The 63,239-nt window shown below is 43.5% G+C and overlaps 1 protein-coding gene and 1 long non-coding RNA gene across 9 annotated transcripts; one reads left to right on the forward strand and one right to left on the reverse strand.

Moving 5' to 3' along the window:
* Positions 1-10,090: 10,090 nt before the first annotated feature.
* Positions 10,091-22,291, reverse strand: LOC108491438. 3 transcript variants are annotated; one of them, XR_003851536.1, is made up of 4 exons: positions 21,839-22,291; positions 18,545-18,586; positions 17,120-17,175; positions 10,091-11,009 (listed from the first exon to the last, which is right to left on the reverse strand). It is a non-coding gene; the product is annotated as an uncharacterized LOC108491438 (long non-coding RNA). The 3 variants fall into 3 exon arrangements; XR_001872755.2 differs by having other exon boundaries at positions 10,091-11,109; XR_001872754.2 differs by lacking the exon at positions 17,120-17,175.
* Positions 22,292-22,401: 110 nt separating this feature from the next.
* Mgat1 (mannosyl (alpha-1,3-)-glycoprotein beta-1,2-N-acetylglucosaminyltransferase) lies at positions 22,402-40,859 on the forward strand. 6 transcript variants are annotated; one of them, XM_008845965.3, is made up of 3 exons: positions 22,402-22,526; positions 23,226-23,640; positions 38,334-40,859. In XM_008845965.3, the coding sequence occupies exon 3, from the start codon at positions 38,456-38,458 to the stop codon at positions 39,797-39,799; it is 1,344 nt and encodes a 447-aa protein (XP_008844187.1). In that variant the 5' UTR covers positions 22,402-22,526; positions 23,226-23,640; positions 38,334-38,455; the 3' UTR covers positions 39,800-40,859. The 6 variants fall into 6 exon arrangements, with proteins under 6 accessions (XP_008844187.1, XP_029425658.1, XP_017656810.1 ...); XM_029569798.1 differs by lacking the exon at positions 22,402-22,526 and adding an exon at positions 22,625-22,644; XM_017801321.2 differs by lacking the exon at positions 22,402-22,526 and adding an exon at positions 22,716-22,736.
* The last annotated feature ends 22,380 nt before the right edge of the window (positions 40,860-63,239 follow it).

A 63,239-nucleotide genomic window follows, 5' to 3' on the forward strand; every position in this document is an offset into this window, starting at 1 on the left:
TACGTATATATAAAAAATTTTGTTTCATATATAAAACAAACATTAAGTCATCTTAGTTGATGGAGCTTCTCTTTCTAACATGGTATTCAAAATTCTTAATTTTTTTAGACAGAGCCTTGCTACCTAGCCTAGGCTGGCTCTAAACTCACAATCCTAATTGCGGGGAGTACAGGCAATTCATACCTTTCTTAGCTAGATCCTTATTTTTTTTTTCTTTTTGAGACAGGGTCTCCCTGTAGCCCTATTTTGCCTGGAACTCACTATGTAGACCAGGCTGGCCATGAACTCACAGAGATCTGAGTGTCTCTGCCTCCCAAAAGCTGAGATTAAAGGTGTGCATCATCATGCCTGGCTAGATCCTTATTTTTTAAATAAATGTTCAGATAGAACTCTCATATAGATAAAAGTGAAAGTTTTGGGTAGTGGGGAAATAAGATGCTACCCACTGTGCTTTGCAGACTCCTGACTGAATAACCCATGTTGCCAGTGGTTTCTGCTTGGACCTAATGTTTCCAGGATCTTGGCACCTTGTTCATAGAATTGAAGAAACTTACACAAAACAAAGTAGGAAGGGATTTTATTTAGAAGCCAACTAAAACCACAGGTCAGATATACTGTAAACGAGCAGCTGACACTGAATAAGATTGCTCAGGAGTGCCAGGTCACTCCAGGCATGCATGGTTTCCTGTTTTGATTGACAGGCTTGAGTGATGTAAGCTCTTGCTCACTGTCTGTGTCCTCTTTCATGATCCATCTGCTTTATTGTTCGGTCTCTGTTGCTGTGATAAAACACTGACCAAAAACAATCTGGGGAGGAAAGGGCTTATTTGGTTTAGAGGTGACAGTCCATTATTGAGGGCAGCTAGGGCAGGAGCTCAAGGCAGGAACTGGAGTCTAACACTGAAGCAGAGACCGCAGAGGAATGTTGCTTACTTACTTACTCACTACCTTGGCTTGCCCAGCTACCTTTCTTATACAGCCCAGGCCCACCTGCCCAGGAATGGCACTTCCCACAGTGGGGTGGACCCCTCTACATCAATTACCAAATAAAAAAATGTCACACAGACATGCCCATAGGCCAATCTGATGGAGGAAATTCCTCCGTTAAGATTCTCTCTTCCAGGTACGTCTAAGTTTGGTTCAAGTTGACAAAAAACTATGACAATTTGATTTTAATATGTCTTTTTAATCAAGCATAGGCATAAGATGGCAAATAGGGGATTTTTCCCTAAAAGTTCATTCTGCGGTCACAGTTGGCCTTACTGTGCATGCATCTAAAACCAGTCCAGGATGGACTGGCCTATTGCCCTAAGTTTCCAGATATGTTATAGGATGCATTTGGTCACAAAGGGGGAATGGCTAAGAGTTACTAGAGAGCTATAGGTCAGAGAGACTACAAGCCTTTGTTTAGAAAGGGGTATGCACATAGCTTGGTGCAGGTGTACGTATGGTGGGTTAATCTCGGGTTGCTAAGTGTTTTGTTGGCAAAGGGTTGGGGTAGTTCAAGCCAAGTGGGTGGCTAATGCTTGCCTGCCTCACCAGGTATGACACGGACTAGTAACTAATGCAAGAGGCCCTGTCTCTCCTTCCATTAGTAAACCAGTCCTCTCCCACCAGAATTCCAGCAGGGCACACACTCTGCTTCTTTTCATCCTCTCCTCAGTGGATCATGAGTGTAAGTGAAAAAGTAACTCTGGTGGCATTCTTTAAAAGCAAGCTCTTGGACCTCTGCTTCTTCTACCTGGGTAGGAAGGGGGACAGCTGACCAGCACATTGGATCCGGAGGTGCATACCACATACTGGTGAGGCAAAGCCATCCTTGGTGCCCAGATAACACATGATACAGTGCACCTGTTGCTTTAGGCAGCTACCTGTCCACCTGTGAACTTTTACCTTAACGAGGATGAGATGAACACCTGTCTTGTTGAAGCCACTGTGTTTGGAATCTTTTTATATGGTGCTTATCTGGTTGCCTAGCTAGAAAACTGAAGCTTCAAGGAGCACAGTTTGGGAAACTTGTTTTATATAATCCAAGCCTTTCTCAGAACTCAATTTAGGGAAATAATTTCTTTTATTATAGCACAGCTCCGTGTGTCTTAATCCCACCTTTAAAAGTCTCTTTAGCTCCAAATCAGTAGGGAAATCTAAAGCTTTGTTGGGTAAGAGGATCTAAAAATAATACATTCTTCAAGTCAGTCATAAATGTCAATGTTATAGGAACTCAAAGCAAGTTAGCAGGAAATCTCACTCTATCCCCCTTTCCTTACTTTTTTTTCTGTCGATACTGTTTATTCATACCTTTCCTTGCTCTTCTCTTTCCTTCAGTTTGGTTTTGTGTACCTAAATGAGTTGTTCTATCATGTGGCATTCCAGATCATCAATGGCTCACTGAAAATAGGGAAGGCAGATATCTCTGTAGTAGGATATTTACTCTTTTGGGTATATGCTAAGGAGTGGTAGAGCTGGGTCATATGTTAAATATATTTTTAGTTTTTTAAGAGTTCCCCACACCAATTTTCACAGTGGCTGCATGTTTGCAATCCCACCAGCAGTGACTGAGGGTTCCCCTTCCCTCACATCCTCACCAGCACTTGTTACCATTTGTTCCCTTGACCTTAGCCATTTTGACTGGGGTAAGATGAAATCTTAAAAGTTTTAATTTTCATTTCTCTAATTGCTAAGGATGTTAAAATTTTTTAAAGATTTCTTAGCCATTTTTATTTCTTCTTTGCAGAACTCTCTGTTCAGATCCATAGCCCATTTTTAATTTTTTTGAATTTCATACACAGTATTTTTATCATATTTAGATCCCCTTATGTATCTGTGTGCCCCTTCCTAATCCCCTACCAAATTTCTGTTCATATGTATCTATATATGCTTATACCTACAGAGTTAGATTTCTGTCCCCAAATGCCCTTTGGTGTGGGTTCATCCACTGGAGCCTGGTCAACCTACTGAGTCTCACCCTTAAATGAGACTAAATCTCTTCTTTCCAGCAGTGATTGGTTGTCAGTAGTTCCTCATATAGGGTTGGGGTTTCTTACCCACTTCTGCAAGTCTATATTGGGATTTTGTGTAGCTTGACCTTACATGGGACTTTATCATCATTGCTCTAAGTTCATGAGTAAATGACCAGTTGTGTGGAAAACTCTGCTTCCTTGTGATAATCTACCTCCTCAGGCTCTTACAATTTCCCCCATCCCCCTTCCACAGTAATCCCTGAGCCTTGGGAGGCAGAAGTTTGATATAGGTGTTCTATTCAAGGATAAACAGTCTGAAGCCTCTTATTGTCTGCATGTTGGCCAGTTGTGGCTCTGTGTTTATTACCATCTGTTGTATGAGAAATGTCTGCTGAGAGAGATGTGTTGATCTATGGGCATAACAATAAGTCATTTGAAACCAGTTTAATACTATATCTATTTAGAAGAATAGTTGCAGTAGGCTTTCTCCTGTCATCTGTGGGCTGTCTAGCCTCAGGCTCTTAAGCTTGATATCAATGTTAACCACGAGTTCCATTCTACAAAGCGGACCTTAAATCCAATTACAAAGTAGTTGGTTATTCATATGCTATTCATGCACTATTGCCCAACTTGACATAGCTTGCCTGGCCAGTTGTTGTAACTCACAGGATGCACAACTGGGTGAGGTTCATGCTATATTTTCTCTCCTAGTAGCTTTCATAGCACCTTCTAGCACTACGCAAGTTAGGCAGTAGAGACGAGGCTTTGAAATCGGCATCAGCTTGATTTCTTATTTGCTCTACAATTTATGTTCATAGTGTCTTCAACAATAGGGTCTTACCATGAAGCTCCGTTGGGCAACCAAGAGCAGGGGGAATAGCCAGTATTGTTTGATGGCCTACGGGATGGCTTGTGAACAGCTTCAAAAGAGGAAGTCCATTCCTGGCATTGGGCTTTTACTTTGCAAGCCCATGATGTCTAGAAGTGGCAATGCCCTCCTGTTATAGGGTAATTCTTTTTCATCTTTTTGTAATGTAGGTGTCCATATGGCTTTCTAAAGGCTTTTAGTGCTAGTTCTCTCTCCACACACTCCTCTTCTGCCCTGGATTCCCATTCTCCACCATTTAACCCCTCCTACTCTATTATTTCCCGTTTCCACTTTATATCATTCTTAGCCCATTTTTAACTGAGTCATGTTTTCTTGATTCTTTGTTTTTTGAGTTCTTTGTATATTCTGGAAATTAATCCTCTAACAGATGCACAGCTGACAGATTCTTCCCCTCTCTCTGGACTTTCTCTTCACTCAACTGGTTGTTTCCTTTGCTATACAGAAGCTTTTTAGTTTAATGAGGTCCCATTTGTCAATTTCTGATCTCAATTCCTGAGCAAATGAAGTCCAATTTAGAAATTTAGTCTACACACACACACACACACGAGATCTCCCTGTAGCTGCAGCTGGCCTGAGGGCTGTGCTAACTTCCACACCTGGCTTACTACATCTGTATCTTCTAGGGCACTGCCTATGTTTTCTAACAGTTTCAGCATTTCATGTTTCACATTGAGGTCTTTGATCCTTTTGGAGTTGACTTTTGTTCAGTGTGATGCATGTGGATTCAGCATCATTTGTTGAAGATGCTGTCTTTCCTCCAGTTTGTATTCATGGTATCTTTGTCAAATATCAGGTGGTTATAATTGCATGCACCCATGTTTGGGTCTTCTATTTTGTTCCAATGATCTACATGTCTGTTTTGTGCCAATACCATGCTGTTTTCATTACTGTAGCTCTGTAATATAGTTAGAAATCTGGTATGGAAATCCCTGCAGCATTCCTCTTTTTGCTCAGGACAGTTTTGGCTATCCAGGGTCTTTAGTGGTTTAATATGAATTTTAGGATTTTGTTTTTCTATTTCTGTGAAAAATGTCATGGGCTTGGTGTTCTTTTCACAATAGTTAAAATAACCTAAATGTCCCCAACCAATGAATGGATAATTAAAATGTGGTACATTTACACTATGGAGTTCTACTCAGCAGGAAAAAAACAAAATCATGAAATTTGCAGGTATATGGATGGAATTAAAGACTGTAATACTAAGTGAGGTAACCCAGACTCAGAAAAACAAGTGATTCATCATGTTCTCTCTCATTTGTGGATCCTAACGCCAAAGCCTTAGATATGAGTACATACCATTCTATAACCACAGGAGCCAGGGAAATGGAAAGTAACCAAGGGGGACAAGGGTAAGGATGAGCTCAAGAAAGGGGGATAGTAAGAAACAAGAGTTATCAAGGGGGAAATGGAGAAAATGGGGGTACTTTAACTGGGGAGGGAGAAGGGGGGTTATACAGAGAGAGGAAAGAGAGATAATGCTTTAAGTGGTGTGAAAACCAAAGGTAAATGTGGTATTTAATAAGTGTATGGGAAAATACACATATAAATGTGAGTACATGTATGTATAATTGATGGCTATATAACAAAGATCAGAGTGCCAGGTGTGGGAAACCTCCCTTTGAGTTGTTGGTTGGGGTAATCCAAGAGACTCCCAAAATAATACAGGTTATTGTCCCAATTCTTGATTGCCTCCCAGAGCTTGAAGGTAAGACCCTATTGTCAAAGACACAATATATTTTGGAGGCAGGACTTGGAGCAAAGGAGTTGGAACTGACCTGCAAGCCACCTCTCTGAAGACTAGCTCTCATGACACCAGAGGATACTATGCAAGCTGCCAAGAGAGAAAACCAACCAGTCATCCTACCTAGCTGTAAACAATGACTGGCCCAGCAAATGATCTATGTTGGTATAGTAGAGGCACTTTTATCTTGGAGGTAATCGACAGCTGTCTAATTGGACTTAAGGTCCACTCAATGGGAGGGAAATCATGCATAGTACTGTTAACACAGTCAAGTACACACGGCTGCAGAGGTCATACATCCTAGAGAAAAACCTACTCTGTCATTTCCCTAGACCAATGTAATTTCTAACTGTATTCTAAATACATATCCTTATATTTACAGACAAGTGTACCTCCCACCACTCATCAAAGAAGCTTCTTTTTTGCAACAGATGGAGACTATTACAAAGTTACACAACTGGTCAAATGCAAAGACTAAGTGTGAGGTACCCAGCCTTAAGTGACACATCTACAATGCAACCTCTACACCTAAGGCACAGGAAACATCTCGGAAGAGAGTGGAAAGAATGTAAGAGCCAGAGGAACAAGACACTGGATGCTAGCTATTCCATTCTAGACACAATAGGGAAGCTGCACCAATCTCCACAGTATGGGAGTCTAACGAGATCTGCATAATGACAAAATCAATTTACACGCCAAGGTGGATGGAGGAATATCATGAGGTCCCACCTCCAGATGAAGTGCCACAGGCAATCAGTGGATGCTGAGGGAGGGAGAATCAGTTTCCTCCATGGATAAGCTCCCTGAGAAGTTTTCTAACATGGACAGCCCTAAACACAAGAACACACAAGCACACTAAATGGACTCAGTGCATTATATATGTTTATAAATGCATGTATGTATGTATAATAATAATCAAAGAAGAGGGCAAGAAATTGAGAGGGAGTCAGGGGACATGGGAGCAGTTTGTGGAGGACTGGGAGGGATGGAAATAATGCAGACAATACTCATGAAATTCTCAAAAATAAACTAAAAGTATTTTAAAGTAGGAAGGCAAAGCATCTTACAACAGGTAACTGCTAACCAAAGCATCAGATGGCGAGGGGACTGTAATGTGAGCAGCATACACATGGTGGCAGGTGTGAGAACAATGATCCTCACTTTATAATAAGAGTACTGGAAATTCGCAGTAGCAAAAGTGAGACAGGTTATTTTCAACCTTGCAAAGTTGGATGTCAGGCAAGAAAAAAGGCAAAAATAGCTGGTGGACTGATTTGGTGAAAAGTGGTGGTTTTTATGGTCTCTGACTACATTTCTCTGCCCCTGAATGTCTCATTGGCCAGTTCTGCAGGGAGGTACAATCTTCATGATGTCTAGCAATGCACCCTCCTTAGGTTCCCCATCCTATTGGTTCAGGACAAAAAGCCTTATCTAAAATATATCGGGGAGCTGAAGATTCCCTCGTTTTCTGATACATGGGCTCAGTCGTGTAGCACACTGCCTGTAACTCTTCAACTCTAGGATGAACCAGCTTGTCTAGTAGCTTGTCTAGAACACCTAGACAAGCAGGTGCCAACTGCTGGCTAGTGAAGACTGAGATGTAAGCTACTTCCTGGATTGGCCCACAATTCATGTTGCCTTTTATTTCTTTCGTCCATTGTTTCAGCAATGCAAGAGGTACATAATCAAATAATTGAAGATAGGAGAGGAGCACAAACACCACGCAATACTTTGCATGAGCAAGACACAAACTTTTAAGTACGCAAAGTCACCAACCAAGGTTTGGGATTTGTTATCTATACTTACCTATTCCACTTTGACTAATAAGACATCCACTGACCTTCATTCTGGTCAGAAGAGACTAAGTTGGTATAACAGAGTAAACAGTACAATGAATTAAAGGAAGATTGACCAACTTAGTTTACTACATAAGTTGTTCCAGTCTAAATTATTTTGAAAAGTGTCTCAAGTTAGATGACAAATAACATGGATGCTTAAAGAGAAAAGGATGTTGGACCACTCTTGCTTCACAGTTCAAGCTAAGCTTCTTGCCTGGCAGCTCCCCTTTTAATTCCTTTGTAGTTACTTTGCCATATATCAGTCAGGACATTATTGTCATTGGGATGGGTGACGCTGGGCTGCTGCCTGACCAAGTTATTAATGACTTTTAATTTTTTTTTAGTCTTGTGATTTCTTCTTAGACTATAAGCACGAAACCAAGGATCAAGTTTTTGTTTTCCTCTTGAGGTACTTTAGAGTCACATGCAGACAGTGGAAAGACTAGATCCTGTGTAGCCTCCCCTTGTTGTTCCTCAATAATACCTTGTAAATTCATAGTATACGGTCACAACTAGGAAATTGACATTATCCCCTAAGATCTTGTGTATTATTTGCCCAGTTTTACTTGCATTCTTATATATTTAGTTCCATATAATTTTATCATGTGTAGATTTGTATAATCACTATCATTCAGGATACAAAACAGACACATTTGGTTTAGCTTGTCATTTCTCCAAGGTGGAAAGTATTCCCTCATCCCACTGATGTGGGCTCTGGGCAATGGAATGTAAGTGGAAGCCACAGTGTGTCAGTTGTGAGCTGAGACCTTGAAGTGAGCTAAGGTATTGTTTCTGCTTGCTGCACCAGCACTGCTACCATCCTCCACAGGTTGAGCCTGGTTGGGCAGCCACTGATGCAGAGGATCAGAGATAAGGGACACAGCTCCAAACTGGTCCATAGCCCAAGCACACTGCCTCTGACGTGAGAAAACTGAATGTCTTTAATGTCTCCCCTTCCCCCTTTTTAAAATAAGCCACTAAGATTTGGGGACTGCCTGCCATGAGCTCAGGCTTAAATTGCAGGGTTACTTTCATTATCAGAGATGGGAAGGAAGAACATTTGTGAACTACAAGCTTTCAACAGATACGAGAAGAGCTGCTCCCAGGACAGCAGAAACAACTCCAGCAGGAGAGGAGCCTGTAGGAATTCAGAGCACAGCTAGCTAGCTTAGTTACATGAATATAATGTAAAATGGTTTCCCAGGAATGTGTCATGGGGGGAAGAGATTGGCAATCCATCAGTCAAATGAGGGCAGCAGGGCAGGAACACACCTGCCTGGAGGCATCTTGGGAATGAAGGACAGGTGGAGGTACAGGAGGATGACAATGATAGAAATCTGGGTCAAACAAAACAAAATATTCATAAAACAAGTTAGGGAAGTTTTCACATTGAGTAGGCGTGGTGCTAATATCAGAAGCCTGAAATAACCATGCATTAAAAATATTTTAAAAAATATTTTATTATTTTTATTTTATGTGTGAGTGTATTGCCTGCACATGTAAGTGCACCTGTGTAATGCAATGCCTGCAGATGTCAGAAGAGGGCAGCGGATCCCTTGGAACTGGAGTTACAGATGGTTGTTAGCCATCATGTATCTTGCAATGCCACGGAGCTCAGAAGAGGGCTTCGGATTCCCCCGGAACTGGAGTTAAGGGCAGTTTATAGCCTCCATGTGGGTGCTGGGAATTGAACCCAGGTTCTCTGCAAGAGCAGTCAGTGCTCTTAACCACTGGGCCATCTCTTCATGTCTGTCTTCAGCCAATACAGATACAGAGAATGATGTTCCAATTTGGATCCTATACAAGATTTGGAATGCATGGAAAAGAGGCTCTTACCAGAACAATGGAAATCTACTGGTGAAGGATACTGTCTCTGCAGAGCTCCATTGCTTCCACCTCACTCTGAAAGCTGAGTGCGGCTTTTCATTGGGAAGCAAATCTCTGAACTACTTGTTGATTATCTCTGCCAACGGAAATCTGCTGTGCAGAAATAACATCTATTTTTTTCTACCTGGGAAATTGCTAGAGATACAGAAGAAGTAAAAAGCTTTTGAGAGCATAGCAATTTGAGTGTGAATATCCACTATGAGGTGCATGAATTAGCCTCTGATAAAGTATTGGCTACTAACATGAAACTGGTTGAAGAAAATAAGATGGTTAACAGATCCCTTCAAACAGGAGTATGTCTTACCTTTGGCCCAGTTTTTTCATTGTATTTATCTTCCTCCTTTTGATTATAAAACATTTCAAATACTCAAGTGTCAAAAGACTAGATAAATGCCTTTGACTTAGATTTATCAGATTTGCATTCTTTCTTCCTTCCCACAAACATATGGATATATACCATTAAAAATGTATTATATGGGGCTGGAGAGATGGCTCAGCAGTTAAGAGCACTGGCTACTCTTGCAGAGGACCCGAGATTGAATCCCAGCATCCACATGGTGGCTAGCAACCATCCATAACTCCAGTTCCAGGGGAACCCAACGCCCTCTTTTCACCTCCACGGGCACTGCGTGCATGTGGTACACTTACATAATGCAAGCAAAACACTCATACACATAAAAAAATAAGTATCTTAAAAACATATTGTAGAGATGACACAATGATTACTGATATTGATATAAGACAATTGCTTATACAATGATTATACTATGACACCTAAGAAACAGCAACTATTCTATTAATAATCACAACTAATACTCAAGCCATTTAAAAGTTTGTCTGTGTATGTGCATGGGCACTTGTCTGCTACAGCACACGTGTGGTGGTCAGAGGACAACTTGCAGGATCAGCTTTCACCTTCCACTATGTGGGTTCTGGGGATCAAGCTCAGGTCATCAGGTGGGTACAAGCTCCCCCGCCTCCTGAGTCATCTCACTGTCCCTCCCCAAGTCACTTGTTAAATTTCTTAATTGTCCTGTAAAGTTTTTTTTTTTTTAATGGAACTTTCTTCCATGATACAACAAAGGTTTGAGGGTCCCACCCACCTGGAGGTTAACCTGGAGAATCTCTCCCACTTTTCCTTCTATTTGGTTTTGACCTATAGAATTGACTTTTAAAAAATCTGGACAGCTAACTTAAAGAAGGCTGCATATTCTTGGTTTATCTAGTTGGTTCCTGGTGCTATCTATGTTTAAGTATGTATCTCCCTGCAAATGAAGTCTGGAAATTAGATTTGGGTTTAACAGTTTTTCCCAATAATACATCGTAGGCATCATGCAGTGATGGTGGTGGTGGTGCTCATAAATTAGGGTCTTCCATGGGGGAATGTGTAAAGGTAATTATTTGGCTGGGGAAGTAACTGCTACGTTTCCATAGAAAAGTGCTTTTGCCTGGAAACTGAGAAAGGCAGTTGATATGGTAATGCATTATGAGGGTACAATCTTATGACAGCAACTCAAGAGGAAACAAAGTTGAAGCAGAAAGAAATTCATTGCCAAGTTCTCTGTGGCTTCATAAACAGCATCGTTGGTCCATGGCAATATTAGACATCCTCAGAGGTCCCACACAGCACTGTCTCTTCATGGAGTGTTAATCCACAGGTACTTTCATACTCTGTTACGGTTTCTGGACAGCCACTGGGAAAACCAAGGCAATTATGACTCCTACTGTGTTGGTCCTGGGCATAAGGTCTCACCCTGGCAGGTGTAATGACAAGCTTGCCAAAGGCAGAGAGGCCTGTCATTGAGAGAACAGAAGTTGAATCTTTGTGACTATCAGGTTTACCCAGGAATTGGGGCCATCCTATGCCAACCCTTCCTGCTGGCCTTTTCTCTTGCACTTTGTGATCCAATGCTCCTTCTTCCATCATTACCATATGGCAAGCTTTGGCAAACCAATGCAAGAAATGCCCAGATCTGATTTTGTTGGAGATTTCTGACTCCCAGGCTATGTCATGCCTTTCAGGCATTTCTAAAGGTCTTCAGTTCTATATTTGCATAATTGTGAGAGGTGTAGCACATTAGGTAATGGTCATGTATAGGGTCTTGGAGCAGAGTTTGAGTGAGTCCTAGCTATGAAGATTTGATCAAGTCACCTGTGACTCAGTTTTCTCATCTGCCAACTACTAGCACCTTAATCACAGGATCATAGGGTTGTTGTAGGAACCCAGTGACTTAGGACCTAATTGTGTAAAGCCTATTATGATTTTCTGATAGGCTGAGGACTACAGGTCACTTAGTCTTAAGTTGGAAGGCCATCTGAAACACTTGGAATGAGTGAAGAAAATCATTTTTCAGGGAGAAAGGGTAACATTACAAACCATACAGTAAAAATGATACTAGGAAGGAAAAGAGTGCCCTAGACTTCAGCAAGGTAAATGCTAGAGCCATTCTTTCAGACATGGGATGTGGGGGGAATGGCAGTATGGGTAGGGAGCTGTTCTAGTGAGCTTGGTCTCAGTAGACACATCTGCACTGGTGATAGAAATATGAGGCCAACTTATGTGTAGAAACTGAAGACATGACCATATGATCTCACTTAAATAAGGTGCACAGAACAGTTGTATTCACAGCCAGAAAGGAGAATGGGAACTATCTGCTAGGGTCTACTAGTAATAGGGCAGTATGGGTAGGGAGCTGTTCTAGTGAGCTTGGTCTCAGTAGACACATCTGCACTGGTGATAGAAATATGAGGCCAACTTATGTGTAGAAACTGAAGACATGACCATATGATCTCACTTAAATAAGGTGCACAGAACAGTTGTATTCACAGCCAGAAAGGAGAATGGGAACTATCTGCTAGGGTCTACTAGTAAAAGGAAACGGAGAGTTACAGATTGGTGGGCATAGAAGTTTGGTTTGTGAGGATGTACAGTTCTGGATACTGCTTGTGCAGCAATATGAATATACTTAGCACTACTTAACCATACAGTTAAAATGGTGTAAGATGGTAAAAATTTACACATACTTACCAAAATAAAAGTGCTCTTGAACCAGTGGAGAAAAAACAGGAGGTACTCACATCATGAAACCAAGCTAGTAGAGGGATTTTAGAAGACAGCTGTCCTGTCCTCAATGTCCAAAGCAACAAGATTTTGGAAGATGACTAATGAAACTGGCCTCCTACATAAAACTAGATCTCACCTTGAGTTGCCATGGGAAGCTTGGGAGCTGATTAAACAAAGGAAGTACCCTGAAGTTAGCATTCTGCACCTTGCCTTAGCATTATGGGATGGATCCAGGTGCTAGAAATGCAGCTCCAACAAGAGGTCTAACATGACACATTACAGCACTAGGGGTCTTGAGCTACAGTCAGGTCTATGAAGGTCCTGTCTCCCCAATGGCTGGCATCCAAAGGCACACACTTTTATATTGAGGCAGTATGATTTATTTCATGCAATAAAGGGGGTTATTGGCAGAACTCATTCAGACTGATTTGCATATGCCTCCTCTATGACATTCCCAACAGCAGAGTGTGGTAGCTGTTAAGATCTTTATTTTTAAATTTTTATTTATCAGTTTTATTTTATGTGTATGTGTGTATTGCCTACATGTGTGTAAGTGCACCAGTGTCATGCAATGCCCGTGGAGGTCAGAAGAGGGCATCGGAACCCCTGGAACTGGAGTTACAGGCAGTTGTTAGCTGCCATGAGGGAGCTGGGAATGGAACCCAGGTCCTCTACAAGAGCAGCCAGTGCTCTTAACCTCTGAGCCATCTCTCCAGCCCGAGAATCTCATCTTATAGAAGAGGAACTTGAAGTTGGGTCTTGTTGCAAGTTAGTGTGGGCTCTGGCTGTATTAGAGACTCCTCCAGAGGGCAGCAGGCAGTACCTCTTTTCTCTCATCATCCTTCTCTTCACCACAGCTAAAGAAATCAAGGAGTGGCTCAAAATGTCCCCTTCCTAAGTTGCTTTTTCTGTTATATTATTGGGACCTTTCCACCAGGGTCACCTACCTTCCAGAGTGGCATTATAAAGCACAAAAGACTTATCATTCCTAACTGCTGGTATATGAACTGTTGTTATTGAGGTAAATTAAAAATTCTGTATTAAAAATCCAACAATCATCTAGCAAGCTCTGTCATGTGTGCTTACCATTGTTAAAAGGCACAAGATCAAAACCAAGTTCCTATATCTATGACTCATACAGAAAACAAGATTTAAATACATGAAACCCACCAAAGAATGGTCTAGAAAGACTAGATATAGTAACTTGAGTTTAAAGTATTCATAAAGACCATGTAATGACACTGTTTGCTCATCTGTGGAATCCTAGGATTTGATAAGGCCATCCTAAAGTTCTTTATTAATTTCAAATAAATGGCCAACTAGATCTTTCACATTTTATATGTACCACAGCAGCACTCCTAGCAACTCTTTTAGTTTTCACATTATGCACTGGCTATTTTCCTACTTGGCAGATGGGGAAATCCAGGCACAGAAAAGGTAGAGTTTGTTCATGGGTATACAGCATTTTAGTATGGCGGCATTTGAACTCAAGGCTACAAGTATGAGAGTGTGTTCTTAACTCCTCCCACAGCTTCTCCCTGTCCAGGTTAAATTCATGCTTCCCCACATTTTCTTACTTTATTCTTGGAATGTTTATTTTCTATTTTCCATTATTCCACAAACTTAGCCTTCTTGGTTCAGACTTGTACAATGTGTAATTAAGTTTCTACCATTTTCTTGGCTACATCTCTTTGCTAGGGATTTTTTTTTTTAAACTGGCATCAATAAAATTCATTCATATTTTAGCCCTAAGTCCAGCCTCATTTACTGATTTACTGTTATCAGGTTCCTCTTCTAGTATTTACCAGGTTCTGTCTTCAGCATTTTATAAGTCTCCTCAATCTTCTTTTTAATTTGGACTCCACAGCCCCTTCCTGGGAGGATTCCTACATGCTGACTCACTGAAGCCCAAGTTTCTTCCGTGACCGCTCCAGCCTCGCTCTAGCCGCCTAGGTTCCTGGGGCTGCTGTCTCTTGTCAGTCTTCCTAACACACTATTGTGGGTGTTGTGGCTCTGAGGAATGCAGACTGGGCAAAGACCAGTGACTGCTGTATGCAATGAATTCCAGCATAGGCAAGGAAAAGTTAGTGTTGACCATGCAGTGAGTTTTCAAGGAGAGTGGCATTCAAGTTGGTAATAAACTCTGTTAAGTTCAGGAAGTGTGGGGGAGGTGCCACCCAAGGCTGAGGGAACATCAAGATAGGTCTGGAGTCTTCCAGGGTCTCGGGTCAACCATTGCTGGTCTCTTCCCTGTGATGAACTGTGCTGCTGCAGATACTGACAAATCCCAGGAAAGGTAAACCAAAGTTCTCTTCTTCAAGTATTCCCCCGTTGCAGCTGAGTAGCTCTGAACTGTTTTATATATTACACAATACTCGTTGAAATTTTGGTTGTTTTTCAACCACTCAAAAAGGCATGTTGGAATGTAAGCAACAATGTTTGCGCATGATATGCTGTCATGACCTCAAATGATCTGATTTATTCATCAGGGTCAATCTGAAAAGTCAGCTCTTTAACAATTCCTAGGAATAAATCAGTGGTCACACACACAGACTGATGGCCACACATCAGTGAGAACAATGCAAGCTGGCAGGTAGAGTGGTAGGCTGGAGTGTTATAGAGCCTGAGGTCCTGTCCCTCCCCACTTGGGCTGCTGAGTTACAAACTTACATTTTCCCCTTGTTCTGAAGGAGCTGAGACGGGCATTGTGAACCATACTTCTGCCCAGAGTAAAGAGTATATTACACACCCAACAAACACTGGAGAACTTGGGAAGATTAACAGATGTATTTCCCTATATGCCTAATACAAATTACTTAAAATGACAATCACTCAAAATGTATTTAACAATTAGAAATGGCTTTTATTGCTTAAAAGCCATTTCAAAAAAGACAAAGGAATTATAAGCTTGTCAGTAAGGTGTGGGGTAATAGTTGCAATTGTTTTCCCCAAATCCCAGATGTTTTAAAGAGGTAGAGAGAAGTTAAAGATTCGGTCAGGGTACGTGCTAAGCTAACCACTGAAATTGAGGATCAGAATCCAAGCTCCTGACATGAGACCCACCTTAGAATTTCAAAAGCAGAGCTAATCCCATTCGCACTTGGCTGTACTTGAAGGATGTATCTCTGTCAAACCTGGAGTGCCCCTCTCCTCTGGATTCCTTCAAGACCTCACTGGTGACCCACCTTGCCTTAAGAGATGGTCCTCATTTTATATCCCTCCAAGCACTTCTTCACGTCAGCTCTTGGACTGGGGGGCAGTGGGGAGGAATCCACTTCATTTTCAATTTGTTAACTCAAGAGAATGAGTTTTTCCTCTTCATTTGACCCGAAATGTCCTGAAGGCAAAGTAGGCATCTATTCCTAAAGGTGCTTCTCCACCACTCCCCTATCCTACCTTCTCCTTTGTGCCCTTTTCCTGTGAGGCACAGTACTGGAAACTGCATCTTCTGATTCAAAGCTTCAAATACTGTGTATCACTAGGATAACTTCCTACAGCCAGTCTAAGGAAGCATGGAAATAACCAAATTCAGACATAAACAGACCTGGTAATAGCCAGAACCTTATATGACTATGGAAATGTGTTTAAGCACTGCTTGGCTTTCTCTATGACATTAATTACATTTAAGAGTTCCAAGAAAAGAGGCCAGGCAAGAAACAGGCATGGATGCTCGGGGCTCTCTCTGTTTCTAAGAGGAAAGGGCACTGCAAGTGCTTCCCCTGAAACCTCGGGATACACAGCACCCTGGCACCTCTAACACCTTGCCAGGGATAAAGATGGTTTCCATATCCTCACTTTGTGATGCGAAACCAAATCTCCGGAGTCCATAGATCAGATGACAGCATCTGAGCCTGTAGGTAAATATTCACCCAGTTGAAGAAATATAGAAATAGATGAAGGTTTTAAGGTAAGCAGTGTCCTTTCTTAAGAAGTCTGTAACTTAACTGGAGAAATGTCCAAAGTAAAAATAATTAAAATCACAATACAAGGCTTAAACAGATCAAGACCAGATATGAAAGAATAAATTCACCTTTCATGGTGAAACCAGGCAAGAAAGTGCTTCACTTTCTATGTACTGATACAGGCCTCATCTCACCACTGAAATGAAATTCCCAAGAATCTGCTTAATAGTCTGGGTTTCACTTGGATTCTTTATGGTGCCTTATACCTTATCTCTGGTGATACCACATCTTCTGGTCCTGTATCTGCAGAGCTAATGCTGGCTAGAAAAATTAACATTTTTAAAAGTCACACAGAACATGAAAAAAAGGAAAGGGAGAAACTAATCTTTAGTACTCTAGGAAATTCTATCCTTGCCACCTGGAATTGATGAAGGGAACGAACTTTAGAAAACAGTGCAATGATTAATGAATTACACATACAGAGAAACATAATGGGGAAGGGAATTTCAGAAAGATATGGTGACCAGGAAATGGAGAGTGTAAATAAGAAATCAAAACATGTCCATGGTAGGTCTGACTCCTGAAGTACAGAAGAAACAGTCTCATGCCCTTGCGGCAGCAGTGGCATGAAGATTATAGTGCATAACCATCTGCTTTCTGGCTGGACTTGAGGCCTGCCTGCTCCACAGGTGGGAGTTCATGCTTTATACTACAAGTCTGGTCAAAAGCTTCGGAGGTCCTACTGGGGAATCTGCTACTGTTGTTTTGTAAATGGGCATGTCGTCAAGCTGCCTTCTCAATATTTATGTTTATCTCTATAGAGTAGTGTTGCCCTCACCTTATCAAGAGATGTTTCTTCCTGTGGTGAGCAGAAGTTCACTTAGCGACTCATAACTGTCAAAGGGATAAGAAAACGTGACTGTTGAGTTCTCGGCCCTTACGGAATATCTTTATCAGCCTGTTTTCCCACTAAGGCTCAGGAAACACTGCAGAAGATGAAGCTAAAGGAACATAAGAGCTGGAGGAATTGGGGAGGGCGGTGAAATGTGGGCTATGCATGATATGTCAGTGGCACTCATTAACGCACTCAACTATGGTCACCTGCACAAGAATGGCACAGGGTCAATCAACATTCCAGCACTAACTGGACCCAATGAGTTACAAAAAATATACAAATAAATATAGGACATGCTAGTGGAAAGGGGACAGGCTGAGATGTTTGGGAGGAGTGGAAGAGATGTCTAGGGGAGGACACGATCAAGATATACCACATACCTGTATGAAATTGTTAAGGAATAAATTTTTTAAAAAGTCAAAGAAGCCCAGCCCAGAAACATTTGTGAATCAATGATAAGAACAGTAACTGTCATTTCTGAGTCCTTACTACATAGACTGGGGAGTTCTAAGTACTTTTCATGTATTATCTAAGTTAATGTTCATACAAATTGAGTAAGGTTAGGGACTATCATGATACCTATTGTAATCATGAGAAAATTGAGGCATAGAAAGTTCTAGCAACTTTCCAAATATCACAGTTGAGTGGTAACAGAACTGGAATATAGAAAAATAAGAATCCTTAGATTTAAAGTGCCATTATGCACCCAGGGAAAACTAGTTAAGTAATTCTGCTACTAACTGAACATCCAAGATAAAGGAAAACCATATGGACAACCACTCTGAAAGGCCAAGCTTCCCCCAAAGGGAAATACCAACTTGACTTCAGATTTCTCCTCAGCATCAACTACTGAGAAAATAAGAAGTAAGCAAAGCCAACAATTCCCGAGGAAGGTGGGACCCAAGATGTATGGATACAATTGTCCTTTGATAGGATGAAACTGCCTGTCACTATTGTTGAAGGTTTGCCACCTGTAAGAAGCTTTTCTTCAGGTCAGTCAAACCTGGAAAGGAGCAGGCCTGATTCATATGCCTCCCAATTCCCAGAACCTGGGCATCAGATGCCACAATCGGACTGGCCTGAGAGAAGAATTTGGAGTCATGAAACAATTGAGAGATGAACTTTGTGGGGTTTATGATTGGGTGGATGTAGGAACATCATGGACTACTGCATTTCAGAGACAGCTACTAGGTGGATGATGGACACATCTGCTGAAAATGGAGATGCCAGGACAAGACAGGAAGGAATTTAGCTTTGGACACTTAATCTAGAATTATCTGTGAAGGGGTTTAAGGGAAAATGTTAAGCAGGCAGGTGAATCTATAGGTCTAGAAAACAGAGGATAAGGGGTATGGGAGATGTGTTTACCTGAAGTTGATAATAGTCCTCAGACAACTTCTATGGGATCACCTGAAAAGAAAGCAGAATGTGAAGAACTATGTGTCCACGAGAGCTCCAGAGAGCCCTCCATGCTGGGTAAGGAAGAGGGAGACGTGAGCTGGGAGGCCTGAAAAAAAGCCATGGAGTACTCAGGAAACACAAGGCACTTTGTTGTGAGTCAGGCTGTTGTCAGAAGTGCTAAGAAGTATGGTGAAGGGAGATAAGGATTACCGTTCCCTAAGGGTCAGAATTTTAAAAGATGGTCCAGAATAAAAGTACAAACAAAAGTGAATAGACACACCAACTTCTGCTGTTACTAGATTTCAGGACTGAAGAATACTTGCTAGGCTAAGAAGTCCAGAAAACTGTGAGAGAATATAATTTCTAAAATAATACCATCTGAAAAAATGTGTGGAAATGACTAAGGAAACATCAAGAACCAAGGTCAACTGGGGTAGAGACTCTTAATGTCAGTTATTAAAATTTAACTATTTAGCTATACTGACTAAAGCAGGCATCAGAGTACACAATAAAGTGGAATGCACAACTCTGGTACATGAATTGGGTGGGCACTCTGGTTAGTTCCTCAGTCTGGTATCTTCTTTGTAGCTGTAGAGGTTGGAAATCTAATACCCTTGCAGTTGGCTGACCAATGAGGTGTCCCTGAGATTGTGGAAGGCAAAGAAGCGGGGGCTATTTTCCTACAGCTTGTGGTGGAAACATAAGGCATCCACAGGGAGGGGAAACCCACTGGGTCTGCAAGCCCCCAGCCAGGTTCCTTCTGGCCACTCCAACCCATATGACAGTCTGGGAGACCTTGCCCTTGGAGGCTACTGTCCTTCAGGTTGTACTAATTGCTACAGAATTCTCTAGGTTACTCCTAGGAGTTTGTGTTCAAGGCAAAGTAAATACAGCAAGCCAGATTCTGCCCTGCAGTGTCAAAGCATGTATAAAGAGACTTAAAAGACAAATGGCAAACTGGGAAAATGGCTTCAATGAGGGTGACAAATGGCATATTCTAGCTGATATTTTACAAATGAGTGAAATGATGATGAATGCAATGAACAAAAGATGTGAATAGTTAATGTGCTGATGCACAAAATCAGACTGTACTTTACCAGTAATTAACTTGAAACAACAACGCAAAGGAAAAAAAAAAAAAAGACAAGAGCTGGCAGGATGTGGAGAAGTTAATGTCAAAGCAGGGCCCCTTGTCCATGGCTCTCCCAACAGCATGCATTATTAGAACCTTTTAACACTACTTGTAGAACTTTATCTTCAGGAAACAATTAAGGAAATGCACAGAGATTTTTGCTACAAGCAATTTTATGAAAGTAAAAAGCTTTGGAAACAAAAACCTTTTGTATATTGGAAACAAATATACAAAAACAGGGAAGCAGGGAGGATAATTATGGTATTATTGTAAAATGACAGGCCACCCAGTCATTAAATGTCAGAAACAATATACTTCAACATGGAGAGATACTAACATATAATAAGCTATAAAAGTCAGTTACACTATAATCCTAAATATGCATATACCTATCTAAAAAGTTTGGTTGGTTCTGGCTGCTAGGCTTAGAGATCTTTTTTCCCATTTTTGTCTATATAGGACTTACTGTTTGCCTACACTGAATGTACATTTCATCATAATAATTAAAAAATACTAATATGTCAAAGTACAAAGAAAGGGCATTAGCTAATTTTTGACTGAATATAACTGACTGGTACCAGGTAAATTTAAAAACATTAAATTCTAGTCTTTTACTAAGTAGATTGGTTTTCTTACCATCAAATTGAATGAATGTGTAAAATAGAAAGTGAGTTGAATTCTACAATATAAAGTCATGATAGTAGAATGGTGTAGGCTCAAGGAATGGCAATGAGTGGCAGAGGCAGGAAGCATGAGAGAGCAAGCCACTCTGAGAAGTTAGTCACATAATGGAGCACTTCAGGGCATGTGAGATTTTTGGTCTTTATTCTAAGTGAAAGGGACTTTTATGTGGCTCTGAACAGAGAAATGTCAAAATGTCAGGACACCTGCGTGGAAGCCTAGCTGCTGGGTGGGGCAGAAACCTATTTGGGCAGGTGAAGGATGAAAGTAGCTGTGGAGATGCTGAGGTGCTGGATCCTAGACACGACGTGAAGCCAGAGCCAACAGGCTTTCCAGGATGTGAGAGGGTAAAAAGATGATGACTTAGGCATTTGGTGATAGTGGAGTTGCCAATAACTGGACTGGAAGGGATAGCTGAAGAGTTAAACAGGTCTGGAACTGGGGAAAGGAACTTATTTGTGGACTTGATATATTTGAGTATAGTAGCAATATAATTTTTTTTCTTGTCTTTTTTTTCTGTGCATGTGTGTATGTGCGCACAAGCACACATACACACATGCCAGAAGCTGATACTGCATGTCTTCCTCAATCATTCTTCACCTTATTTGTATTCTTTGAGATAAGGACTCTTACTAAACCTGGAGCTTGTTGTTTAGGCTAGACTGGCTAGCCAGGGAGCCCCAGGAATCCGCCTGTCTCTGCCTCCCTCACACTGGGATTACAGATACATGCTGCTGTGCCCCTGTCCCCCGCCCCCTTTCTTTTTTACATGGATGCTGGGGACTGAACTCAGATCCTCACGCTTACATGGCAAACACTTTACTGACTGGGCCATCTCCCCAGCTGATGGCATCATTCCAAATACAAAAATCATTTCAAGACTTCTGAGCCAGCAAACTGCTGCATTCCCAACACTGAACATGTTCAAATCGTCACTGTTTTGCTCTGAAGAAACTGCCTGGACAGAAAACATGCTAGAAGCCTAGGTTCAGGTTTTTCAAAAAGGAAGCAAAAAGATGCTGCGAATCTGTCCCATACTCCTGACAAGATAATAAAACATGTCACCAGTAGGATGGCATACGAACTCCAAAAACTCCTAGTGGATACTCTTTTCGGCTCAAAGCCAGGGAAAAAAGGAAAAGGCAATTTCAGAACTTGTAAGTCCAGTGCTTCCAGGGGTAGGTTTCTTTGAAGGAGACAGGGGGCACTTGGTAAGTGGCAGTACCATGTGACCAAGCATCACAGATTCGGTCAGTCACCCTGCCTGGAAGGTTCGAGTCCGTCTCTAACCCCACTATTCCTGCAAACCTGTCACACCTCTGTCGCTCTGGGGGACCATACCCGGTAAGACTCCGTTACTAATTATAAAGAGCGCAGCACAGTGCCTGTTCAGGAAGCGGTGACGGGGTGCTCTCCTTCACCCCCCTTTTCATTTAGGAAGGTCCTACCTCATTCAGAGATGCAGTGAAAAAGAGTGATGGATGAAATTAAACAACTTTCTTCTGGCCTTGCTACTCAGGAACTCAGCTGAGGAGCGGGGTAGTAAGAAGGCCTCGACTGAGCCACCTCCATCAGCACTACCTGCCCTCCGGCCGCAGAGGCCCCGCCCAAGTCCGCCGGGTTAGGTCCGAGCAGCGTCAGCCCAAGCGACGGGCCCGAGGACTTGGACGCATGCGCACTGCGTCCGGAGCAGACAGACGCACGCTCCCGCTCCAGGCCGCAGCCTCGGCCCCGCCCCCTGGCGTCCTCCCCGAGCCCCCGGCTGCTATCCCGCAGGGGTGGGGGTGGGGGGCTTCGGCAGCGCCTGGTCTTCCCCCAGGGACACTGCAGAGCAGCCTCGCCCCAGCAGACCCGCCTCCCGTGCTCCCGCGGCGGCGGGGGTGATGGGCGGGGAAGGGGCAGGCGAATAGGCGGGATGTGGGGAGCCAGCGGTTACCGGGGCTCACTTCCGGAGGGCGGGCGGAAGTGGCTGCGGTGGCTGGTGGGAGGGGGAAAGGAGTGCGAGGGGAGGGCCGGGCCGCAGGGGGTCGAGGGGGTGGGGCCTGTTGGCGGCTGGGACCCGGCCCGGGCTGGGGACCAGGACCTGGACTGGGGCGGGCCGAGGCTCCCAGCCCGGACCGGATGGGTGGGGTGCAGGTAAGAGGCCCGCGCGGGGAGGGAGGGAGGGGGGATCCTCGGCGCTGGTCCAGGGAGGAGCTCGGTGTGTCTGCCGTGGGGTCGCTGAGCGCTGGGTTCCGAGCGAACGATGGGAGGAGTTAAGTCTTGGCGGGGGGGGGGGGGGGGGGGGGGGGTGTGTACGCCACGCCCCTACAGGAAGAGGGGTGCTGTGTGTCTGAGTGTGTTTAGGTATAAACTCAGAGGGGCCACTGGGAGGGCTTGGGAAGTGGGAGACGACTATGGCAAGGAGGACCCGGGCCTCATATCTCAGAAGAGTGCTCTCCGGAGTGGCCCAGTGAAGGAGTGGGATGGAGGTTGGGAATTACATCCTTGGCATAGTTTGGGCAACGGTGGGGGCATGAGGGCTGAAGGGAAGGAAGCAGGGAAGGTGCCAACATCTAGGTCTGGAAAGGATTTAGTTCAGTCGATAAGAGCTAGGGGATCAAAACACTCAACACCCTAAGAAGCTTGGCAGATAGGATTAGAGAGTGGGGGACGTTATCTTTGTACTCGGCCATGGGGTGCAGTATGTGAATAAAGTAGGTACTTTGTATAACTGTGGAGGAGTTAAGTTTTTGATGATGAGCATAGTAAAGGAATGTAATAAATACGGAGATCTTAGAAATCTACTTGGGTATATATTAGGTTAGAGTGTCATAATGTTTAAATGTTCTGCAGGTTAACACAGAAATCAGTCTCCTGGGCCATGCGGGTTTCAAAGCCTGTTTCTTCTGAGCTCCAGCAGAACACAAATGGACCAGTCCTCACAGTGGATGACTTCCCTTGCCTGAGCTTGAGATGGGATTGTACCTGGAACCTGTCTGTAACTAGCCTCTAAGCTTAATAAGCCAGCTGAATGAAGGGATGTAACAGACACCTGGGAGGGACACTGCCATCTGCAGAGTGGGGGGGGAAGGGCCTGAACACACCCCTTCCCCCCCAGACTCCACCCTCTCAGGGTCCACTGGGACATGGACTTTGGACGTGGACAGGAGAGAAGCTGCACTTTGGTAGATTTGATTCTCAGTTTTGGAAATGGAGTGCTGGATGGGGGTTTGATCTCCAGGGGAGCAACTGAAGGAAGAAAAGAGAGGTAAGGTTCCCGTCTTCTTTCTCACTATTTGCTGCACTGTGCAGACTGTTGAATGGGGAATTGGGAATGCTGCCATGCAGGAAGTCCGGGCATCTCCTGTGCCCTGATGAGAAAGAACGAACCTTTATCCTGATGGCACACAGGAAGTGTCACCTCTCCTTCATGCCTTCAGTCTTTTAGGCAGCAGACTTGTTCCTGTTCTATTCCATCTGAGGCTACTGCAGGGGGTGTGTGGTAAAGGATTGTGAGATTAGGTAGGTAAGGTTAGGTCAAGGAGACCATGAGAAGAAATCAAGCTTCCAATGGACTGTTAGATTAGTTACCTTCAAAGGCCTCCATCAGGGAGGTAATAGGATTTCAAATGGGTTTGTGCTTAGGCTGAACTGGACTACCTTGTCAGAGGCAGACTGCTCTATTTGGGAAACTACTGATAACAGGACTTTAGGAAGGTGGGGGCTGGAGTATAGAAATGGTTTCCATAGCTTCCTCCTAAATTGTCTGTTTTCTTTCTTTCCCATTAAGAAAGCTTTGGTCATGAAGCCTAGTGGGAAGAACAGAGACACAGAACTTGATTTGGGAAGCAGTAAGATTTGTGGTCTAGCTCAGACTTTCTTGGTCAGTGTACAACCTGAGCTATGTTACTTAACTTCTGCCCTGTTGTCCTCTTCTTGAAAGAAGATGCTTCACCTAGATTGCCACTAGGAGCACATGGGATCATTTTGTTTTTGAAAAAGTATCCTGGGCCTTTTACTTATTAAGCAGTAACAGTGATTGTACTTGATTGTTTAGTAGTTACACTAGAAAAGCTTTGAATGAAAATTGTGTTCTTTTATTGAATTAGCAGGTTGACAAAAGCCTTGGAAGACATCCTTAATTTAAAGCCTGTCCTGAATTTGCTCCATCTTGTTGCTCTTAGTATCTGGGATCATCGTTTTGTGGAACAGCTGAACAGTTAAGGAAAACTGGAATTGAAGGGTTATGTCAGATCCTGCATTGGCTCTGATACCCCATTCAGCTTTGCAGTTTGCCTCTTTGTGGGGTGGAAAAGTAAAGAAGGGCAGGGGGAAGTTTAGTCTCTAGCTAGAGGATAGAACTCCATTTCTTGGAGTGAGTGCTGGGTTCTTCCTCCTCTGTCATATCCCAGTTCTTTAAGATGACAAGTGTTTTCAAACTGATGTCCCTTAAGTTGTCTTCACACTTGCCTGCTCCTTCCTTGAAGGCTTCTTTAAACTCAGTTTACCTATACCAAGGTGCCTGCTTTTCTCAGTGATGATAAACAGCAGAAAGTAGGTGGTATGGGTATTGACAGCAGGTTGTGGTGGCCAGGGCTAGGGTCAGGAGGTCTGCCTTCCAGCCCTTCTTTGCTTTTTAGTAGCTCAGTTACAGAAAGGACTCACATTTACTGGAGACAGTAACTAAAAATTCTATACCCTACTCTTTGTTGAATTTCTTTCTTTCCCTTCATTTCTTTCTGTCCTTTCTTGCCATTCTTGAGTCCTTGTCTCCTCACCCCACCTCCACCCCCACCCCCAGTAGCCTGAAGGCTGGGTAGTCAGGCCTGAGTGGGTACCCAGGCCTTCAGCTGTTCTTTCTCTTATCTGAGGCTCATCTTGGTCCCTTTGGGGCCAGGCTGCTGCTATGTGTGGGTCTCAGGTTGGCTATATCACCTTCCCCAGATTCACTCATCAAATTCGTGGTGGCCAGTCTATGTTTATGTACAATGATTACAGTGATCCCTGAGGATCTCTGTGCGATACCTTCAGAGCCATCTCTCAGGTTACATGCTGTGTGAAAAGACCTTCCTCATCCTACTTGGGAGTTCCTACTGTCCTTTTAGTGCTTCCAGAGCCCAAAGTACCAAGGAGTTTTGTCACCTAGTGCTCATACCACTGGGCATGTCCAGTCCATTAGGAGCTTTCCCTCACTCTTTAAAGGAAGACAGACTAGGGATGATTTTCCTATTAGAAGGAATCCTGAGCAGGAAGGACTTGCCTAAGGGGAATGGCATATGCTGAAATCACTTGTGTAGTGAGTTGCTTTATGGCATCACACCTGACAAAACTGCCTGGGTTCTGCTGCAAACCTCCAGGGAGAGAAACTCCATGCCCTGACAGCTTTCTTGATAACATGTTTCCTTCTTAGGGTGAGCTAGCATCTTTCACTTGACAGAGCTCTGCCCTCACCTGACTGTTTCACCAGCCATTTCTCTCAAGGCTTCTTATGAGGTCACCAGATTGCTAGGGCACCACACTCAATGGGTGTTAGGGTGTTAGCCAGGACCAGTGATAACCTTAGCCACACACTGTATGGGTGTTATAGCTGAATTTATTTATACCTTTATTTTAAAAGGAGGCTAATGAAAGATTCAGAGGCATTGCTCAGTGATACATTGTTCTAATCTCTTTTCTCAGCTGAGTTTCTCTGTCTCCATATGTTTGGGGACGGACATACTGGGAGGAATGATAAAGGAACCTGAAACATGGGTTTAAAACTTTGGTTTTACTTCCACTGATGCTTTCAAGCCAAACTCAGTCCTAAAATTAGAGCATGAATTCTTTCCAAACTGCAAACAATTTCAGGTGTCTAGGGCATAGTTTATAAGAGGCAATTTCCTGGAATAACTTCCATTTTCTTTTCTCTACTTCTTTCTTGGCAGTAGTAGAGCAGGCAGGCAAGCTTGTTACCCATTTTAATGCTCTCTTATCAGGCGGCTAGATCTTCCTGTTTTTCCATTTGCACATAATATGATCCCAGGCTCATCCCTAGAGTCTAGACACTGGGCTCTTGTTTCTGCCCTTCCCTTACTACCCCTGCCCAGGAAACCTGGAGAGCCCACGGTCTCTGATGATGACTTACCTTCTGGATTCTTGCTCCTTAGACTAAATGTTTTCTGTTATTCCTGTTCAAGAATTGTGCTGTCCCAGTTCTCTGCTGTGCCCTTTCTTCTTGGGATAGCCCCCTTGTGAGTCTTGGAATTTAGACAAATGAGCATGGAGATGGATGTGGTGCTGGTGGGTTATGGTCTCCTGATCTGTTTCCCATCTAACTGCCTTAGAAGGAAAAGTCTTGGCAAGATCTGACATGACCTGTGTGGTCAGTCTTCCTCACCTTTCAGCACCCATTATGGATGTGTTTTGTCCAAGATGATGAGTTGAGCTTGTATTTTGGATCAAACCAGTTTCCCAATTTTTTATACTTCTAGGGAACTTTTCACTTTCCTTCACACTTTAGCACTGAGCGTGAGTATGCTGGGGCTCTAAGTCTTTCAACTTCTTTTCAACAGAAGTAAAGGGAAGATCAAGGAGCAGAGGGATTGGCATTTGCCTGACACAACCATGGCCGGTTTCTTTCACAGTCTGTGCAGTCAGCTAAACTGAAAATCGGGCGTACACATACCACGCCCATGCACAGTCCGATGCACTGTTGTGTCAGCTCTTTTCTTCTTCAGGACAGGGGTCCCACTGCTGTTATCAAGATCTCTCTGCTGCCCCACTGTGTTCCTGTTACGTGGGCACACAGCCATCTCAGCAGTAGTATTCAAGGATGCATGGGTGCCACGTTTGGGAGGTGGAATGCCTGAGTTTAGAACCTGGCCATGGCTTATGACTTACAGCAAATTGTCACCTGGAACCTCAGAGTCCTCTAGAATGAGGATGATGATGGACTCTGCAGAGCTGGGAGTATGTAGAGCCCAAGAAATGAGGCTTAGGGGAGGGGGCTGTACTCCTGGTGTCCCTTGCAGTTTTGTTTTAGCTCCTCACCTGCCTATAGAAGATTTACAGCATTCCCTACCTTCTGTAAAGGTCCCGGTGTCATGTAGTTGAGACATTAGTAAAAATCACTCAGTAAATACATACCTAAAGTCGTGGGTAGCTTGGGCCATGGAACACCCTGAGGAAGCATGTAGACCGGGATCTGATGTTGAGTATGTCAGGTGATCAAACGGCAGGATCCTCTGGAAAGTCACCTACTGAGCAGTCTGTGGTTCCCAGCTCCTCAAAGAGGTGACCAGGGTGAGTAGGGAGGAGCTGAGGCTTCTGCTGGTGGTCAGGTTCAGCAGGATGTTGTTGGAGAGGCTCCATGAGATGGCTCTGAATCTCAAGTGGCTCATCTGATGAGACCTGGCCTGTGCTGAGGCATGCCATGGGCTTAGGCCTCAGAAAGAGTCTGGGTTCTGAAGCCCTTGCTGACACTTCAGCAGGATTGCAGCATCTTTCCTCTGCCCCCTCAGACTTTGCTTATGGCTCTGATCAAGTTGTTTGTTACTGAGCTTCCTCCTTGTTCCCCTGGGTCCCTCCACCTCCCTTTCAGATTTCTTCCCCTTAGAGTGTCCAAGGAATACAGACCACCAGACACTTCAGGGCCCTGTCCCTGATCCCTTCAGGGCTACCACAAAGGCCTGTGATTGATTCCTTCCCCACTTAGGTCTAGGGTTCTATCCGGTGGGCAGGCCAGTCTGCTTTTTACTAACAGCTCTCATTGCCTACTAAGGAAAAAACAAGAACGGAAACAACTGACTCCCACCGCCTTGGCAGCAGGTGTTTCCTCCCTGGCTTCCCTTTTGGCACCCCGGTTCTTGTTGCTTGTGTACCCCAGTCAGTCGCCTCCCCTCTCCTGTGTCTCCAGCTCATACCCTGCAACTTCCCTGGTTTAAGTATAGGAAGTGGCTCCCAGGTGCTTGGCGATGGCGAATGCTTTGCCTGGTGAGGGCTCCCCGCCGTGTTCCCCACGAGAATCTGCCCAGGAAGGGTCTGAGGCTGGGTGGGTTCGAGTGTCAGCCCTTGGAGTTGCGCCTGGGAGGGGGGAAGGACCCCGGACAAGCAGCTACTTCTGTAACTGCGCGTCGAAGTTGGGGGGGGGGCGGAAGAACAGCTGTGGTGACCTGGACCTGTGCTGGGAAGTCTGCCGGACGCGGCGGGGAGGCGGGGCCAGCGGACTGGCCCGGGGCTGGGTGGGGGCGGGCCGGGGCCCTGGGCGCGAGCTGGGGCGGGCCGCCCCACCCCGCCCTCCCGGGGAAGGGCCACGTTGCCGCCGGGGCGGCCCGGCGTTCAGGAAGGGCCGGCGGGGAATCGGGCGGTAGCCGCACGAGCGAGGCCGAGAACACGCTGGGGCGCCGGGTCCGAGCCCGCCAGGTTCCGGGCCGAGAAAGTTCGGAGGATCCGGTGAGGTGGGGCCCGGACTCCGGCGCCCTTCTAGCCCCGGGGCTTGTCCCTGCGGGCGAGGGAGGGAGGCCCGCGGGAGTCGGCTCCAGCCCGAGGGTCGCTCGGTGCTCCGCCCGGCGGCGAGGCTCGGCCGCCTGGGGAGGAGGCGGCCCGCGGCTCGGAGGGCTGCTGTGAAACCCGGCCGTGGGGTGCCCGTGGGTGCGGGGCAGGGGAGAGGGGATCCCGGCGAGGAGGCGGGGGCATTGGGACGGAAAATGCCCTTTTCAAGCCTCACTCCAGCGTCTTGTCTTCCTAAGTTACTAGGGGTTGCATTTGCTGAGCCGTAAGGAAAAATTGACTCGATGTTGAAATATGTAAATTGACAGGAAAAGTTTTTATCCACCTCTTTGCTTATGTGTGGAGTAGGGAATCCCCAAGAGGCACCCCCTCCCCAATTTTACAAACTCGAGCAGAGGGACTGGGGTGCGCCCAGTGTTCTGGTGGAAGAGTGGCCTAAGGGTCACTCTTTGATTAACCTTTGCTGCTGTAATGTTTTCCCCCGTGTTTGAGACCTGAGACCGGCACTGGCCAACTTTTTTGTTTGTCGTTTTAATACTGTGCAGACTAGTCAGTTTTTACACTGCTGGTGGCTTTACACTTCCCATTTTACAGTAACTGCCACTTGGTCCTTCCTAGGATGGAGACCACAGGGCCCATCCACATCCCTGCTTCTGGATTTTTTTCAGAAGGCACTGCTGGTATGTTCAAACTTGGTGGCATGTGCAACAGGTTTCAATTCAGTGTCTCTTAAGGACATTAATAATGGAGATTGTCATCAACATCCAGACATAAGGGACTGTGGAGATATCCAAATCAACCTTGCCTCTTTATGGATGAGGATACTGAGGCACCAGTATGTGGAATGATTGGTTCAGGTTTGCTGTGCTGGGTTGCAAGGCCTTTGTGTTTTTTCCTATACCAGCATTAGATTTCACCTTACCCACCTCTGCCCCCCGGATGAATAACCTGTGTCCCTTCAGTACTAGGTCCTATTCTCTAAACCCTTCAATTATTTAGTGTGTCTGCTTTGACTCCCTTTCAGTTCTTCCCTCTGAAATGATGGAGCCTGGTACATGATACAAGAGTGTTAACAATGAACAAGAAAGTGATTCACGTAGCTTTCCTTGATCTCTGACGTGTCCATGTCCATGTCTTCTGCATTTTTTTTTTTTGTTGTTGTTGTTGTTGTTGAGACAGGATCTTCCTGTGGTCCCAGCTGGCCTGGATTCACTATGGAGACCAGGCTGGCCTCAAATTCAGAGATCCGCCTGCCTCTGCCTCCCGAGTGCTTGGATTAAAGGTGTGTGCCACCTCACCTCGCCTGGCCATCTTCCGGATTTTTAAAGTTTGCTTCCTTGCATACTGGGCAACTAGAAATAGGAGAAACTTAATTAACATTCCTTCCGTATCTATATTTAAGTTTAAGGCTAGATAATGACTTTCACTTTTCTGTTCCTCATTGGAAGTTGACTATTTGTTGTTGACTTGTTTAAGGAACACTTGCCAGAAAGAGGGGCAAGCATGGGATCAAGAGTGTCAGATGCTGGATACCGTAGTACATGCAATCTCAGCACTCAGGCAGTTACCAGCTAGCTTGGGCTCCGTAAGCTCTGTTCTTTTAAAAAAAAAAAAGTGCTAGAAAGGACTCTGCTCTTCAAATGGAACAACTGAGTAAACCCCATAGGAATTGGAAGACTTGCCCAAAGCCACCTGGCATTTGACTGAAAGATTAACATGCTGGTAGTGTGGCCTAGCTAGTTAATTTCCCCAAAGGAGTTGTAAAAACTTAGAAAAATCAAAGCTAGTTTTGAGTCTATGCCTTAGAGGCATATCTCATAAACCATAGTAAGGACTCAGCTCAGGGTTGACAGTTCTGCTTTTAAAAGGAAAATAAGACAGACTGTATTTTCTTGAAATGGCTTTATGCATAAATATCCCATTCTGTGTGTTGTTGGAATTTAACTTTGATCTCTTCCCTGGGGCTTGTCATTCTCATCTCTTCAATATGTTAGGGACCAGTGGTTCCCTTGGGCACTGAGAAGGCAGAAGTGATCCAAGGCTACATGAGGAAAAGGGTATAGCTTCAGCTGGCTTTTCTTCTTGGAGTCCTTCTCTTTGGAACCCAGCCATCATGTTACAGGAACCCTCAGCCACATGGAAAGACCACATGGAGGTGTTCCAGCCAGCACACGAGCTAAGGTCCCAACTAACACCAACATCAGCCTGCAGATGTGTAAGAGAACAGACATCTAGAGGAGTCCAGCCTTTAGCTTTTGAGTCTTCCAGCCCAAGGCCCAGATGTTGCAGAACAGATAGGTCATCCCCTCTGTGTGACATTTTCTACATCCTTGATCTCTTGATACTGTGTGAGGGAATAAGTGATTGCTGTAGTTTTAAGTCAGCAAGTTTTGAGGCAATTTATTATTTGTCAATAAGTACCTAATAAGAAATGGAATATGAGTAGAGGAGGTCTCAAAAATTTGTCTTGGAGCCTGAGTTGACAGGGAGGAGCATTTGGCCTGCTTGATCGATGCTTAGATCCCATTTCATTCATTATTTCAGTACTTAGTGTTATGTAATGAATCGCCACCAAACTTGACGGTAGTGTCAGTATCTTAGCCGTGTGATTCTTGCTTATGGTCTTTCATGTGATTGCGGTCAGATGTGGCTGGGGTTGTCTCACCTGGAAGGTTTTCTTTCATATTTAGTGGTTGATTCTGGCAGTTAGTTGGAACTTTGCTGAGATTGCCAACTGGGGTACCTTTAGATGTCCTGTCCGTCTGCAGAGTAGCAGGTGGAAACTATTACCTTTGTTGTTTTGAGACGTGGTTTTGCTCTGTAGCCCAGATTGGCCTTCGTTTCCAGCATTCCTCCTACCTCAGCCTCCTGAGTGCAGGGATTGCAGGTGTGCTTCAACATCCCGGGCTTGTATTGTCGTTTAGGATCTACTAGTGCACTCAGATAGCTTCAGTTCTGAAATTATTGGTCTCTTCTGAATCAGAAAGAGGGCACAGGGATGCTTACCTATGGAGGAAAGAGAATCTGTCATTTCAAATGAGGAGCTGTGGCTTCCCTCTAAACACCCCTCTAGTATCAAGAGTATCCTGCCACGAAGAGAATGGGCTGGGATATGTGGTAGTTATTTTTGGAAAGTGCAATTCTTCACTTTCTTGCTGCTGTTTTGGTCGTCATTCTCCCTGGTGTAGTTAATAGTGCAAACAGGTTCCCATAGCCTCTTGACCTTTACAAATGTACCAAGCACTGTAACAAGTGTTGAGGACCTAGAGCCTTTTTCACTGAGGAGTAAGGTAAGAGCCAAGGAAAGTAGGGTGTCAGATTGTATTACTGTATCGTATGCTGTGAAGGAGTTGTGGGGAGGCTTGGCTCTGCCTGGGATGTTACAGGAGTCATCTGAACTGGGCCTTAAAGAATGTCTACATCTTATAGGTGGGGTTCTGGGTAACATTTCAGGAGCAAAGACACATGTACAGAAGCACTTATTGGGGAAGTAAGTAGCTTTCTGAGGCTGTTTTATGAGACCCGTGTCATTCATGGTAGAGATGGGGTTGAAAAAGGATGTGGGCCAGTTGTTGTGAAGACCCTTTTATGTCATACTAAGGAATTTGAGTTTTTTTCTGTGGGCAGTGGCAGCATCTGATGGCTTTTAAGGCATATTAATGGGATCAGGATACTCTTGCTACTGGAAGGGTGTTTAGAGGAAAGCCACAGGTAGATCAGCTGGGAAACTACTTCAAGAATTCTGACTTAAAACAGGATTTCTTAGTAGGGAAAGAGTTCGGGGTAAATGGTTGAGGACTTAAAATGGGGCACCAGCCCCAGGGTAACTTTTTGTACCATTTTCCTCATTCTGAAGTTGCTAGGGCTAGATATGTTTCAGATGTTAGAATAGAGCATGAAGGGGAAGGGGTACAGGAGCCCCCACCCCTGGCTGAGGAGCTATGGACAAGTGATGGCTTCAGGAGGAGTTTTCTTTAAGGATATGGTTCCTGATAGGTCCACGCTCCAGTGGACGACCCTATGCCCAGGAGTATATGGGCAGCACAAATTGAAGTCGATGGGCTATTTTTAAAACTGTATATGAAATTGGGGTGGTAAGGAGGTGGGGTGAATCTGGGATGAGAATAGAGGTGAATATGATCAGAAGACAATGTATGAAATTCCAAAAGAATTAATGCCTTTTTTTAAAACAAAAAAAAATTGATCTGGTATATTTGATCTGTTATTAAATCAGAGCAGTGCATGATAATCCACAGTGTTTATTTTTGTTAGCAAAATGTGTGAGTAGATACACGAAGTAGGATGGAGACTATAAATAGCCTCACATTAGATCAGATTTTGCCAAATGAGGTGGGGTGAGATTTTATTGTTAAATGAGTTTAGAAAACTGTTTTTCAGTGCATTTTGGATTTGGAAATTACAGAGTTGTAGATGAGTGTGGCATCCACACAGAGTGTTTGGTTTTAGGCACATCTCCTGAATGTGGAGGGTTTAACACAGCAGTTTGGTAGCACAGGTGGAGGTGGTCCCTGAAAGAATTTGACAGATGTTGAGCAAGTTGTACTGGTGCTAATGATTGTGAAGGGGAGGTGGGCTTCATGATCTCAAAGCATCAAGGAAGATGTCCTGGCATTTACATTGTCATACACCTGGCACGGTTGTAAATATCCAACATGGGTTATCTCAGCCAATCCCTATAACAACCCCATAAGGTATTCCATTAGATTTCTATTTTAGAGGTGAAAAAAATTGAGTCTCAGGAGATATGGAAAAACACAAGATGATGCCAAGCATTGCCTCTGGGTTGTCTGGCTTCTCCCTCTTTTTTTTGTTTTTTAATTATTATTTTTATTTTGTGTGTATGAATGTATTGCCTGCATGTAGATAAGTACACCCATGTTGTGCAACGCCTGCAGAGGTTAGAAGAGAGTATCAGATTCCCCTGGAACTGGAGTTACAGATGGTTGTTAGCCACCATGTGGGTGCTGGGAATCGAACCTGGGTCCTCTTTAAGAGCAGCCAGTCAGTGCCCCTGGTTTCTCTTTTTACTGCTGTACCCTGCTCATGGTGGCCTGGAAAGGACTCAGCAGTGCTCCCTGCAGGAGCAGCCAGAGTGCATCCACTTATGGTTTGTGTATGTATACATATACTTCTGCACAGAGCTGAAGATCCTGCCCTGGAGAATAAGTAGGAAAATGGTACAAAGAATCTTGATGCATCTGTGTGGAAAGGCAGGTAGGACTTAGGATGGAAAATTGTGTTCTCTCATGGCAAAAGGAGCAAGTTCTGTTTGAGAGCTTATAGAGAAGGGCCGGGGTGGAGTGGGAGGGAGGGGGCTTTTCCTGTGGCCCATCCAGCCACTGTAAATGTTTGTAGACTCGCCAGAAATCCAGGGTGCTGATAGGTAATCCAAGACTCCTTTGATCTGCATGTGAGTAGGCATGTCCCGCCGAGTTCCAGTGTCTACAGAAGAATGAAAAGTAATCTGAAGAGAGTCTTTTGAAGGATAAACAGGTGGGTTTTGTTTTTTTTTTTTGAGGTTTTACTGCCAATCCGAGGATTTGGAGGTCTAAGGTGACCATTGACAAATCCAGAACAGTCCCATCCCATTGCTGCAGACAGCACTGCAGTTCACGAACTTTAATCTTTCGTGTCTTCCTTCCATCCTTTTGTTTTAAAGACGTTTTCCTACTGAGTCACTTAGAAGCAGAAAGTTGGGGATATAAGGATCCTGGCTCTTAGAACACAGGGAAAATTCCAACATTAACCACATTCTGAAGGGGAATGGAGAAGAAACTGGAAGTGGACGCATCTCTGTATTCTCCCAGGAAACTTTAGTGTAGGAGCCCTAATGACATTGGAATATAATTCCACAGCTGAGTGGAAATGGCCTGAGAGTGTACTGGTGTTCTGGAATTGTGGGGTGGTTGGAGTCTAGGAGGTGGTGGCAGTAGGAACTGGGAATGTCTTTTCAGGAGAGAAACAGATTCCAGAGCCTTTTACACATCTCAGGGATGCAGACCCGGGGTTTTGGCTGGGATAGAGGGTTGGGGTGAGTGTCAGAGGGTAACTGTCAGAGAAGTTGACACAAGAAATACATGCCTGAAGTTTTAGGATGTGAAGGATGAGATCAGAGGCTGGAAGACAGTGGCATCATATGGTTTAAAATTGGCAGCCCTCGGGGAATTAGTTGAGATATTTTCAATAATGGGGTCTGGCCTGTGGCGTGTTGGCGAGACCATTGCTTGTTGACTGTGTGTCCTGACCCCTTTTGGGCCTGGCAGGAGCAGGTGAGTGAGGGAAGACAGTAACAGAGTGTCAGTCCTTCCAGATGTGCCCAGCTGGGCCATGGATAGATAAAGCTGATCAGAGGTGTGGTTCATGGGGTCTTATTTTATTTTTAAGAAACTTTATTTGGAAATAGTTTCAAACTTATAAAAAAAAAGTTGCAAGAATAAAAATGACCTTTCAAAATGGCATATGGATATTCCTGTCCACTTTTCTCAAGTTCACCTGTTATTAACATTTTGCTCCATTTGGGCTCTCTGTATAGATACATGGTGTTTTTGTTCTGAACTATTCAAGGGACTCTTGTCATGGGCCTCTACCTCTAAATATTTCTGTGTGTATTCCCTAAGAATTGGGATATTCTTTTTCCTACTCCAGTAGTTATCAGTTAGTTAATGTGGATGCTTTGACCTTTGCCTATATTCCAATTTTATTTTGTACACTATTAATGTCCTAAAAAAGAGTTTTATTGAGGTATAATTGACACACAATAAACTGCATGTATTTAAAGGGTATAATTTAAGTTTGCTATGTACATGCCCATGAAACTGTCACCACAGTCAAGATGGTAATAAGCATATTCACTCTTCTCAAAGCTTCCTAATATCCTTTTGTAATGTCTGCAGCCCCAAGTTAAGAGCGTAAGTTCTTCAGTTGTCACTAAGAGACTAAGACAAGTTTTTTTAAATTTTTTTGCCAGTCTAATGAGTGAGAGACATTATCTGAAGATAGCTTCAGTTTTCATGTTTCTTATGAGTGAATTGAACACTATTTTGACTTGTGTAAGGACTGTTATGTGTTTCCTGTGAGTTTCCCTTATTGGCTCATTTTCTGTAGAATTCTTGACCTCTCACTCCTCTCAGTTTCTAATTCTTTTGTAGTATAGTATTATCTGTAATCTGTGTTGCAGAGATTCTGTTTGTCATTTGATTTTTTTTACTTGCCTATAGTGTTTTTAATCCATGCAAAAATCTTTCAAGTAAGAAAATATATCAGTTTTCTTTTATTGCATCAAATATTTTTGAGTCATACTTAGGGAGCCTTTCTGGGTACCATGTTTTCTCCTAGCGCTTTAGTTTTTTAATATTTAAACTTCTGATTGACATGAAAATTTATTTGTATATAAATATAATTTTTCACTTTTCCAAATGACTATATAGTAATTACAGTCCTGTTCTGGTCCGTTGGGGAGTCTGCTTATTTATAGCACAGTTGTTTGTTTTGAGACAGGCCCAGCTGACCTGGGACCCCCTACTAGACCAAGCTGGCCTCAATCTATCCACCTGCCTCTGCCTCCCAAGTGCTGGGATTAGAGGTGTTGCCACCAGGCCTGGCCTATGGCATAGTTTTGATTGAAGAGCCCCTCTGCTTCATTATTTTCCCATATAGTCTCATGCTTACCTTTCCATGAGAATTTTAGTGTCATTTTGTACTCCATACAAAAGCATTTTTTAATTTTTTAATATTTTTAGTTTGTGTGTGTGAGTGTTTTGCCTGCATGCATATAAAGTGCACCTGTGTGTGCAATGCCTGCAGAGGTCAGAAGAATGTATCAGATCCCCTGGAACTGGAGTTATGGATGGTTGTTAGTCTCCAGGGTACTGGGAATTGAACCCAGGTCTCTGCAAGAACAGTCAGTACTCTTAACTGCTGAGCCATCTCTCTAGCACCACAAAAGCATTTTTTTTTTAATGTTGCTGAATTATTATTATAATTTTTTTGTCTTTTTTGAGACAGGGTCTCCCAGTAGCCCCAGCTGTCCTGGAACTTACTATGTAGACCAGGCTGGCCTTGAACTCACAGAGATCCGCCTGCCTCTGCTTCCCGAGGACTGGGATTAAAGGCATGTGCCTCTACGCCGGGCCTGTCCTTGATTTCTTTAAATCAGTATTTAGTGTACTTTTATCCTTGATTTCTTTAAACTAGTTTTCCAAGAGTATTCTTGCAGTATCGGCAAATACAGTTTTACTTTTTTTTCCTTCATTTTTTGGCTGCTTTACTTAGTATTATTTGCTTTGGTCGATTACTCGCCATTGAGATCATGGGCAGCATGGCTTTTAAAAATTAATATAATTATGAATGCATATCATTTGTACAGATGAGTTTCCCTGGGGCAGTACCATACAGGCATTTCTTCTGCTTCAGTCTTCTCCATCCCCCCCCCAACTCTTCCTTCCTTCCTGGCTTTTGGATTCCTTCCTCTTCCCTAATGATCCCTACTCTACTGTCAAGTTGTCTTTTAAAAATTCTTTTAGTGGGCTGGAGAGACAGCTCAGTGGTTAAGAGCACTGACTGCTCTTGCAGCAGACCAGGGTTTGATTCCCAGCACCCACATGGTGGCTAACAATCATCTTTAACTCAGTTCCAGGGAACCCGGTGCCCTATTCTGACCTCCACAGGCATTGCATGAAAGGGGTGCATTTAACACATGTCAATACACTCATACACATAAATTTTTTTTTGTTTTTAGCTTCCATAATGATAGAAAATGTGATTATTTGTTTTTCCATGTCTCACTGATTTTGCATGATGACTTTGAGATCCATCTCTTTTCCTGAAAATGGCAGGATTTTATTCTTTGTGGCTGAACAATACCACATTTTGTATATCTGTTCATCTGTCAGTAGCACCTAAGCTGATTCCATTCCTTGGCCATTGTGGCTAGTTCCTCCATAAACATGAATGTGTGAGTCAGTGCATGTCTGTGTTATTAACAGCCCGGCTTTACTCCTGACATTCATGAGAATGCCTCTGCTGTTTCTTATTAAGTCAGATATGATGTTTAATTTTTAAGGTCAATAATTTTAGGGTAGTTAGATTTGAAGAATAGAAGCCAAATGGTCTTGCCTCTTCTTCGTAACTAAACTTCAGATGGAAGATGGGAAATGAAATACAGCAGGTAGGGAATCAGAGTAGGCATATTTAATTGCATTATTATTTCTCAACTCTCTTCAATTCTCCCAGCATCATTCTCTGCCCCTCTGTCAAACATACAGCACTTTCCTGAGGTCTCAGGGACTCATTTTGGAGTGGTGGAGCATGTGCTCCTAACCCTGCAACCCCCTGGCTTCCCTGCTTCCTCAGTTTCTCACCTGTGTCTGCCCCTTCCCCCATGTTCTCCACCCTGTGGCATGTGGAACTATATGTATTTGTGGTGACAGTTGGCTTTCTCTCTCTTCTCTTTAGGTGCATGGCTGCTTCCTAGTCTCAACCCAGAGGAACCACCCTCCCACTGTGGGAAGTGAGCCAGGCAAGCCAAGGGCAGTCTTGAGCCCGTTCCTTGCCTGCCCTCCCCTGTGGGGGCCAGGATGCTGAAGAAGCAGTCTGCAGGGCTTGTGCTGTGGGGCGCTATCCTCTTTGTGGCCTGGAATGCCCTCCTGCTCCTCTTCTTCTGGACGCGCCCAGCGCCTGACAAGCTGCTCTCGGACAATGCTGTTGATGACGACCCTGCCAGCCTCACTCGGGAGGTGATCCGCCTGGCCGAGGACGCAGAGGTGGAGTTGGAGCGGCAGCGGGCACTGTTGCAGCAGATCAGGGAGCATCATGCTTTATGGAGCCAGAGGTGGAGGGTACCCACTGTGGCCCCTCCAGCCCGGCCACATGTGCCTGTGACCCCCTCACCAGCTGTGATTCCTATCCTGGTCATTGCCTGTGATCGCAGCACTGTCCGCCGCTGCTTGGACAAGCTGTTGCATTATCGGCCTTCAGCTGAGCGCTTCCCCATTATTGTCAGCCAGGACTGTGGTCACCAGGAGACTGCCCAGGTCATTGCTTCTTATGGTAATGCAGTCACACACATCCGGCAGCCTGACCTGAGTAACATTGCCGTGCAGTCTGACCACCGCAAGTTCCAGGGTTACTACAAGATCGCTAGGCACTACCGTTGGGCACTAGGCCAGATCTTCAACAAGTTCAAGTTCCCAGCAGCTGTGGTGGTAGAGGATGATCTGGAGGTGGCACCAGACTTCTTTGAGTACTTTCAGGCCACCTACCCATTGCTGAGAGCTGACCCTTCCCTCTGGTGTGTGTCTGCTTGGAATGACAACGGCAAGGAGCAGATGGTGGACTCAAGCAAGCCTGAGCTGCTCTATCGCACAGACTTCTTTCCTGGCCTGGGCTGGCTGCTGTTGGCCGAGCTGTGGGCTGAGTTGGAGCCCAAGTGGCCCAAAGCCTTCTGGGATGACTGGATGCGTAGACCTGAGCAGCGGAAGGGGAGAGCCTGTATACGCCCAGAAATCTCGAGAACTATGACCTTTGGCCGCAAGGGTGTGAGCCATGGGCAGTTCTTTGACCAACATCTGAAGTTCATCAAGCTGAACCAGCAGTTTGTGCCCTTCACCCAGTTGGACCTGTCATACTTGCAGAGGGAGGCCTATGACCGGGATTTCCTTGCCCGGGTCTATGATGCCCCCCAGCTACAGGTGGAGAAAGTGAGGACCAATGATCGGAAGGAGCTGGGGGAGGTGCGGGTACAGTACACAAGCAGAGACAGCTTCAAGGCCTTTGCTAAGGCCCTGGGTGTGATGGATGACCTCAAGTCTGGTGTTCCCAGGGCTGGCTACCGGGGCATTGTCACCTTTCAGTTCCGGGGTCGGCGTGTCCACCTGGCACCCCCACAGACCTGGGAGGGCTATGATCCTAGTTGGAATTAGCAACATCTGCCTTTCCCTGCTGGGTCCCTTCCTTGGCATGTCATGATCTGAGACAGGCCTGCAGTTCCCGGCTTTACCATCCTGTCTTGTGTTTCCCTCTTGGGTCTGTGTATCTTCTTTTTTCTTTTTCTTTCTTTTCCTTTTTTTTTTTCCAGAGTGGCATTCGAGTGCTTAAATCATAAAATGAGAGTTATACTCCCGTTGTCAAGGGAGTCAGATCAGGAGAACTCTTGTGAGGTATATTGAGGGAAATTAAACAAGAAACCACTGTGTGGTAGGGGAGAGTTGTTCTTACTGAGGCCAGAATTATAGTGTCCTGAGTTTTCCCCTCAGACATCTACAGAGAGGTTGGCCACTCCAGCTCTCTTTGCCAGGCCTATTCTCCCTGACCAGGCTCCTGCCAGTGCATGAGCGTACCTTCTGTCCCTACCCTCCTTTCTCTGCCTTCCCCTAGTGTGGGACTGGGTTTTGGGGGAAGGATCATACTTGTGGCCAAATGAGACTAACCAAAGGGGTTTCGCTGTTAGGGTTGGATTGGAGTTGTTGGGTTGCCAGAGTTACTGCCTCCTGGCTTCTCTTGCCTTTCCCTGCAGCCTGCAATTTGTGGTTGTGAGATGGAACGTGCAAGAGGAAAAAGCAAGACCTTTAAGCTAGTGCTCAGCTGTTGGGAAAGGTGGTGGAGAAAGCCTGGCTTGGGTACCCGCTCTTCTTGCTCCTGGGCCCCTCCTTTCTGAAAGTCAGTTCCCTCCATATTGCGTTAGGAGGGCTCAGTGCTGGCCTGGTAGAGGGCAGTGAGTGCCCATACCTCTTTCCCCTGGCTTTGTTGTACAGGCTCCTCCTTGAGGACTGGCTCATGGTGGCAGTCTCAGAAGGAAGTAGCTGAAAGCAGGACAGCTCGGGCCTGCCTCCCCAAGCATTCCCCCATCCTTCCAGGCCAGGATGCAGATGGCAGGTTGGAGAAGAATTTGTGTGGTTTTGTTTCTTGCCTGACCTCAGTTTCATGGAACAAAGTGGAATCTACAGAATTATTTTCAAAAATAAAGGCTAAATTGTCTGAAAATACTTGTCTGTGTCCTGGGACAGGAGGTAAAGGTTTGGGAAACAAAGGGAGAGTCAGGTCTAAAGAAGAGGGCTAGGCAGGTGAGAGTGGTACCGTGAAAGAAGGAAAGAAAGTTGGGTTTTGGGGTGCCCACAAGGGACAGTTAAGGACCTGGTGGGATAACAAGGCCAGCTTGCTGGTGGAGAGGCCCTCAGCTGTGTGCTTGCTGAGAGTCTCTAGAGCTGGCTGTAGGACCTTTGGCACAGTGTTTGCGAGTGGTCTGGGGAAAGTAAATCTGGCATCAGAATGCTCCCAGGAGTTTGTGCAGTGTGTCCTCTGCATGCTTCAGCAGCTGTGCCTCAACAAGCTGCCCATGAATCCAGGGTTCGTAGTGGACATGGACAGGCTATCCAGTGGCGCTTAGGACTCTTGATTATGACCCCAGTAAGAAGAATATCATTTAAACTATCACCCTGAACACATACACGTCCACCCCACCCTCAGTGCCTGCTGAGACTTTGCACCCATATTGCAGGGAGTACATTCTGAGAATTCTTTTCTAATGTTTATTATTTTTATTTTATGTGTTTGAGTGTATTGCCTCCATGTATATAAGTGTACCTGTGTTGTGCAGTGCCCGCAGAAGCCAGAAGAGGGTGTCAGATTCCCTGGAACTAGAGTTACGGTCAGTTGATAGCCTCCATGTGAGTGCTGGGAACCAAACCCAGGTCCTCTGCAGGAGCAGCCGGTGCACTCAGCCATCTCTCCAGCCCCACATTTTGAACAATTTTATTCCTAGTTTTGTGCCTATCTGTGCATGTTCATGTGCATGCAGGTGCATGCATATGCATGCATGTATGTCTCTGGGTGCTGCCCACTGTGCTTCTTTGAGACAGGGTTTCCCATTGGGGATCCACTTGTCTCCACCTCCCAGCACTATTGCACGTGTGCTACCGAGCCTTTTTGCCATGGGTTCTGGGCATGAACAGCCAGCACTTTGTTAGCTGAGCTACCTCCCCAGCCCAAATACTTTTTTAAAAAATCGTTACTTGAAACTCCTGTGGCCAACTTTATGACAGTACTGGCTTGGGTCTTCACAGCTGGTGGGGATAAAGGTCACTAGGTGAGCTCTGTCCAGAAAGGAAGGGGTGCAGCTGGGTAGTCACCAAGGGAGCAGCTCTGGCCTTGCTTTGGGGCTCAGGAATGCAAATTAAACAGTGGACTCGGTTTTAATCATTTATCTCAACCTTCTACATCATGGCACTAGTTGTGTCCTGTTGCTCTTAGATGCATTATTTAACAATTTTGATTTAAAAGGGAGATGGATCATGTTCTATAGCTTCAGAAACGGCTAGGAAAGGAAACATCATTCCTGACTATTGAGCTGGGAGAGTTTGGTTGTTCAGACTCCATGTTCTTAGCACTTAATGTGTTTCACAGTCACTGGTCAAATGCTTTGTTCTGAGCATTGCCAATACTGAGTTGCTCCTGTTTCACCAGTGGGGAAGCAGGCACAATAGAGGCGAACTTGATGAGGCTCGATCGCTGGGGCAGAACCAGGCTTTGAATGGAATGTATGCTGTAAGACACTGAGATGCTGGACTGTTCCATTTGATCCTTCATTGCCTTCTTCCACTACCCCTCCCCAGCCTCATTTGGCCCCAGGGAGCAGGTGATGCTGGACTTGTAGCCTAAGCAGCTGGTAGTCTCCTGCCCTGGCTGGTGGATAGGCTGGAGTGTGTCCAGGAAATAATAGACTAGGAAGGGGACCACTTCACGCCCATGAAGGCCATACAGATATTTAAAAGCAGAGCCTGGCTTCTCAGGTTTTTCTTGAAATGAGTACCTTTTTAAGGTCTCTTGGTATTGTTTGCTTTCTAAGTATTACTTTCTGTTGCTGTGATAAAACACTGACTGAAAGCAGCATGGGGAGGAAAGGTTATTTCACCGTACAGCTCCCAGAAGGAAAGCCAGGCAGGACCTCCGAGCAGGAACCTGGAGACAGGAACTGAAGCTCAGACCACAGAAGGAAAGCTGCTTACTGTCTTGCTCCTCTGTCCTGCGCTCAGCCTGCTTTCTTACACAACCCAGAACCAGTGGTGGCACCATTCACAGTGAACCCTTCCACACCATTCAATAATCAAGAAAATGCCTCATAGACATGGCTGTAGGCCAGTCCAATAGAGGAAATTCCCCAGGTGAAGTTCCCTCTTCTAGGTGTGTCACGTTGACAAGCTATCCAGTATACTTTAGAAGTGTTCCCCCAGAAATTCTATCTGCAGCTTGTCAAGGCATCCTTGCCTTGAGGTTCTTGTGTGTAGAGTTGATAACTCCTAGGAACCCCAGTGCACTTTTGGAGAACAAAGCAAGTGGCTGTGCCCATGGGAGCACACCATGCCATTAAATGCTATGTAATTCTGCTAGCCTCAAGTTTTGACAGTCGTTCCAAGATCTCTGCCTTGATGCTTCTGCCGCTGTGTTTATACTTTTGCCTCTTATCTGTGATCAGGACTCCCTGGTCCACCTCCTGCAGCTCCTTCTCTTGTGCCCATTCACTTATGGCCCTGAGAGCTTCGGGACAGCTATCTCTGCCTTCCATAGGCCATTGCCTCTTCTGTAGGTCATATTGGAATCCCTTTGTTGAGTTAGTCACCCCCAGTGTAGACAGCTATCTTGGATACAAATCTGTGTGGCCAGGCTTCTGGGCCTCCAGTAGACTTTCCCATTAGAACTGTGGAGTTGCCAGGAGAACTGAGGCAAAACAAAGCTCTTTGAGGGCAGGCCAGGAGGGTGGGAGGTGGAGGACATTACAGTGTTTGATTTTAAAAAGTCATGGTTTAAAAATTTATCTTTTCCCCCCTTATTATCTCTTAATTTTAGAAAATCAAATCACCAGATTTATGCTGTGGTTGGATATCATACGAGACTTCTTCATAGATAGATAGATGATAGATAGATGATAGATAGAAAGGTTGATAGATGATAGATAGATGATAGAGATGATAGAGATAGATGATAGAGAGGTAGATAGATGATAGAGAGATAGATAGATGATAGGTAGGTAGATAGATAGAACATTCATTTATTAGTGAACAAAATTCTGCAAAGATTTAGCTTATATAGGTTTATATAACTTTGATAAGTTTATGTAGTATAACATTACCCTCATCTTTAAGAAATATGGGATTTCAGGCTTCCAGATGGAGATGCTATAGAAGTAAGCAGTTTGCCACCTGAGGAGCCCAACACATTCACCTAGCTTGGACAGGTTGCAAGGAGTTTATATTTGGAAGCAAAGGTTAACAGATCTTTATGGGTGATGGACCAGTGGCATTTGTGGATGAGTGATCTTTATGGGTGGCATAAAGCAGGGGTTAACAGATCTTTATGGGTGATGGACCAGTGCCATGCCCCTTCTGAGGCTTGACCAGGCCTGGTGGCAGAGATCATATGGTGTGTTGGGCTGAGCTAAATCCCTCACTGGGCCCACTGCCCGTGTCTCAGTCTCAGAAATTTGTCCTTCCAGAGCCTAGACCTGTGAGGCTAGGACAATAATACCTTCTAGAGGAGTTATGAGGTCAACTAATAGGTGTGGAAGCAACACAGACAAAGTCCTATGGAAACCTTTGTCTATACTCCTTTTCCTCAGTTCATCCTGATCCCCCCTCTCTTCTGGGCCCTCACACCCTCATGTAAGTCTAGAGAGATCAGAGTGGCAGACATAGAGGCTGTGTAGAAAGGGAACCACATGGTACTGAGGCTGCTCTGTTTCCTCCCACTGCCTGCCTTTGCTTTCTTGAAGTCTGGTTCTTTCTACTGAAGCTGTAAGTGGGTCAGAATTAGATTTAGCTGCACACAACAGGAACTTGAATCACAGTGCCTCAAAGAAATGAGAGGTGGGGCCTGAAGAGATGGCTCAATGGTTGAGTGTTTGATGCTCTGGCAGAGGACCTGGGTTCAGATTCCAGCAGCCATGTTGGACAGCTGACTATCTCCTGTAACTCCAGCTCCAGAGGATCTGACCTCTACTTAACCTCCGAGGGCACCTGCATGTATGTGATACACATACATACACAGGTACACACACATACAAATAATTTTTTTAATGAGAGGTGGGTGGTGCAGGGCTAGCATGGTGGTTCCTGGTGTTGTAGGCCCTCAGATAACTCGCATCTCTGTTTTACCCTCACAGCATGGGACTTCCATACTGGGTGTCATTCTGTAGCTACAGGATCTCCAGCTATCCAGCTATCACACATGTTAGTTAGGAAGAAAGGAAGATGGGCAAAAGGGGAGCATCATCTTTTTCTGGAAACCAGTGGACAGATCACAGCTCCCTGGATACAACAGAATTCAGACATAACTATAATTAAAGGAGAATGGGAAAATAATTTGTCAGCTGAATTGATTATTAGTCAAACTAGGATTCCTATACCTAAGGAAAAGAGGGGTGATGTGTGGGCAGCAACAGGGACCTCTGCTGTAACATACTGAGCCTGCAAGACTGAACCAGTTACAGTGGCCAGGGAGACTTGGAGAAGACAGAATGATAGAGTGGTTTATGGGCATGCATCTGGAACCCTGACCTGGAGAAGGGCAAAGTGAAACAGCCATGGGCCAGTTAAACTAGATTGTTTGAGACCATCCTGTCATGCCCAAGAGGGTGAGGCGCTCCTGGGGTCAAATAAGATTGATATTCCTAAAGGCCACACGCAGCTACAGAAATGCTGATGGACAGGGGCAGATGGGCCAGGAGACTGTCTTCGATATGGTTCCCAGCCCATCCAAGAAGCATCAGGAAGAAGGACAAGGGGAAGGAGGGTAAAAACAGTTCAGACAGAAAATGATGCCCATTGTCTCCCCTCATGTTCCATTCACCAGAACTTAGCCCACTTCCCTTAGTTGGAAGGGAAGTGGGAAATGGAATCTCAGCCTGGCCACTGTCTCACCACATGTGTAGGAATTGGAGAATGGTTAAAGGGTAGCATTCTTTGAATATGGTAATATGGCATCTTTGGTAAAAAACCGGGGAGCCTGGTGTGGTGGCACACACCTTTTGTCCCAGTACTCAGGAAGTAGAGGTAGGTGGATCTCTGTGAGATCAAAGCCAACTGGGGTGACAAGGAGACCCTGTCCAAAAAGACAACAAAAACCCAAAACAAAAAAGACATCTTTTGGGGGCTGGAGAGATGGCTTAGCAGTTAAGAGCGCTGATGACTCCTGTAGAGGACCTGGGTTTGGTTCCTAGCACCCACATGGTGGCTAACAACCATCTGTAACTCCAGTTCTAGGGGATCCAATACCCTCTTCTGACCTCCTCAAGCATTGCATGACACGGGCGCACTTACATACATGCAGTTACACTCATACACAGAAAATTTAAAATATATATGTATATATATTTTAAAACCTGGGAAATAATATCTTTACATTTCAAAGTTTCTATTTAGGAAAACCACCATCACCAACAGCAAAAAGAGGACCCTCCGGCTCAGGAGTGAGTGGTAAGTCCTAAGGACTCTCATGCCTTTTCAGAGGAAGATGACCAAAGTACCAGAGCATGGAAACAGCTGTCTCAGTCCTACATGAAGCTGCAGCAGAAGTAAAGGCTGTATGAATCCCCAAATTTGGTTATTAAAGGTATATTCACCCTTTTATGTCACTATAACAAAATAAACACATTATTTATGAAGTAGAAGTTTGTCTTGGCTCCTGATTCAGAAGGTTCAAGTCCAAGATTGGGCAGCTCTGTTGGCTTGAGTCTCTGAAGAGTCAAACATTGTGGCAGGAATGCACGTCAGTGTGAGTACTCATATATCCAGCCAGGAGCAGAGATAAGGTAGGCCAGGGCCCTACAATCCCCTGTGGAAGCACACCTTCACTGACCTTAGACCTTCCACAGGCTCCATCACTGCTCAGTAGTGACACCCCAGGGACCAAGCCTCAAGCCTTCATACATGGGGCTCTGGAGGGCATTTGACATGCAACTACAAAAGAAAAAAAAATTGTGACTTCTGTGTTTGCTTGGAACGTTGAGCTGGGAGCTATTGTGTAAGAAGTTTTGACTGTCCTGAGATCACCTTACAGGAGAGGCCAGATGGGATGGCTGAGAGTAAACCATCTTAGACGTTCAGTCCTTTGGAGCCTTTAGATACCTTCAGTCCGGGCCGACATCTGATTACAACTGCGTGTGAAACATCAATTATCCAGCCAAACCCTTCCTGAATTTCTGACCCATGAATAGCAATATAAATGGATATTTTTAGCTGCTAAGTTTTAAGGTCTTTTGATAAGTGAAAATAGTAACTTGGACTCTGTGTTCTGTCATTGAGATGTGGGAGATCTTCTGCAAGCAGAACGGAATGTTTGAACAAATACTTCAAGGATAAGAATTTTCAAACATTTACTCATTGATACTGAAGAGTGAGTAGACTGTTATCAAGGACATTGGTTCTATTATTGAAGTAGAAGTTTTCTTTGAATTAAAGGGCATGAATTTTTTTATATTCTCCAAACAGCTTTCAATTTTGAAGTAGTTTCCAAATTTTATTATGAAGATTGAATATCCATAAAGAAACTAAAAAATTATCACAGACACATATTCCTCCCCTTGAGATAATGCAAGAATTAATACTTTGCCATATAACACAAATATGCATATATACACATACACTTTTTTACCTGTCTTATCAGATAGAAGGTTATAGAACAAATATTTTCAAAATAACTTTTTATTGTTGTTGTTTTGTGACAGGGTCTCCCTGTAGCCCCAGCTGGCCTGGAACTCACTATGTAGTGAGTTCAGGCTGACCTTGAACTCACAGAGATCCGCCTGCCCTTATTTCCTGAGTGCTGAAGATTAAAGGCCTGCACCACCATACAAAGTAATGGGTTTCACTATGGTCTTTTGATACAGATTCATCATAGTGTGTTATTCATCCACCTCTGCCCTGCCCCCACCCATCCCCTCTGCCCCCTTCTTGCAGGTCCCATCTTTCCTCCTGCTTTATCTCACATGTATTCCATTGCCCTCACTTTCCCTCCCCTTAAAATTGCTTCCTCCCCTTCTCAAGGTCCCCTATTTTTAACACACGTGCACATAAATCTGCATTCCACATATGACAGGAAACGTATTTATTTTTCTGAATCTGGTTTATTTTGCTTAACATTATCTCTAGTTCTATCCATTTCCCTGCAAACATCATGATTTTAATTTTGTTTATGGCTGAATAAAATTCCATGTGTATACATATCCCATTTTCTTTATCCATTCACCTCGGGGGGGCATCTAGGCTAGTTTCATTTCTTAGTTATAGTGCAGCAATAAGCATGGATGTGCAAGTGTCTCTCAGGTGTGTAGACTTGGTCCTTCATGTATATATCCGGGAATGGTGTAGTTGGGTCATATGGTAATTCTACTTTGAATTTTTGGAGGAACCTCTACGTTGACTTGTGTAATGGCTTCAGATGCTTGTGAGCACTGTATAAGGGTTCCTCTTCCTCACATCCTCACCAGTACTTGATGTCCTTTGTTTTCTTGATGACCATTCTGACTTGAGTGAGGTGGGATAGCAAAGTAGTTTTAATTTGCATTTTCCTGCTGACTAAAGGTGTTGAATGCTTTTTCAAATATTTGCTGACCATTTATTTGAGTTTCTTCTTTGGAAAACTGTCTATTCAATTCATTGGCCCATTTATTGATCTGACGGTTTTTTTTTGGTGTTAATTTTTTGCAGTTCTTTATATACAAAAATATTTTAGTAATCGTATAAACAATGGGTTAACTTTACTACTGTTATAAAATGCAGAAAATTTGCAAGAAATGAAACTTATTTGTAATTTCACTTCCTAGATTAGCTTTTTTATTCTCGATGTACCAAGCAAGTTTCTGGTCAGAATTTGATTTTTTATTAGGTAGGAGTGCCATCTAGTGATAGCTGGGTGAATTGTATTGTACTGGGATTTTCTATAGTGGGGTTGGTTGAATTGATTGTTTAGACTCCTTACTTGTAGGAATGATCTACAGTATGTACAGAATCTGGACTAATGACTTACTCAACCTCACACCAAAAAGCTACTGTTCATGATTCAAACAAGCTCACCAAGCCATGTGCTCCTGTGACCTGGGCACCTGACCTTGACCCTTTGGAACCCCACTTTGCCCTCTATCCAAGATAGTGAATGAATATGGGTGTCCTTGAATTACCATATCAAAGTGCTAGAAGCAGTGTATTCTTCATTGGGAGCACTGAGAATTAATAAGTCTGCTTGACATTGTGTGTATGAGATGTTTTAGGCCTAGGGATCAAAAGGCAAGACTCTGATAAGGGCGGATCCAAGCTTGTACTTCCCAATTGATGCTAGAGAAACTTTAAATAAAAGTATGGATGAGGCCTGGTTTAGGAGCACAGTTCCATGAGAGATCTGAAGAAACAAACTCGGGGTTAGGCCCACTCTTGGTTTTTAAAACTAATGCTAAGAGTCAGGCTGATTATTTATTCAGGTACAACTGCAGTGAGGCTTAGAAACACCGCACTTACTTATGAACAAATAGAGAAAGGTTCATTTCTGAAACTGCAAACCAGCCTCATGGCCCATACCTAGGGTACCATCAAGGTCTTGGGTGAAGCCTCACCTAAAATAGCCAGTCTGAGTTATTTGTCCATGCAATGTTGTTCTCTTGCTTTGGAGCCTGTAATACTGGATGCCATGCTCCTCCCCAGCAGATCACTTCCCTAGCTGGTGGCAACAGCTGTGCTGGCAATACCTTTCTAACCCGTGGACCTGCTGTCCCAGGCTTCTCCTAGATTTTCTCTTCCTTCAGTTCATCCTTTCTGTTCCTTCCTCCAATTACATCCTGGTAATACTTCATACCTTCTAAAATTTACTCTTGATATTTTTCAACCCATCAATTTTGGCCTTATTGCAAAGTAGTACATTCAAACATCCACACTTACATAATGAAGTCTCTATAATGCCTATAAATTTTTTCTTTTTCTCACAAAATTAGGTGCAATTAAAAGAAAAACAACCTAGATGCTGCTGTGGTTTTAGAAGACGGTTGGGAGGGGTGGGAGAAGGCATACTGCACCATACTCTTTCTGCAGTATTGTTCTGAACACTTCCCCAGAAGACTCAGATAGTGACCACATTGAGCACAGGTTGAATTGACTTGTTTGGTTTGTTTCATTGGTGTCCAAAAACCAAAACAATCTTTGTCTTAGGATAAATGAATAAAATTACTATAATCTAGAAATTTCAAGGCTTGGGGCTGGAGAGATGGCTCAGTGGTTAAGGGCACTGGCTGCTCTTGCAGAGGATCTGAATTCAGTTCCCAGCACCCACATGGTGACTAACAACCATCTGTAACTTCAGTTCTGGGAAATCCAATGCTCTCTTCTGGCATCTGTAGGCACTACATACATGTGGTGCAGTGATGCACTTACATACATGCAAGCAAAACTCTCATAAAAATAAAATTTTTTAAAAATGTGTGCAGATTAAACACAATTTGGTAAATATTTTAAAAAGTAATCCACATTCCCGACATTCTAATCCAGCCTCAGTTAACATTTTGCCTTTCACTACTTTTCCTGCAAAATTTTAAGGACAGTCACCGGGACTGGAGAGATGATGGCTCAGTGGTTAAGAGCGTGTATTACTGTTGCACAAGACCCAAGTTCACTTCCCAACACCTGTCAGGTGGCTCACAACTGCCTGTAACTCTACCTCCAAGGGATCCAATGCCCTCTTCTGGACTCCATGGGCACCTGCACTCGTGTGCAAATACCACCTCCCACACATATACACATAATCAAAATCAAAACTAGAATATTTTGTTTTGTTTATTTTGAGACAGGATCTCACTATATAGCCCTGGCAAAATCAAAACCTTAAAAAATGAAGACAGTTATCATCAGTGAATATTTAATTATATATTTCTCTGATGAGAAAATGTCTTTATGAATAGCACATGCTTCATATATGAACAAGAACACAATAAATGAGGGGGAAGCAAAGTGCAGGCTCAGCCGGGAAAGGTGCCACAAGGGACAAGTTCGGAACTATTCCAGAATAATGTCAAACACTAAGTCATTTTTATAGGTTTAATTTAGAACCTGATCCAAGAGGAAGTTGAGTGAGAAGTTATGCATGAAATAAAAATATTTTTTCACCGATAAAAACATCACATTTTCACAGTTCTTTTGCCTGTTTTCTCAATAAGGAACAGATCAGACAAAAGAAAAAGTCCATTTCTCTGGAGCCGTTCTATTTACCATATATTTGTGAGATGAGATCCACTTGGGGTTGGCTTCAAGGAGGCTGAGTCACTGCTGACAGTTTAGCCTGAGAATACTTGGGACACGGGCATGAATATCCAGAAGAGGCAGGAAAAACATTGTGGTACACAATTTTAATCCCAGCATGTGGAAGGCAGAAGTAGACTATGGATCTGAACAGAGAATTCTCAAAAGGAGAAATAAGAATGGCTAAGAAACACCTTAAAAAGTGTTCTGTATCCTTAGTAATTAGGGAAATGCAAATCAAAACTACTTTAAGATTTCATCTTAACCCTAGTCAGAATGGCTAAGATCAAGAGAACAAATGATACCAAATGCTGGCAAGGAGACAGGGAAAGGGGAATCCTCATTTATTGTGGTGGGATTGAAAACTGGTGCAACCACTGTGGAAATCAGCGTAGAAAACTTAAGTCTACTATATGATGCAGTTATAACACTCCTTGTCATATACCAAAGGATGCAGCATCCTACTGCAGAGATACTTGCTCAGCCACATTTGTTCTGCTCTTTTCACAATAGGTAGGACATGGAAACAACCTAAATGTGCCTCAACTGTTGAATAGATAATGGAAATGTGGTGCAGTCACACAATGGAGTTCTACTCAGGGGTAAAGAAAAACATAATCTTGAAGTTTTCAGATAAATAGACGGAACTAAAAGCTTTTATACCAAGTAAAGTAACACCAACTCAGAAAAACAAGCAACATATGTTCTCTCAATTTGTGGATCTTAGCTCTAAATCCTAATATGTGAGTATGTATCCTGTGGTTACACAGGAACCAGGAAAATGAAAGGAACCAGGGAGGTAAAGGGGAAGAAGAAGCTCCAGAGAAGGGAGGGGGATAGTAAGAGACAGTTCTCTTTTTTTTTAAACAAACAAACAACAAACAAACAAACCCCTTCAACTTCTATATTGCTAGGCATTCCAATTGCTTCTGGTTTACATAAATTTAAATATGCTGCTGCCCATTTCTGTTTCCAGGGAGCCTGCTGCTGCTGCTATCTGAGGAAACAGCTAAGGGCCCCGCCTAGAGACCAGCGCCTGGTAGGGGCGGTGCCTCCCTGCTCCTCCAGGTGGCTGCAGGATCCTGCCTCAGTGAGGAAGTTCAGTCCCAGTCAGAAGCCCAAATAAGTGAGTTAAGACGCCGGTGGCCAGGGGGTGTGTCGGGACCCAGCAGGGAGCTTGTTGCTCTTCGCGAGCCCCCTGAATCCATGTCCTTGTCATTTTCCACAGGTTTTCGGGTTTCGTGCACTTGGCATCCATCCATGGTTCGTTTTTGTCAGAGCAAAGTACTTGTGATGTATTTTCCCAATAATTTGGCTTCTCAGTCACAGTATTATCATTCACCAAATCTGTCTGTTGTGAGAATTAATGAAAAAATATTCTTGATAGTAAAGAAAAACATCTCAAAAACAGTCTCAGAGGATTAGCGTGTTAATTCATAAATTGCAGGTTTGAGCTATTTCTGTGTGGTGCAACAACTTTTGACACAAGACTTCAATTTGCTCTTTTCAGGAATTTATCAACTTGTCTGAATTCTCATGACTGGTACTATGTCACCATCAACCTGGTATGGCTATTTTGCCTAAACTTCAGCATCAATTTAATGTGATTTATAACTCTACAGAATTGGTGAGTTTTCAGGAAAATATCACCAGTAAATCTTGCCATGAAAATAGTGTTTATGGAGTTTATTTAGCAGGCACAGCTGCCAAATCCCTTTATCCCTGATCCCTGTTTACTACAGTATCCTAGAATCATCTTACTCTCAATGTAAATTTCTCTTATAAAGATTTTTCAGTTTTTCTTAATGTACTGTCACTTCTTTAGTCAAACTTCTGCATGTATTGATGACCACAGGATTAGAGTGATTCATGGCCAGTCAGTGATGCCTGCATCCCAGTGGAATGAAATGACCTTCATTTTTTTATATTTTATTATTTTTTAAATTTTATTTTATGTGTATGAGTGTATTGCCTGCATGTAGGTAAGTGCACCTGTGTCATGCAATGCTTGCAGAGGACAGAAGAGGCCATCAGATCCCCTGGAATTGGAGTTAGGACAGTTTTTAGCTGTCATGTGGGTGCTGGGATTCAAACCCGGGTCTTTTGCAAGAACAATCAGTGTTCTTAACCGCTGAGCCATCTCTCCAGCCCCGAAATGACCTTCTTAATGTTCATTCAGGGCTTAGTATCACTAGGGCACTTTCTAATGCCTCGTTGTTTCTAGATACTCAATAAGTTCAGTTTCCCACACAACCAACATTTGGGGCACTGGAGCATACTTGAACTAAGAATTATTTCAACTTAACTTAAAATGCCTGAGTACCCAGTCTAAAGCTCCAATACCTCCTCAATGATTAACGATACCCCAGTGTGGGTAGTGGAGCTATGAGTACAGTTCAGTAAGTAGGGTGCTATCCTAGCATTCATGATGCCCTTGGATCAGTCCCCAGCATAGAGAAAGAAAAGATGTGGGTAGGGGAAGAGTGGGAGATCATTTTTCATGCAAGTACCATTAGCCTTTTGTGAAAATTGTGACTGGAGAGTATAAAGTAGAAAACTTTAAAAATAGAACTGCTAAAAATAAAGCCATAGGGCTGGAGAGATGGCTCAGGGGTTAAGAGCACTGGCTACTCTTTCAGAGGATCTCGATTCTTTCCCCAGCACCCACATGGCGGATAATAACCACCTGTAACTCCAGTTCTCCACCTGTAACTTCTCCACCTGTAACTCGTGGCCTAAGAGAACCAGTAATATTTCATTTTAAACAGAGTAAAATCAAGCACAATCATTCAGAAGTTCTATATTTTTCCTTTATACAGAGATTTTGTATTGGTGCTTTTTGAAAAGGAAATATTTTAAATCTCATACATTTTGGCACTTTCAATTACCAAAGGACTAAGATTTTTTTCCTCAGTAACCTCTGAAATTGCTTTAAATTATATACTTAACACAACAGAGAAACTGGGTTTTTGTGTATAAGACTACTTCAACCTGAAACACTATTACAAATATTTAGGGGATTTCTCTTCTATATGATAGTCCTAGAGGAAATAATGAATAATTTTATTTTATAAATTATTGGAGCATGTATTGATGATATTAATGTCAACCATGTCTTAAAAGATGTAGGCTGAGGAGATGCCCAGTGGTAAAGTGCTTACCATGTGAGCATGAAGACCTGCATCTGGACCCCCAGAACCCATGGAAATCCAGACATATCATGCATCTGTAATCCCAGAGCTCTTCCATCAAGGTTAGAGATAGAACTGCAGAGTCCCTGATGCTCCCAAGACCAGCTGGCCTGGTGTTCACAGTGGTGAAGGAGAGCCCCTATCTCAAATAAAGGGGAGGTAAAACTTGTGTAACATACTGTTTTTATTTATTATTATTGTTTATATTTTATTTATTATTTTTACTTTATTTTATGTATATGAATATATTGCCTGCATGTATGTAAGGGCACTTGTGTCATGCGGTGCCTGCCAAGGTTAGAAGAGGGTGTCAGATCTCCTGGAACTAGAGTTATGGATGATTGTTAGCCACCATGTGGGTTCTGGGAATGAGCCCAGGTCCTCTGCAAGAGCAGCCAGTGCTCTTAACCACTGAGCCAACTCTCCAGCACCATTATTAATTATTTTAAAAGGCTTATCTATTATTTGTGTATATGAATGTTTACCTGCACAAGTTTATGTGTAACATGCATGAGAGAGCTGATGGCATCAGGTTCCTGGATCTGGAGATACAGGGAGTTATAAAGCCTCTAGATGTGGGTGCTGAGAACTGAACTTGGGTCCCCTGGAAGAGCAGCAGGTTCTCTTTACCACTGAGCCATGTCTCCATCCCCTATTATTTTTTTAAGAGACATCATTTTTTTCAGCCAAACATGTGCCATCCAAGTTTCTGCCAGTCACACACTTGTATGAGGAAGAAAAGCTGAGAGGAGGCAGAGAGTGATTTTATGTTTATATACTGACTTGCTTTGTGTGGTATCATTTGAGATCACTGATGTAAGAATTTAAACTTTTTAATTCTTGGCATCAAAAAAAATAGAAACAAATGGAAAAGTACTGCATTGAATGCCTTGTATGAGACTTTCCTCTCATGTAGATGATGAGGATAGAAGGTAGGATCTGGGGTGAAATTGGAAGGGGTTTTTGAGAGTCTCCATGCACAATACCAAATGTCTTTTCTTCTTAAAATATTTACTATTTTTATTTTTTAAATTTTTTAGTCTTTTTGAGACAGGATCTCCCTGTAGTCCCAGCTAGCCTGGAACTCACAGAGATCCACCTGCCTCTGCCTCCCGATAGGGCACCACCACACCCTATTAATTTTATTTTATGTGTATGAGTATGTTGCCTGCATGTATGTAAGTGCACCCATGTCATACAATGCTGGCAGACGTCAGAAGAGGGAGTCAGATTCCCCTGGAACCGGCATTATAGATGGTTGTTTGCCACCATGTGGTGCTGGGAATCAAATCCAGGTCCTCTGCAAGAGGAGCCAGTGCTCTTAACCACTGAGCCAACTCTCTGGTCCCCCAAATATCTTTTCTAAAGGACTATAGGAGTTTATGATAAATGTTACCATAAAAGATGTTGTTGATGAGGGTTTAGTGTTGAGAATAGAGGGCTGTCGGGTCAGGCTGCTGAGAGCAACAGGCAAGGACTAGTTTTCTTCCACACTTGCTGGCTGACCTCAGAGGCATGAAGGCTCCTTTTGACTTGTTCAACAGTCCCAGGTCACTGAGACGTGCTTTGAAGTGAATATCTTTTCTTGTCCCGCATCCCTGTGGGTCTTTTGCTGTCCCTATGATGGCAGCAGATTTGGGCATGGTTATCCAGTCTAAGTGTGGCAGGAATTACCTCTCTCCCTGCATTTGCTCAATGCCTGGTACTTTTCCACTCTCTCCACACCCTTTTCTGTGCCTCTTCCTGTGTTAGCACACGTCATTTGGGCAACCGACAGATAGCATGTGACTCCGTCAACTTTCTCAGTCCCCACGCTGCTAGCTGAGTTGGGACAGTGAAGAATTAGCTTGATGGGAGGCTGGGCTGGGAGCAAGGTGATGGAGATGTAAGAGCTATTCTATTGCCTCATTTGTCTGCCAGTCCAGGTGGGTTTCCAAAGTGCTGGCATAGTGCTGAACCAGCCAGTGCAGCACAGGGAAAATGAAGTAAGATCTGGAGACTTGAATTATCAGTACTGCCTTGGGCAAGTCACTGAGCCTTTCTGAGCCTCATCATCATCTATAGAGATAAGAATATTTTGCTGGGTTGTTGGGAGGATAAAGCAACATCTTTAAAGTGTTAAGCATATTCTAGTGACCAAGTAGTACTTTTATCAGTGCAGTCTAAAAGGTCATAAGCAGGGAGCAGGGTGTTCCAGAATACTCAAGAGGTCATGGTTCCAGAGGAAGGATAAGGCTTGCACTTGGAGGCAAGAGAATTGGGTGGTCTTTATCTCTCCCAACTTTTGATTTCCTCACTGCAAAACAGAAACCTAGGAAAGGGTCCCCTCTGTCTACCTGGGACGGCAGACTGCATGAACAAGGAGACATAAGTGCACACCCTTTGTTCCTTTTCTGTACTCTGTCTCCTGTAAACAACTTGCTAGATAGAAACTAGCTGATGCAGAGGAAGCAGTGTAAAGAGAGAATAACTGGTATATCAGTTTTCGTTCTGTTTCACCTCTGATACACACTTAACATAGTTTATTCTCTCTCTCTATATATATAATATATACACACATTTTTAAAGATTTTTAATTAATTTTTATGTGTATGTATGTATTAATACATGCATGTAAGTGTACCCATGTCATGCAGTGCCCATAGGTGTCGGATCCCCTGGAACCGGAGTTACAGATGGTTGTTAGATGGCATGTGGGTGCTGGGAATCGAACCCAGGTCCTCTGCAAGAGCAGCCAGTGCTCTTAACTTCTAAGTCATGTCTCCAGCCCCAGATAGTCATTCTTAGAAGTTAAATTTGTTAACATTGAAAAGAATATGTCCAGCCTCTCTCTCTCTCTCTCTCTCTCTCTCTCTCTCTCTCTCTCTCTCTGGCTTGTTGTGGTCTTAGTTCTGGGGAAGATGGAATGAACACATTCTTCTTTGTCTCTCCTATTGAAAGCAACTATAAGTCACAGACAAAGAACACAAAGCTTTTATTTGAGCACCTGAAAATTAAACAGGCAGATTAGGAAAGAAAACCAGTTTTAAGACCAACAAACTGGAAGTGAGTTCATTTCCCCATTTTGTATCCACTTTTCTCAGTGCAATGTGGTTTGAAGCCTAAAAGTGGACACTGGGTGGACACTGGGACACAGGCTGTTGCAGGAGAAAAGTTCTAGTTCTGCCCCAAGGATGGAGAAGGGAGTTCCTTATAGCCTAGGAGAGCATGAAGGACCCATTTTTTCCCCTTGTGTCCACTCCTTTGTGTCCCAGGCCCCAGACAAGTGTTTGGCGAGAGCAGTGTTGATGGGAGCCTGATACAGTGATCACAAGTCAATGCCCTTCAACACAGGGAAATCCCCAGTCCTCAAAGCCCTTCCTCTTCCCCTTCCTTTTCTCCACTTTCTCATGTCTTAGCTCCAGATGAAGGTGCAGTTATGGAAGTGCATCATAGAGTGTTAATAACAAAGTACACTTCTTTGCAGAGAGCCGTGTTTCCAGACAACTATGTTAGTACTCACAGTTGTGTTTTGATGCCCTGAAAATGAATAACTCAAAAATGAGATTGAGAAAAAATTTTCACTTGCCATACAACAAAAATAAACCATTTATCAATTAATTTAACTGAGGATGTCAACGAGCAGCAAACCAAAGTTGCACAATGTTACTAAAGGAAATTAAAGAAGGGAGAGAGGGCTCAAGGGCTAAGAGCACTGGCTGCTTTTGCAGAAGATCCATTTTCAGTTCCCAGCACCCACATGGCAGCTAACAACTATCTGTAACTACAGTTCTAGGAGATCCAACACTCTCTTCTGATCTCTGAGGGCAGTGCATGACATGGGTGCACTTACATACATGCAGGCAATATACTCATATAGATAAAGTAAAACAAAATTTCACCTCTCTCTGGTCACTTCCTGTCCCCCTTCTCTATATAAAAATAGAAATTATAGAAGTTGCAAATAGAGGACCCATAACCACGGATTGGAAGGCTAGATATTGTTAAGATGGTGGCACTATTTCAAAGCTATCTACAGATTTAACGCAATCTCATCAAAATCAAAATTATTTTTATTACAGAAAAGAAAAACCTACTCTAAAATTCATATGGCATTTGAAGAGCAGTTGTGAAAAAGAACAAAGTTAGAAGACTTGCATTTCCTCATTTCAAAACTTTTTATAAAGTTGTTATCGTTAAAACTATGTACTGGCATAAAGATGGGCATATAAAAATATAGGCTAGAGGACTCATGTAAACATCTCACATGTGATCAGATTATTTCAAGAAAATTTATGTGACGATATTAGTTACTTTTCTGTTGTTATAATAAAACACTGTGACCAAGGGAACTTATAAAAGGAAGAGTTTTATTTGATTTTATGGTAGCAGAGGAATCAAAGTCCATCATGTTGGGGAGGCACGGTGGTAAGATGTGGTCAGAGCAGAAAGAGGAGCGCTCACATCATCACAGGCACAGGAAGCAGAGAGCGACTGGAGATCAGGCAAGGCTTAAGAACTTTCAAAGCTCGCCCCCAGTGACACACTTCCTCCAGCATGGCCACACCGCCTAAAACCTCTCAAAACAGTGCCACCAACTGGGACAAAATGTCCAAATACTTGGAGCCTATGGGAGACATTCTCATTCAAATCACCACAATAGCTATATAATAAAAAGTCAGTCATGGGAAGGCTGGCTATCCACATGCAAAGTAATGAAGTAGGATACTTACCTTATTCTAATACACAATAAATTTAAAAACTATCAAATAGCTAAACATAAAATGTCAGTGTATTAAATTCTTAGAAGAAAACATAGGAGAAAAGCTTCATGACATTGGATTTGGCAATGATTCCTTAAATCTGGCACCAAGAGCACAGTCAGTGAATACTGCAATAGGCAAATGAGACTATCCTGAAATTTAAAGTGTGCATGTGGGCTGCAGAGAAGTCTCAGTGGTAAGAGTGATTGCTGCACAATCATGAGGACCTGAGTTCAAATTCCTAGAGCCCAGGTAAAAGCTGAATGTGTCTATGTGTCTACCTATAATCCCAGTGTTGGGGAGTGGAGACAGGAGGATCACTGGGGCTTGCTGGCTGCTCCAAGTTCAGTGAGAAACTGTCTCAAGTAAATAAATGGAGATAATAATAAGGACATTTGATGTTTTTCTCTGACCTCAGTACACAGACATGGGCATGAGCACATCATATACATATGAACATAAAACAACAACAACAACATCAACAACACACACACACAGCCACAGTACACCATAAATTTTTTCTTACATACTTACATACCCTAATTTTTAAATGTGTATGCATCAAATGAGAGAATCAGCAGAGTGAAAAATAACCAATGGAATGTAGAAAATACCTGAAAGTTGCATAGCTACTAAAATATAATATTCTGGGGACTAGAGAGAGGGCTCAACAATTAAGAGCACTGAATACTCTTGCAGAGGATCCAGGTTTTGTTCCCAGCACCCACATGGTGGCTGACAGTCATCCCTAACTCCAGTTCCAGGGGACCAAATGCCCTCTTCTGACCTCCATGGACATTGCACGACATGGGTGCACTTACACACATGCAGGCATAAAACTCATACACATAAAATAAAAATAATAAACAAAATATTCTTAAAAGACTTCCTACAATTCAACACCACAAAATAGTCCAAAAGCTTTGCCAAAAAACTTAGACATATTTCTGAAGAAAAGATAGACATGACCAGAAAAAATATGAAAGATGATCAGTATTTTAGTGAAAGAATACAATTCAAAACCACAAAGACATATCACCTTAAACCAACTGGGGTGACTACTATAAAAATCCATAATAACAAGTATTGATAAGGATGTAGAGCAATGGGAAATTTTGCATATTTTGGGTGGGAATGCAGAATGTTTAGCTGCTGTGGAAAACTGGCTTGACATGATTTCTTAAGAAATCTTTTCTACCGTCTCAGTAAAGAGTACAATTTCTTTTAACTCTTGCTTTTTCTGCATTTGCTTTTCTGTGACTCTAGCTGTATTCAAACTTCTTTCCTTAACAAGCAAACTTAATGTTTTCTGAATCCTCCTTCTCTGCTTTTTGCTCCTAAAACCCGACTAAAAGCAGCCAGTAGTACCCATGCCATAAGCCTTCATACCACTGCCTTGAAATTTCCTCTACCAAGTGAATTAGTGCATTTTGAATTTAGTTCCTCTCATTTTGGGGACATGGTCAAAACATAGCCAGCATCTTTGCCGATTGTAACACAAATGGTCACCATTTGTGTCAGACCAATTCCCAAAGGAGAGTCCTTGTACCAGATCTGAAATCTTACAGGCACAGTCATTACTGTCTTCATTTCTACTGGTGTTATGGTCTTCAGCCTCCCTCCTTTAATTCCCAATGGAGATCCTTATTCCTATCTGAAATCTCAAGGGCACAGTCTTCACTGTCTGCATTCTTATTGGTATTATGGTCAACTTCCCTCCCTATAGTAGAATCACTCACTAAGTGAAACTTATAGCATTCTAAGATTTTTCTAGTCTGTACTTCCAAACTCTTCCACATTCCTCTGACAATCAAGTTAAAAAGCCTAAGGACTATGTAGTCAGGTATATCATAGCAATAACTCCAATTCTCTGGTACTAATTTTCTGTTTTTCTTTGTGTGTCACTACGACCAAAATACCTGACAGAAACAGCTTATGAAAGGAAAGGTTTATTTTGGCTCATGACAGGATCAACTCCATCTATGACAGTTGGTGAATGAGGTGACTATACACACTGTGGTATACTAGGAAGCAAAGAAAGCAAGCTGGAACCAGGGAAAGTATACTATTCAAAGAACTTCCTCTAGTAAATTACTTTTCCCATTGAGTTATACACTTTATATGTGTGAATTGATTGACAAGATGATGCATTCTACTATATGTATAAACCCTGAAAACATATGCTGAGGGAAGGAAACTAAATGCAAAGATTCATATATTAGAAAAATCCATTTATATGAAAGTTCCCGAAAAGTTCAATCTATAAGGACAGAAAATGCATTAGTGCTATCAGACTTGAAGGTGAGCAGAAGGAACTGATTGTAAACGAATCTAGAGGTTGGGGGAGGGGGAATAACCAAAGTAGGATGACTATGCCAAGGGAATGTATTAAAAAGCATTGGGTTAGAGGGTGCTGGTTCTGGCCTCCCTCTGGCATAGGGGCTGAGAATGCAGGGGACTTCCTGAGAGCACTGGGATCCTGCCTCCACGTGATGGTGAGCTTCCCCTAATCGTGCTGTCCCCAACCCCCTAACTGGGATAGTGTGAGGCTCCTCTCAAGGCCCTGGGGCAGACCTGGCTTTCCTAGGATAAGGATGAAATCTTAGTAGACAGCCTGAGAGGACAGGTTCTGATCTCCATCAGTGTAGCAACTGTGATCTCAACAGGCTGTCAGAGAGTGCTGGCTCTAGCCTTCCTCTGGCATAGGGTCTGAGAACACAGTAGACTGACTGAGAGTCCCAAAATCACCCCCCCCAGAACTTCCCAAATGTTGCTCTGAGTTCCTGCTAGTAGGGGGCCTAAACCTTTGAAGGAAGCCTGCGTGTACCTGACTGGAACCTTTGGGCTTCTGTGGGTGTTCCTGAGTAGCTGATCTGAAGCCATCTGCTCCCTCCAAAATAAAACCTGAGAGAACCTGAAACCTAGACCAACCTGCTTTACAAAACCAATAAGAAAAGGACTGAGGCACACCAATAATACAAACAGAAGCATACTTCAACTGAAATCTCATATCAGAATCACAAACAACAAAATAAATTCACATGCCAAAATCACAACAAATGAATAATAAAATGGAAAGCCAAACACTATGTCCCCACCAAACTCCACCAGTCCTGTAGAAGAGTTCTACAAGGAGAACCCCTTAGAGATAACCCAGGACACAGAATTTAAAAGAACAATCACAAACATGATCAAAGAACTCAATGAACTTAAAGAACACACGAACAAACAAATCAAAGAGCTAAAAGAAGAATGGGATAAACTTCTGAATGAATTCACAAAAGAGACAGAAACATTGAAGAAAACTCAGGCAGAAATGAAGAAAGAAGTGAAAAGCTCAATAAGCCAACTTGAAACAACAAGGGAAGGCCTCACTGCTAGAATGAAGGAAATGGAAAACAGAATATCAACACTGGAGGATAAAGCTGAAGAATTGGATCACTCAAGCAAAGATTATGAAAAACATCTTAAAACACAGGAATAGAATATTCAAGAGATGTGGGACACCATGAAAAGGCCAAACCTACGTATCATAGGCATAGAGAAAGGAGAATTTCAGGTTAATGGTATTGACCAGACCTTAAACAGGATTGTAGAAGAGAATTACCCAAAATTAAGGAAAGACATCCCCATACAAATACAGGAAGCACATAGAACACCAAATAGACAGGGTCAGAAAAGAAACTCCCCATGACATATCATAGCAAAACACTAAATGTGCAGAACAAAGAGACAATACTGAAAGCAGCAAAAGAGAAACAATAAATCACGTATAAAGGAAAACCCATGAAAATTACAGTTGACTTATCAACACAAATTATGAAAGCCAGAAGAGCCTACACCAAGGTATTCCCAGTTCTAAATGACAATAGATGCCAACCCAGAATACTTTACCCAGCAAAAATGTCTATTGTAGTTGAGGGGGAAAGAAAAATCTTCCATGACATGAAAAGCCTGAAAGAATACATGTCCATGAAACCAGCCCTTCAAAGAATACTTGAAGCAGTACAGAGAGCAGAGAGAGAAACAACTATACCCCAGGGGCAACAAAAGAAAATAAAGGTATAATTGAAGAAACACAAAATTAGACAGAGAACACAAACAGCAATCAAAATGATGGCAACCAGTACATATCTTTCAATAATAACCTTAAATATAATA

The sequence above is a fragment of the Nannospalax galili genome, unplaced genomic scaffold (genome assembly GCF_000622305.1).
Source record: "Nannospalax galili isolate Female #2095 unplaced genomic scaffold, S.galili_v1.0 scaffold382, whole genome shotgun sequence".
Lineage (NCBI taxonomy): Eukaryota > Metazoa > Chordata > Mammalia > Rodentia > Spalacidae > Nannospalax > Nannospalax galili.

Excerpts from the sequence above, each read along its gene's own strand:
- Mgat1 (XM_008845965.3), top strand. The coding sequence starts at position 38,456 with ATGCTGAAGAAGCAGTCTGCAGGGCTTGTGCTGTGGGGCGCTATCCTC.